We start from the raw sequence: 72,089 nt of genomic DNA on the forward strand, positions 1-72,089 counted from the left end.
AGAGAAATGAGGAAATCTATTTTTGCTGATACCTGCGTCTCTCCCTGTCACACTCGAATTTCCTCAAACCTAAGGAACATAATCATAGTATCAGATTATAAGAATATAACTACAGTTCTCTGCATTCCTACTGGAATATAGCCCCAACCAACAAAATAGAAAAGAAAATTAACTACTCCCTCCGATTCATATTAATTGACTCCAATATAGATGTATCTAGAACTAAAATGTGTCTAGATACATTTATATTAGAGTCAATTAATATGAACCGGAGGGAGTACAAAGAAGCAAACTGGTACAAGTGGTACAACACAGCAACACACACGGCAAGAAGCTTTTGCTTCAAAGTAGATAGACATAAGAGAAACCATGATTCCGAAAATGGGAAAAACTCTGAACCTGTATCTTGATGGAACAGAAATAAAACTCCAAGGAATGTGCAGCAGATTCCACGACTCCAAGGAAGGGCAACCTTGTAGCCTCGGTTGTCATGGAGGCGGCGTTCATCCCGGCGGAGGCGACGCCCCCGTCCTAACCCTAGCAGCAGTAGGACCGGCGGAAAAGCGCCGGCGTTGGGTCAGCGTCGACGGCCACCGCACGGCGTGGTGCTGCAGCCACGCGGTAGGCGTCCGAGGCGGCGCCGACCAGCCGGGATCCACGGGTTTAAGGTTCATCGTGGGGTAGCGGATAGGCGGCTAGCTCCACGTCTTGGAATCGCGGGAGGAGGAGAGGGTGGCTTCGGTTCGGTAGTAATCAGCGCCGCGGGGTCTCGCCGGAGCCGGCCGGAATCGACCGGCGACGGAGGCGGTGGGATGAGGATCGGGTGTGGAGCAAGCGGTGGATACGAGACAATGAAGAAATTGTTTTTTATTTTTGGCGACACACCAGTCAGTTACAAGATGATGCCGGGATGGGCTCTATTGGGCCAGGCCTCTTTTGTAAACGTGTGGTCGCGAGGTCATCAGTAGAATTCCTGCTGGTCGGATTTTTGATACCAGTATAAAAGCTTATAAACCATTGGATCGATGAAAATGGAGGGATAATACTTATTTGAGGGTACCACAAAAGAAATGTTTGACACCATACACATTTTACGATGGTGCATACTAGTACTAGTGAAAAGAGCACACCATATATTCCAGCAGAACACTTTCGCCTCATAAGATGGTGCAATATTTGGTCATAATCTACTCCCAGTTCATAGGCGTATCCAGTTGTTAATTTGCAACATATATCTTGTATATTATAAAAATTATATCATTGGAAAGTGATATCTAAGTTTTCAATGATATATTTTGTAATCATATGTTGCATTATCGTCAATTCGACCAGGACACGCGTAAGCCGTGACGGAGGAGACTTACTACCTCCGGTTGTATTTAATCGACACAGGGAGTAGCTAAGCGAGGTAGTATCAGGCGTCAATTAAACATGACCGGAGGAAGTAGGTTTGTAGACGGAAAGCCGGAGACCTGACAGCAGACCCGGGTCATAAATATGTGAGCATGTGTGGTTCATAAGTCCATTCGCAGCAGAGTTATGTGCATCTGATGAAGGGGAAACAACCCACTGCCGCCATCCACCCTCGAAGGCAGGAGAAGATATAAACCGGTACCGCACATCAACACTTACGATTTCCAGAGAGTGATAACCGATCTTGGAATGACTGATACTACCAGGCACAAGTGAATGGTTTATTTTCTGGGAGGGGAGATTATAGGGCTGGGACTGGGAGACATAAGGAAGCTAGCAATGACTAACTTGTTTTGTTGCGCCGTTGGGAAAATGCTGGACATCGCAAGTGCAGCCGCCGAGGAGGCGATTGTATCAGCCTTACTTGGCAGACATACTAGTAGTAGTAGTTTAGTTTTAGCCAAGAGTGCAGCAATACAGCAAGGATATTGACAGCGAACATAGATCGTAGATGCGCACTCGCAGGAAAAATGGCAACGAACGCAGTCCTGCAGCAGCGGTATCCGTGAAGAATACGAAGATGTCTGGTTGCGGGCGTTTGCCGCACGCGCGCGGGGATCTCATCCGTGCGCGTGGCGCTGGCTATCTTGGGCTTCATTCAGTCGGACGACGTGCCGGAACACGGTCCTGGCCTCCGACACGATGCTCTGTAGGGCCGCCAACGCAGCACAACCTGGCAGCCTCCTCTAGAAGGTTCCGCATCGCGTCGGCGTAGAACTGCGCCCCTCCGTGGGAACCGGCCGGCTACGGCGGTCGGTCTCCGGCGGAGTGGTAGCGGCGGCCTACTGCGGTAGATTGTATAGGCATACGGGATTTTTTGAAGTCTAAGCGAGCTGACTAGGAGAGAGCGTATCTCCTAAAACGCCCAAACTCATGCACCAGCTGCACCCTGTATTTCAGGCCTTAGGATGGAAAATAAAGAGACACGAGCCAGCCAGAATATGGGCCGCTGGCAACTTTCACAATGGACCCTGTAATATTGTTGAATCCAAGAAATTGTCCTCCAGCCGATCTGCGCCGTCGATCGGAAGAGCGCCGTCGCAGCGGAGAGCATATGCTGGAGGAAGATCGACGACGTGCCGAGACCTTGCGCATCACTGAGAAAGCTGCTAGAGAACGAGCGCTGGCAGAGAGGCAACGCAAGGAAGACCAGATGACGGTGAACAATGCCAATAGAGATCGTTGGGCACACAGGCAAGAGATGGCGGGTACTCGGGCGGATTCATCTACGAACTCCTTCGCCACAGCTCCTTCTTCTTCAGTGCCGCATCAGACTACCATGGTGAGTACTGCAAATCCCACTGGACCTATTGATCCACCTGTTCCTACTTCTGGTAGATCTGCTCCTAGTTCATCTGTTGCTCCCAATGTTGTTGCTGTCGTGTCGATGGGGTCCTCTGTACCTCCATCGGTGGCGACAGTCAACAGAGGTGCAGTTCCTAGCGCTCTTCCTTTCCAGAACAATGGGATTGAGAAACCCTTTGGCTGCTTGAACTGTGGAAACAATTATCACGTTAGTATCTGTCAAGATAGAGACCCTTTGGAGTATAAAGCACCATATTATGGTAGTCCAGATTTTGGTCAAGGATTTTATGTCATTCCTGATGTAGAGGCAGAAGTACAATCGATGGAACTGCTGAATTATGCCCAGATAACACTGGTCAGGGGAGAAGCTACCTTCAGAGATATCGAACATGAATTCCAAGTTTGGTCTGATTCCATGGGTTATAAATGGAGATTCTATATCAAAGTGGCTGCTGAGAAGCAATACATTACTAGATTTCCCAATGCTAAAAGCATTGAAGAATTCTCACTTTGGCAAGTTTTTCATGAAGACTGTTCCTGATACTATTATCAAGATTGAAAAATGGGCTGGAGATATTGAACCTTTTGCTGTAATGGAAGAAGCCTGATTCAGAGTAAAGGGGATTCCAATGAGATATAGAAACAAATCTACTGCTTACTATGCTGCCAGTATGGCTGGCTTGCCTCTAGCCTTAGATATGAATTATCTCAGAAACTTTGCATATATCAGAGTCAAGCTTGGCTGCCAGGATCCTGCTCTTGTTCCCAGTTCCAGAATTGGCACTATCAAAAAAGGATTTTATGAGTTTCAGTTCACCAGGGAAGTGATTGATCCCAATACCAACCATGCAACCTATTATGCTTCTGAAGTGCAGAATGCCAAGGATGAATCACAGCAGAACTCCCCCAAGAGACAGAGAAAAGGTACTGAAGGTGATTTGAGTGCTGGGGGTAACAATGAAAATACCAATAAAGGGGGACTGAAAACAGAGGTGAACATACTCAAGGTTCTCAGCAGAGAGAGCTCCAAGGTGGCTGTAACATCCCAAATTTTCAAACAAAGAATAAAAATAAATTTCCATTTTTCCAAATTTTGGAACCAACAAAAACTTTTATTAAACTAAGTAATATGCATAGTATTTAAGCATGTAGGTGTGATCCTTGCCATGATAGTTGCTTGATATGTTGGAACATGTTCTCTAAACCCTAAACCTCACCCTTCTTGTCATCATCCAAGATAAAACAAATAAAAAGAAATTAAATTAAAAAGAAAGGCTTATGTGAACAAATAGCCATTTTTACAAATGATAGACTATGCCATGTTCTACCTTGTTTAGATGGTTTGAAAAACCTAAAAAAACCCAACCTATCACTTAACAACTCAATCCAATGTGAAACAAAAAGAAAATAAAAATATACATTGAGGCATATGTGGCATATAGCCAAAATGACAAATCTTGACATATGCGCTCATAATTTAGCCAAATGGTTTGAAACCTTTACTAAACTCAACCTAACCTTAAATGAACCCAAAGGAATACTTTTTGATCAAAGAGAAACCCAAAATAAAAGAAAGGAAAAATGAAAATAACACCACATATGTGCTTATGGCCATTTGTGCAAATCTTTAAACTAGGCCATTTTGAGTTGTTTCAATGGTTTAGAAATGTTCCTAAACTAATAAGAATCACTTTTGAACCAAAGAAATGCAAATCAAATAAAAAGAAAATCAAAAACCAAGTCACATATGATAATGGTCATATGTGACAATTTTAACATCTTACCCACTTTGAGCCCTTGTATTAAGAGATTTCTAAACTAAACATTCTCAAGTATTTGCACCTCATCCAAGACCTCATCAATGTGAACACTTTTGATGTTGACCACCTTGACTAATTCCTTTTCTATTTCTTAATCTCATCAAGCAAAGTAGCAACCTCAAATCAGATTCTAGATTCTACACTTTTGGATTTTCACAAAACTACTCAATTTTGCACACCACCACCACCATTGTGTGCCAAATAATATATGAATCAACTCCACCAAAATTCATTTCAAAATTCCAAAATAAAGCTCTTGCGGCCATTTGGTCGAGCACCTTGTGTGCAATAATCTATAAAGCTCATACACCCTATTACCCATCGGATTTTGGACTAAACCAGTGCTAAAGTGTGATCATACTGGTCCTGGTACCCCCTCTGCATCAAACCATGCCCTGCAACATTGACTAAAGTGGACACATGATCACTTTTTAACCATGCCAATGCACCATGCCACTCCCATGCCACTCCTCCTCTCCTTTCTTCTCTGGTCCCCTCCACCATGTCAACGAGATAGACCTCACTCCCTCACCCACGCTGGTACCCTCCCTGGCCAAAGAAGATCACGCCAACGCTTGGAACGTGACATGCCAGTACGCGCCCAGACGCGCCCAGGCCATGCTAGACGCGCACGGGCACAACCCTGGACGCGCAGAGCACACACGTGCCCCATCGCCTCCGTCCTCCCCTACTTCTCCGCCGCTGCCTAGCTCATCACCACCCCTCCAGCTAGCTCGTAGACATGCTCAAATGCTCGCGGAGGCACTGTCACTGTCGCCCCTTTCCAAAGTTCACCGCCAGTACCGCCGCAGACACGGCATCATCCCGAGCCGTCCCTTCTCGCTTTCTCTATGCCAGCTAGCACGCAAGCATCGCCATGATGTCGCCAACACACATGCGTCCTCGCCTTGCCTCTTTGCGCACCAGAGCAGCCGCGCCATGGACGACCTCATCCCTGCCCCTCGGCCACCTCGCGCCGCTATAAAAGGAGTGCCCCCGCGCCTCAGTTCTCCACACCAACTTGCTCCTCTCCCTTCACTTGCTCTCCTCGAACCCTCTCCCGTCCATATTGTCCACCGTAGTCCTCCAATTGCACGCCGGAGCCCGTGGAGCCGCCGCAGACGCCGCCATTGATTGGAGCCACCTCCGACGATGCCGCTTGTACCTGGAGCCTCGCCGTCCACGACAACATTGCTGCGCACCTCGCCGCTCATCGCCGGAGCGCCGGTGAGCTCGCCCACCCCCTAGCCTCGCCGCGCCAGTAGCCTCCTCTCGCCGTCGACGACGATGCACCTGATCCGTTGAATCGTGTTCTAATCGTGCGATCCAGAAAGAAACATACCAATTCGGTAGCTAAGCGCCACTGACCGGTGGACCCCAGTGTCAGGCGGCCCACTCGTGCGAGGCACGCAGCTGGGCCGGCCTGTTTAATTTTCCCTCCTAGCCCATCTAATTCAAATTCGTTTAATTCGATTTAAATTCAAATCAATACTGGTGCTTTGCTAAAAATTAAATAACTTCAAATCCACTGAGCCAAATTTGATGAAAATTATATATTTGGAAAGCTTGTGAAATTATCTATCAAACCCCACTGGTCTCAACCCTAGATTCTTTATAGAATTTCAAATTTCAAATAATTATTAAAAATCAACCATGATGAATTTTGAGGTGATTCAAATTCTCATAATTCACATTTCAAATACTCTAATTGTTTATGTAAAAATATGATATGGTTGTTTCATATGATCATGGTCTAGATTCAAATATTGGATATGTGGCCATTTCTAGTCCATTTAAATTATCCAAATTTAATTGTTAAATGGTATGAGAGATTCTCTCTCATTTAAATCTTTGTCTCAAGTGATTCAGTATGAGGAAAGGATCTTAGCTATAGCACCTCATACTTGATTACTTGGAGATATTAAATTGTTGTAATAGTAGTGTTTAAATTGCATGAGGTATAGTACCTCATTTAAATCACTTTTCTCTCAAATGATAAATGTGAAGTATTGACCTTGGTCAACATGATCTCATACCTTATTATTTGAGGAGATTAAATCCTAACAAGATTCAATGGGAGGAAATTATTTCTCAAGGATAATAAATAGAAACCCTAATAAATATTTCAATGAGAGGAAATTATTTCCTACCACTAAATGGAAAAACCTAGTTGTTGTTAAGTAATGATTGTGATGATGATAGATCATCTTGAGTGAGCCATTAAGGCTAAGTAGTCCCCTTAAGTATTGATTGGTGATTGTTATCCACGTATTCGTTTATAGACGCTAGTACCGGAGACTACCAAGAAGAGGAGGTCTTCTACAAGGAAGAAGAAGAAAACTTTGATCACTACACCACTCAAGGCAAGATATTACTAATCCAAGATATCACCATGAGCAAGCTAATATTCTTGCAAGTTGCCCTAGTGCAAAGCTCTACAAGAGCAAGGCACCATTACCTTCTACTTTATGCTTAATGATCCCATCCCAAGTTTTGAACTTACAAGTTTTGACTTTGGTTTATCAAAGTTTCCTTTTGATTCATGATTTACTTGATCCAGATATAGATTAGTACAAGAGCATCACACTTAGCCTAGAGAGCTACAAGTTAAATAGTACCCCTCATGACTAGTTGCCAATGCTAAAACTAAAAGTGACTACTCTAGATGGGAACATGTGAAAACCAATGACTTTGAAAACCTTGGAATGATGAGTCATTCTATTGAAAGATTTTGAAGGTGAAGGTGACTTGTGAATGACATGGTGAACTTTACAAAAACTGATGGTTAGGTTCGGATGCGATACCATTCCAATTTGAAAGTACCCCCACAATACCCAACATGGGTAAGGGCTTAACTAGAAATTTATGTGCTTTAGTATGGGTTCCATCTAAACAAGCGTCATAGGGGTTATGGCGAGGCTTCCTCCATTGAAATATGATGTGAAATAACGTGAAATGAGGTGAATGTCCTACCCAAGCCCTGTGCAGTTCCCAGGCTGACGGTTTGTCTTCACTGGGAGGCCAAGCTCATGGGGAGAGGTGCCTGTACTAGGGTATGTAAGTGAAAGGTTATGGTTGGTAGTCCGCACACGGAGTGTGATAAATCAGGGACAGACTAACCCTGACGGATTATTGCAAATGTTGTGGCAAAAGTGTGCGACCTCTGCAGAGTGTAAAACTATTCGAATAGCCGTGTCCACGGTTATGGACGATTGGAAAGGCCATACTGTTCTGTCATCAGACCATTTTCAAAATGTGACATGTGACTGGTGACTTGAACTTGAAAGATGAATTGATCACAACAAAGTTGTGGGAATGACACTAATGTTCCCACTTGAGTTAGTTTGGCAAATGAAGAGTCTTTTATTACTAAAGTGCTTATGAAATAAAACTCGGCTTTATGCAAATAAACCTAGAGCTTAGCACCCCCTTACCATAGTTGATAGTACTTACATTAGTATTAGTTTGCGAGTACTTTAAAAGTACTCATGGCTTTGTCCCTGGCTATTCAAATGGCCAGACTATGAAGAGGAGTACCAGAACCAAGACGATGAACATGAAGACGTCTATGATAACTAGGACCACTCCTGACGTCAACAGTTTCCTGTGGAACAGATGGACCACAACCGCTACTTCGCTTCCGCTATGTGTTTTGTAATAGGATCTCTAGATCCACTATGTTGTATTAAGACTGGATCATGTGATCCTGTGATGTAAGACGATTATGGTATGTAATGAATGATGTTCTGCGATATCAATCTATTATATCTCGCAAAAACAATATTCCTGGGATTGCAATGTACGACATAATAGGCATCTGGACTTAAAAATCCGGGTGTTGACAAGTTGGTATCAGAGTCATTGTTTGACCTTAGGAGACCCTAGTTAGAATGGACGTCTGAAAAACTTAGTTTCAAAAACAAATGAAGTGTATATTTATGAAAACTTATTCTCCCACTTATCCCTGAGATCTTTTCAAAATAAGAAATTCATGCTCTACTTTTCCTTGTAACTTTACATAAAAGTTTGCACACTTGACCACTTCACTAACTTACTCATCCTAAATGGTTCACAGATGGAGTACAACTGTGAGTCCTATCAGCTTGGCCACGAAAGAAACCTAATGTTCGAGAAGGATTTGAAGCAACTAGTTGAATATTTAGGACGTCCGTATCCCGAGTTCTTCGGAATACCACTCAATAATCAGTCGGGAAACCAACCTCGGTGGGAAGTTACTGCAGATCTGAGAGGAAAGCTTGGAGCCCCAATATGGGAAACCATATGGTTTTCTGTAACGGGGAACACTTGGAAGGATGGAATATCCAAAGCCATGCAGGAAGCAATTGCCCGTCTGTGTGGACAAAATGCGAACAAGATCAAGAACACTCGCTTTGTTTACTACCCAAGACATGATCCCATGGGAAGGACAATAACCATGCTACCGCACCCGGAGATGAACCATTATGTTGCATACCTGGACTTTATGTTGTACAAGACCCGCAAAGAGTTGGACAACGCCCGCGCCTTTCGCCAAGCACATTACCCATGAAGATGAAGAAACCACCATTCCGGATGAAGAGTAGTATCACTAAAGCACTATCGTAGGTGTGAGTTCGTATCGGTCCCCTTGTATCATAGAGCGAATGAATGGTTCTTAAAACCAACGGTGTGTTAGCTTTTTAATGTGTGATGCTTGGTATGAATGAAAAAGTGTTGTTGGTTTTTACCCCTTCAACACTACTCAAGTTTTCAAGTTTTGAACTTTTCAAACTTAAACCAAACAATCCATAGAAATTTCCCTCTTATCTCATGATCTACCTCAGTGTTCAGATGGCCCCTCCAACCCGCATCACAAATCAGGATGCAATGATGCAGATGCTCCAAATGATGATGGCAGATAGAGAAGCCGAGAGAGCTGAACGACAAGCCAATATTGCCGCACTGCAACAGATAGCCCAGAACAATCAAGGCCATGGAAACCATGATCACCCTGGATCCAAACTAAAGAATTTTCAGAACACCAACCCTCCAATGTTCAGGAAGACATAAGAGCCCCTAGATGCTGATGACTGGCTCCAGACAATGGAGAACAACTTAGAAGTTGCGGGAGTAGAAGCCGCTGAAAAAGTACTGTTCGCCACCCATTACCTGTCAGGACCTGCCAGAGCCTAGTGGACAAGTGCCCGCGCAATGAATGCGGGACAAATGATGACTTGGGAAGACTTCAAACTCAAGTTCAGCAAGTATCACGTGCCCCAAGGACTGATCAAGAAGATGAGAGACGAGTTCCGGGAACTCAAGCAAGGAAGGATGTCCGTGGTGGAATACCGCGACAGATTTCTCACTTTGTCAAGGTACGCCCCGGATGAGACCGACACCAACGAGAAGAGGAAGGAAAGATTTCTGAATGGACTGCATGATGAGATGCAAACTGTGTTAGTGAACATTCCGTTCGCTGACCTGGAAGCCCTTGTGGACTCAGACAACATACAGATGGAAGGGAAGCTGCATCAAGCCAACGAGAACCGCAAGCGCAGGATGATGAACCAGAATGGACCCAGCCATACACAGAAGTACCGCAACAATTCAACTGGAGGATTTGCCCCAAGAAACAACAAGCCACCTGCTCAGACTTACCGTCCAAACTACACCAACAACAATGGAGGCCACCCGAAGCCAGGAGGCCACAACAGCAGCAACAACAACAACAACAGCAACCACCACCACAACAACAACAACCACCCCAAGGGTAACAACAACAACCCCAATACCGCCCCAAGGACTGGGAGCAATGCTACCCCCATTTCCCCAAAGGACAAGTCAACGGTAACCTGCTATGAGTGTGGAACTGTGGGTCACTACTCCAATGAGTGCCCCAAGAAGCTTGCCAAGACTGCCCCCAATACCGCTGCACCTGCCCAGCAACAGCGCCGCTTTGCAGCAAAAAGGAACCCGAAAAACCGCAACGGCCGTCTCTACCACATGAGTGCCACAGAAGCCCAGGAAGCACCCCAGACCATGCAGAGTATGTTTCCTGTTAATCCAATTGCCCAATCTCTCTTAGGAACCTAACTTTTCTTAAAATCTCGGGACGAGATTTTTTTAAGGGGGAAGGGTTTGTAACATCCCAAATTTTCAAACAAAGAAGAAAAATAAATTTCCATTTTTCCAAATTTTGGAACCAACAAAAACTTTTATTAAACTAAGTAATATGCATAGTATTTAAGCATGTAGGTGTGATCCTTGCCATGATAGTTGCTTGATATGTTGGAACATGTTCTCCAAACCCTAAACCTCACCCTTCTTGTCACCATCCAAGATAAAACAAATAAAAAGAAATTAAATTTAAAAGAAAGGCCTATGTGAACAAATAGCCATTTTTACAAATGATAGACTATGCCATGTTCTACCTTGTTTAGATGGTTTGAAAAACCTAAACAAACCCAACCTATCACTTACCAACTCAATCCAATGTGAAACAAAAAGAAAATAAAAATATACATAGAGGCATATGTGGCATATAGCCAAAATGACAAATCTTGACCTATGCCCTCATACTTTACCCAAATGGTTTGACTAAACTCAACCTAACCTTAAATGAACCCAAAGAAATACTTTTTGATCAAAGAGAAACCCAAAATAAAAGAAAGGAAAAAATGAAAATAACACCACATATGTGCTTATGGCAATTTGTGCAAATCTTTAAACTAGGCCAGTTTGAATTGTTTCAATGGTTTAGAAATGTCCCTAAACTAATAAGAATCACTTTTGAACCAAAGAAATGCAAATCAAATAAAAAGAAAATCAAAAACCAAGTCACATATGATAATGGTCATATGTGACAATTTTAACATCTTACCCACTTTGAGCCCTTGTATTAAGAGATTTCTAAACTAAACATTCTCAAGTCTTTGCACCTCATCCAAGACCTCATCAAGGTGAACAGTTTTGATGTTGACCACCTTGACTAATTCCTTTTCTATTTCTTAATCTCATCAAGCAAAGTAGCAACCTCAAATCAGATTCTAGATTCTACACTTTTTGGATTTTCACAAAACTACTCAATTTTGCACACCACCAGCACCATTGTGTGCCAAATAATCTATGAATCAACTCCACCAAAATTCATTTCAAAATTCCAAAATAAAGCTCTTGCGGCCATTTGGTCGAGCACCTTGTGTGCAATAATCTGTAAAGCTCATACACCCTATTACCCATCGGATTTTGGACTAAACCAGTGCTAAAGTGTGATCATACTAGTCCTGGTACCTCCTCTGCATCAAACCATGCCCTGCAGCATTGATTAAAGTGGAGACATGATCACTTTTTAACCATGCCAATGCACCATGCCACTCCCATGCCACTCCTCCTCTCCTTTCTTCTCTGGTCCCCTCCACCATGTCAACGAGATAGCCCTCACTCCCTCACGCACGCTGGTACCCTCCCTGGCCAAAGAAGATCACGCCAACGCTTGGAACGCGACATGCCAGTGCGCGCCCAGACGCGCCCAGGCCATGCCAGACGCGTACGGGCACAACCCTGGACGCGCAGAGCACACACGTGCCCCGTCGCCTCCGTCCTCCCCTACTTCTCCGCCGCTGCCTAGCTCATCACCACCCCTCCAGCTAGCTCGTAGACATGCTCAAATGCTCGCGGAGGCACTGTCACAGTCGCCCCTTTCCAAAGTTCACCGCCAGTACCGCCGCAGACACGGCATCATCCCGAGCCGTCCCTTCTCGCTTTCTCTACGCCAGCTAGCACGCAAGCATCGCCATGATGTCGCCAACACACATGCGTCCTCGCCTTGCCTCTTTGCGCACCAGAGCAGCCGCGCCATGGACGACCTCATCCCTGCCCCTCGGCCACCTCGCGCCGCTATAAAAGGAGAGCCCCCGCGCCTCAGTTCTCCACACCAACTTGCTCCTCTCCCTTCACTTGCTATGCTGGAACCCTCTCCCGTCCACATTGTCCACCGTAGTCCTCCAATTGCACGCCGGAGCCCGTGGAGCCGCCGCAGACGCCGCCGTTGATTGGAACCACCTCCGACGACGCCGCTTGTACCTGGAGCCTCGCCGTCCACGACAACATTGTTACGCACCTCGCCACTCATCGCCAGAGTGCGGGTGAGCTCGCCCACCCCCTAGCCTCGCCGCGCCAGTAGCATCCTCTCGCCGTCGATGACGATGCACCTGATCCGTTGGATCATGTTCTAATCGTGCGATCCAGAAAGAAACATACCGATTCGGTAGCCAAGCGCCACTGACCGGTGGACCCCAGTGTCAGGCGGCCCGCTCGTGCGAGGCACGCAGCTGGGCCGGCCCGTTTAATTTTCCCTCCTAGCCCATCTAATTCAAATTCGTTTAATTCGATTTAAATTCAAATCAATAATGGTGCTTTGCTAGAAATTAAATAACTTCAAATCCACTGAGCCAAATTTGATCAAATTTATATATTTGGAAAGCTTGTGAAATTATCTATCAAACCCCACTGGTCTCAATCCTAGATTCGTTATAGAATTTATGTGATAAAAATAACAAGGCAGTAAGTTTTCAAAATTCAAATAATTATTAAAAATCAACCATGATGAATTTTGAGGTGATTCAAATTCTCATAATTCTCATTTAAAATACTCTATTTTTTTATGTGAAAATATGATATGGTTGTTTCATATGATCATGGGCTAGATTCAAATAATGGCTATGTGGCCATTTCTAGTCCATTTAAATTATCCAAATTTAATTGTTAAATGGTATGAGAGATTCTCTCTCATTTAAATATTTGTCTCAAGTGATTCAATATGAGGAAAGGATCTTAGCTATAGCACCTCATACTTGATTACTTGGAGATATTAAATTGTTGTAATAGTAGTGTTTAAATTGCATGAGGTATAGTACCTCATTTAAATCACTTTTCTCTCAAATGATAAATGTGAAGTATTGACCTTGGTCAACATGATCTCATACCTTATTATTTGAGGAGATTAAATCCTAACAAGATTCAATGGGAGGAAATTATTTCTCAAGGATAATAAATAGAAACCCTAATAAATATTTCAATGAGAGGAAATTATTTCCTACCACTAAATGGAAAAACCTAGTTGTTGTTAAGTAATGATTGTGATGATGATATATCATCTTGAGTGAGCCATTAAGGCTAAGTAGTCCCCTTAAGTATTGATTGGTGATTGTTATCCTCGTATTCGTTTATAGACGCTAGTACCGGAGACTACCAAGAAGAGGAGGTCTTCTACGAGGAAGAAGAAGAAAACTTTGATCACTACACCACTCAAGGCAAGCTATTACTAATCCAAGATATCACCATGAGCAAGATAATATTCTTGCAAGTTGCCCTAGTGCAAAGATCTACAAGAGCAAGGCACCGTTACCTTCTACTTTATGCTTAATGATCCCATCCCAAGTTTTTAACTTACAAGTTTTGACTTTGGTTTATCAAAGTTTCCTTTTGATTCATGATTTACTTGATCTAGATTTATAGTAGTACAAGAGCATCACACTTAGCCTAGAGAGCTACAAGTTAAATAGTACCCCTCATGACTAGTTGCTAGTGCTAAAACTAAAAGTGACTACTCTAGATGGGAACATGTGAAAACCAATCACTTTGAAAACCTTGGAATGATGAGTCATTCTATTGAAATATTTTGAAGGTGAAGGTGACTTGTGAATGACATGGTGAACTTTACAAAAACTGATGGTTGGGTTCGGATGCGATACCATTCCAATTTGAAAGTACCCCCACAATACCCAACATTGGTATGGGTTCCCTCTAAACAAGCGTCATAGGGGTTATGCCGAGGCTGCCTCCATTGAAATATGATGTGAAATGACGTGAAATGAGGTGAATGTCCTACCCAAGCCCTGTGCAGTTCCTGAGCCGACGGTTTGTCTTCACCGGGAGGCCAAGCTCATGGGGAGAGGTGCCTGTACTAGGGTATGTAAGTGAAAGGTTATGGTTGGTAGTCCGCACACGGAGTGTGATAAATCAGGGCCAGTTAACCCTGACGAATTATTGCAAATGTTGTGGCAAAAGTGTGCGACCTCTGCATAGTGTAAAACTATTCGAATAGCCGTGTCCACGGTTATGGACGATTGGAAAGGCCATACTGTTCCGTCATCAGACCATTTTCAAAATGTGACATGTGACTGGTGACTTGAACTTGAAAGATGAATTGATCACAACAAAGTTGTGGGAATGACACTAATGTTCCCACTTGAGTTAGTTAGGCAAATGAAGAGTCTTTTATTACTAAAGTGCTTATGAAATAAAACTGGCTTTATGCAAATAAACCTAGAGCTTAGCACCCCCTTACCATAGTTGATAGTACTTACATTAGTATTAGTTTGCGAGTACTTTAAAAGTACTCATGGCTTTGTCCCTGGCTATTCAAATGGCCAGACTATGAAGAGGAGTACCAGAACCAAGACGATGGATAGCAAGACGTCTATGATAACTAGGACCACTCCTGACGTCAACAGTTGCTTGTGGAACAGATGGACCACAACCGCTACTTCGCTTCCGCTATGTGTTTTGTAATAGGATCTCTAGATCCACTATGTTGTATTAAGACTGGATCATGTGATCCTGTGATGTAAGACGATTATGGTATGTAATGAATGATGTTCGGTGATATCAATCTATTATATCTCGCAAAAAAAATATTCCTGGGATTGGGATGTACGGCATAATAGGCATCTGGACTTAAAAATCCGGGTGTTGACAGTGGCTCTGAGAAAGGCAAAGAAGTGGTGGTGAGCTCTTCTAGTTTATGTGATGATGTTTCTGATTCTTTTGCAACTAGAATTCATAATATCATGAATCCCCAAGCTGCTGCTGTTGATAATTCTGGTTCATCCTCTACTGAGGTCAGAATCATGGAGAACAGCAGTCAACCTACCAGTCAGATCTCCTTGAAGGATGTTCATAATGAAGTTGTTGTTGCTCTGGCTCCAGAGAAAGTGTTGGATGGGGTGGATCTTTCCTCAATGAGAAATGATGCTAGTTTCAGGGATTTCATGAACAAGTTGGTGAAGATTGGGAGTGACAAAGGTTTTATGCACCAGAAAAAGTACCAGAAGATGATGGAACCTATTCTAGAGGAACAAGTACAACCAGTGCAAGAAAACAATGATGATGTTTCGATTGACACGGTGGACTATGATAGTAGTGATAATGAAGTAGGGCTGCAGAAGGAAGAAGAAGAGGTTGAACATATACAGGGGGCTATTCTTGTCCTGGGTGTCCCTTCCCTGGAACATGAGCGTACAGCTGTTGTCATCCCAGTGGATGGCTCTCAACCAGAAGCAGAAAATCTCCAGGAGGACATGCAAGAAGGACTAACTCAGGAAGATGTGCAGGGAACTTCAGGTGGAGGTGAAAGGAGAGTGGAGACCAATACCATGGACCCTGTGCAGCCAGCCAGGGTGAGTTCAAGGATTGCTGGGCATCCTCGATCATGCCACATCCAGGGTGGTGGATGGCACCAGGACACAACAAACAAGGGATACTTCAGGTACAAACCTTAATGCTTTTAATTCCTTTGCTGTCTTAGATGATGATGATATCTATTCTAGGGCTCTTGAAATGGGTGTTGACCCTGATACTTTTACTCTTGAAAATATTAATCATATTAAAGATCTTGAGATAGCTAGACACAATCTGAATTGTAAATCCGAGTTGTTGCAAAATGAAAGTTTGGATAAAAATCCTGCTGGGACCAGTCAGGTGCTTTTCTTGGGACTTGGAGAGGAAGATGATGAGGAGGAGGATTTCACTCCAGGTTTATCCAGGAAAACCAGGAAAAGAATGAAATCTGCAAATAAAATTCAGAGATCCATGGAAAGAAATAGATATAATACAAGGTCTTTGGGAGCACAATCTGGTGTTGGTGCTGCCCAAGGGAAAGTCACTGATGATCACCCTGTGAGTGGCATGGTGACTGGACCCAGAGTAAGGAGGAAAAATCCAAAATATCTATGATTGGAGCCAGCATGAACTGCATAGGTGTGGGGAAGAAAGGGATGAGTGTGTTCTTGAACGATTTCATCAGAGAACAGCAGCTGGATTTTATTGGTTTACAGGAAACTATTAAAAAAGAATATTCTCAGGCTTTCTTCAGGAAGATTGATCCTGTGAATCAATTTTCCTGGAGATGGATCCCTTCTGTTGGACGAGCTGGTGGCATCCTTGGAGGTTTTAACAAGATTAGGTTTGATATTCTGGATACAGTGCTGGGTAGATTCTTTATAAGGGTGACTCTGCAAGATTTGAAGATTCAAAGAAGATGGGACTTAGTGTTTGTTTATGGAGCTACTCAGGAGGAGGATAAGGAAACGTTTCTGGCTGAATTTGGTGTTGTTTGCAGTAACCAAAGAAATCCTATGTTGATTGGGGGAGATTTTAACATTCTTATGTTTTCCTTTGAAAAAAATAAACGGATGAGAAGGAATAAATGGTCCAGCATGTTCAATGCCATTATTAACTCTCATGACCTTAGGGAGATTGATATGTCTGGGGGACAGTATACCTGGTCCAACAATCAAATTAACCCTACCCTGAAAAAGCTTGATAGATTCTTGATGTCTTCAGACTGGGAAAACGTGTTTCCTCTAACAACTGTTCATAAAATTGCTAGAGTTGTATCTGATCACAATCCCATTATTCTGGATACTATGGAGAGTAGGGATTTGAAGAAAAGGACTTTCAGATTTGAAAAGAGTTGGTTGAAAGAGGAAGAGTTCCTGCCTAGAGTGGAGAGAATTTGGAGACAACCTGTTAGATCTAGAAACTTCTTGGAAAGAATGCAAATAAAGTTAAAGAAAATTTAAAATGATTTGAAAGGCTGGGGAGCAAATATCAGAGGGAGAGATAAGAAGAACAAGCAGGATTTGCATCTGGAGTTAGCTACCTTGGAAGAGCTGGAGGAACAGGGTACCATTTCCTTGGAGCAGGTAAGTAGAAAGATACAGATCCAGGAGGAACTTCTGCACTTGTTGAAAAAGGAAGAGGCTTTTTGGCAACAAAGGTCAAAGGAACAATGGCTGCTGCAAGGGGACAACAACACTAGCTATTTTCATATAATTGCAAATGGCAGTAAAAGAAAAAGAACAATGTTTTCTTTGAATAATGGAGCTGAAAATATACAGGGGACATGTGCTCTACTCGAACATGCTACCAATTTCTACAAAAATCTGTTTGGGCCAGTTCATGATGTTGGTGTCAGACTGAGAGATGATATATGGGGCAGAGAGGAAAACTGAATGAGGAAGACAGGGTAAATCTTGATAGGAACTTCACTGAGCAATAAATTCATGATATTATTTGTCAGATGGAAAAAATAAGGCTGCTGGCCCTGATGGAATCCAAGTAGAATTTTATCAACACAGTTGAAACATCATCAAGCTAGATATGTTGCAAATGTTCAATGATTTCCATGAACACAAGATTAGTTTGGAGAGAATAAATTATGGGATTATTACTCTCATTCCCAAAGGAGAAGATGCAGATATTATCTAGAAGTATAGGCCGATTTGCTTATTGCAAGTCTTGTTCAATATTTTCACTAAAGCTATGGCTGCTAGAGCTGAGCCAGTAATGGGGAAACTTATCCATCCTTGCCAGAATGCTTTTATCAGAGGAAGATATATCACAGATGGAGTGATGTTGCTGCAGGAAATATTTAGAGAGTCCAAAGTCAAGAAAAAACAGGGAGTTGTGCTGAAAATTGATTTTGAAAAAGAATATGACAAAGTAAACTGGAACTTTTTGTTAGACTGTTGCAGACAGAAGGGCTTCAGTGACAAGTGGATAATATGGATTAAAGAAGCAATCACAAAAGGGACCCTTAGTGTCGAGGGTACTCCTCGGCAATGCCCTCCGTACGGTGCTTAGGGTTGATGGAATCCAGTAGGCTGACACGAGACATCGATTATCAAACAAGCGGGGAGAGCGATTTACCTAGGTTCGGGGCCCTCGATGAGGTAAAACCCTTACGTCCTGCCTGTCTGATCTTGATTATGAAAATATTGAGTTTACAATGGGGTGCCGAAGGTTTCGGCTGTGATTTCGTCGAGAGACTAAGTTCTGTAATGACCTAACTCTAGACTTGTGGTGGCTATGATTACTATGATTGCGTGTGTCCCTTGGCAGCCCCTCTTCTGGCCCTTATATTGGGGGCCAAGTCTCGAGAGATCTGTCCGGGTATGACTAGGTTACAAAGAGTCCTAGATCTAAACTTTCCTTGTATTGTTCGTCTTCTTGCCTTGTGCTTCAAGAATTCTTCTTAGGAACCGACGTAGCAGCCCACCTGGCCTTCAAGTGCCTTCATGGGCCCCTGGTTGGGCCGCAAGAGGTAGTGCAACATTAGTTATCCGAAGGGTAATGCCCACATCAGTAGTCCCCGAGTGACTGGCCAAAGATACTTTGGGCAGGGACTAAAAGCATGTCTTCTGTCGAACATTCGCCTTAGCCGATAAATCTTGACCTCCTTGTAACAGTAACGTCTTCTTTTATCCAGTGCGCGTTCAGCGCTCCCGATGGGAGTAGCCCCCGAGTCTAGGTACGGATGCTTGCAACCGTGCGTAGACTCAAGTTGTACTACTCGAGTGTTTTCTTCTGCCGAAGCTTTCTGCAAATTTCCAAGATCATCCGATACATTTATATCGGGATTTTAATACTCTCAAGCAAGGTTTAGTACGTAAAGGATATCGAGTAACGTGCCCAGCTTTGCCGGTTAACTGCCGATGGCAAAACAACGCTACCCTATGCAGAATAGAGTCCTCGTGCATGATTTTTGACCGCGCAAAAAATCTTCAAGTCCAAAACTTTTATCGGGTGTGCATTTAGCACTCCCGATGGGAGTAGCCCCCGAGTCTGGGCGCGGATACTTGCAACCGAGTGCAGACTCAGTCCAAACCACTCAAATATTCCAATCTTTTTTCAGATTCCCCTAGTGCAATTACTATTGCAAAAAGTCTTCGAGTCTAAATTATATCGGGTGCGCGCTCAGTGCTTTCGATGGGAGTAGCCCCCGAGTCTAGGCACGGATGATTGCATACGTGTGTAGACTCAATCCGATCCACTCAATAGTTTTTAATTTCCTTTGGATGCTTCGTGCGAAGTCGATACTTCCTGTGACATCAATGATGACGTAATTACTGCTGCGATCTGACTGATAAGACATGACCTAGCGGGCCCGCCCTACTTCTGCGCAGTCCAGTTTGGGGAATGACCAGTATTTGTGCAGTGACCAAGATGTCTCCTCGGTTTCCGCGCGCAGCGATGAAAAAGGGTCCTTTAATAAATTAGAAGCAACGACACGTGGTTGCCCAATCTCAAACTTCCTTTAGTTTATAACCACAGAGGGTAGATTTTACCCTTTTCACCCTTTCCTCTCGCAGCTCTTCTTCCTCTCTCATCCTCCTTACTCACAACCGCTGCGCCGCCACCGCTGCTGTTCTTTAGATCTTCTTCAGATCTCACGATGGTGAAGAAGAGGAATCTCACTCTCGCCGCTAGTGCTGCGACTAGCGGCGCCACCACCAAAGCTTCGCCAAGCGCACCGAGGAAAGGTGCATCGGATGCCTCTCCCCTAGCTCTTGTGCCGCCCACGCCTGAGAGCTCCACCGCTAGACCTGCGCCCGGTGATTGGCCGGCTTCTACAACCACCAAGCGTGATGAAAAGAGGGCTCGAAGCCTTGGTATAATTTCATCTGATGAGGAGAACGTCATTCTCCCAGGTGCGGCTTCGCGCCCCAATCCCCCTGTCAGTTTTACTGTGATGTTCTTATCTTTTCTTTATCGCGGTCTCTCCCTTCCTGCTCATGAATTCCTCCGGCACCTCCTTCATGTGTACGAGATCCAATTGTGGTAATTAACCCCCAATTCGATCCTCCATCTCGCTATCTTTATCACCCTATCTGAGGCTTTCCTGGGCATCGAACCTCATTTTGGTTTGTGGAAGAGATCTTCTTCATGAAGAGATATAACTGTAGTAGCGGGTCCTTCGTCACCGGCGGAGTTGGATTCGTCGTCCGCAAAGAGGTCAATTACTTAAATTTTCCAATGAGGGAATCTGTCCAAGGATGGAGGTTGAAGTGGTTCTATATCAAAGATTCATCAGCAGTCGACACACAACTTCCACGATTTACCTATGTCCTCGAGGCCGTGCCCAGGAGGTCTTGGAAGAATATCCTTTCACCCGAAGAAAAGCCAACAATCGGCACATTATTCGAGAGAATTCTTCGAATCAAAGAATCTGATGGCCAGACCATGATAGGTACCGAGATAGCCGTTGTTTTCTTGAAACGTCGAGTCCAGCCAATTATGTCCAGGGTCCATCCGATGTGGTTATATTCAGGCCCCAAGGATGAGACTAGAGAGAACGTTGCCAAACTATCCGAGAAATAATTGCTTGATGAAGTTAGGCGCTTGACTCATTTTAGTCAAGAAGACTCGATTCCACTTCTATCTCTTCAATCGCCTTTCAATGCTGATCATCCACCGAACGAGGTAATTTCCTCTTTGTATTTGTATTAACTTATGGCTTCCAATCTTATAATTTTCATTATTCTTATTTAATTCTTTCGATAGATCCTGATAGCTCCCAAACATTTTCAAGATATGTCGGATGATAACCCTGAAGAAAGAAATTCTTCCATTCCTGTAGAATCCCGTACTGAAGAAAATAAAGATCCAGAAGATGAAGACAATGACCCGATGAATCCCGAAGCTTTTTTCCATAGATCCTAAATCCCTTGCTGACGATACAAGTGATACGGCAGAGTCGATCCATGACGATGATGTTGATCGTGCTGCCTTTGTTGATGCAGCTGCGAAGAAGGCCAACGTGCTACCCTCAAAGAGATCGTTCGGTGGTTTTGCCGACGAAGATGATCTTTTTGATCTGTAAGTCTTCTCTACTTACCCCAAAGTTTGACCTTGATAGATTTTGTCTGTATTCAGCTCCCATTTTGTCTAATTTACATACTTGCAGTGATGAGGACTTCATAGAACCTCCTCCAAAGAAGGCCAAGACGAGCTCCAGCAAGCCAGCCCCGGCAGCCTCGGAGGCTTCGACTCCTGCTACAGCCCCAACAACTCAAGTCTCAACAGCTTCTTCCCTCTCCAAAGGGAAGGAGATTCATTTGACTGCTGCGATTACAGCTTCTCCTCCTGAAAATCCTGTAAGCCTTTCTTGCTTTGATAATATATTCATCGCTGGCAGTCCCTGAATGGGTCTTCATTGGATTATAAACTTTCCGAAAAGGAATTCAATGCTTGTTAATAGTTATCTCTTCTCATTTCTCTAGGACTTTCGAGCGGTCATTTCTTCCCTGGAGGTCTTCGCTTCTCAATTTACTTCTCTTGAAGCTGATAAAGCTTGGCTACAAAAAGAAGTCGAATGTGCTTCTTCTAAGGTTGAAAACACAATTAAAATGGCTGTTGAAGCTCGCCAAAATGCGGATTCTTTGAAAGAGGAACTTGAGAGCTGAAGAACAAGCTGAAGGACGAAGAAACTTCAAAGCTTGCTGCCAAAGCCCAAAGGAATGAGAAGGATGATCTTCTTCGACAATCTGTCTTGGCCTTGCTCAGTAATTCTCATTGACTTGCTTTCGATTCCCCCTTTCTTGACTCGATTGTGGCTAAAGAATTTTCCTTTTTGCTCTTTGCAGAAGCTGCTGATATTCCTGCTGACGCCTTAGGCAAACTTTCGGACAATTCTCCTGTCGATGCTTTGTCATTGACTCTCGAGTCTAGCAAGCTCATCCAAGCTCTTCTCCAGAAGAATAAAGGAGTCATGTTGAGGATGCACTCGATGATTTTTCCGAAGGCCGACCAAAACAAAACGCTGGAGCAGCTAACAGATGCTTTTGCTGTCAACACGAAGGAAGTTATCTAGGTATTCATACGCACTTCACGCACCTACGGCGCTCTCCTAGCTTTTCAACTTATGATGGGTCATGGATTCAAAGACGATATTGAACAGATGTCCAAGGAGCTACCAAAGGAACAAGATGGGCGACTTATTGACTTGAGTGTCCATAAAACTTCAGCGCTCAAGTGTGCTCGCCAGCTTCTTGAATTGGTTTCATCAAACAAATCAGCTACTGGCCCAAGCTTGTCAACTCAGACCCAAGATCCTTCACTTCTTTTTTATTGGATTGTAATCTTGTTTGCTTTAAAACAATTTCCTGTCATAAGACCTTTTCATTGTAACGAATTCCATATTGGCAATGTTGCCAATACCCTCTTGCTGTAATACTTTTGACACTTTTAATTGCATGCTCCCGATGGGAATGAGTCCAATTGATAAGCTCACATACTCCATTGTGTCCTTAATGGCATAACTTTGCAGGTGTTTCCTGTACCCTCCTTTACCGAAGATTCTTCGAATGGTTCTGCGGAAACTAATCGCCTCCAACGCATGGAAGCTCGGATCGCCCATATGGAAAAGGATATGCGTGGTATTTATGCCATGGCCGCTGTTATAAAGAAGAAGGACGAACTGGCGCAGACGCAGAACGATATGCCCTCACTGAATTGCACCAAGCCACAGAAAGCTTGAATTGTAAGTTTCCTAACTTTCTGTTCTCTAACTTCTTGAAAGGTAATCTCTTGACTTGACTTCCTTCATTGCTTCCTATAGTCATAGCTCTGAACTTATCGGAAGAGAACAAGCGTATTCATGAACGTGTAAATGCCTTGACCCACCTTGCATCTTTGGATGAGGTTTTCTGGAGAAATCAATCAAAAGCTTCCACTGTCGGAAAGTTTTAGGATCGGGTGCAACAAGTGCACCGATTCTTCACCAAGTGCCATACTGTCTTAAGAGTAATGTGGAAGGTAATGTTCCCTCTACATGCGGTTCCTCCTACGTTACTGGCTTTGATGTCTGAATTCAGTAACGTCAGGAAGATCCGGAGCTTGGTTCGTAAACAACTTGTTGCTGGAGCTCAATCTGCCTTTGCTCTTCTTCTGTCGAAACACCCGGCCATAGACCTGATGGCCATCGCAAATGCCGATGGTGATGTAGGACATCTTTTTTCCAAGGCTCATATTCTTTCTACCATTGTAGTTGACAGGCTGGAACATAATTTAAAGGTGGGTCAAGAAGCAAGGGTTCTAGAAGGAGAGTCCTGAAAGACATTTTATGCTCTTGTAATGTAAATACTTTAGTGCTTGCTGCAGCCGAACATTCGGATGTATTGACTCGACGGAAGGTGTATATATGTACCTCCCTTTTTTGCTTTTAATTGTGTTTAGGTGCCGTTGGCAATTTTTAGTATGAATAGAGTAAATGTTAATTACTCGTGTTACATCTGTATTATGATGTATATGTAAGTTTATCGGTAGCAAATTATTTGAGTGATCATCTCATGTTGCAGGTTTTGCGAAACCTGTTGTAAGTGCAACTTTGCTTTCAACCGATGTATGACTTGACATCAGCTCCCGAACAAATCGATGGAACTAGATCTGCCGATGACTCTGTCGCTCTTTAGTACTTCTGTAGTTTAAAGTATCGGTCATGGGTCGTTTTGTATGTGTTTATAATCCTTGCTATCTGCAGCACTCTCGTATTCTTGAGGATTTGCAGCAAAGGATAAAAGCAAGATTTCTACCAATTTTGCATCGTAGCACTCGTATTTTCAGAGACTTTTAGAGTGCAATCTTGGGTATATTTTCAAGTAAATCAATGTTTTACTGTCTTCGGCAGAGGCCTTGCTGTCGGCTGCCGACGGTTCAACTGCCGAAGTTTTTGGGGCAAGATCATCCGGTTTCTTCTTTAATTTCTTGGTGCGCTCATCTTCCATATCGTCAAGTGCTAACGATTTGGAGGGGAAGTCGACAGATCCTTGCTTTATTCCAAACTTGGCAGCAATCCTCTGAAACTCGCGATCACAGTTATCTGAGCGTGAAAAACTTCCATAGACTGTGATGTTTGTTCCATTGTTCCCTGGCATCTTGAGTTTGAGATACGCATAATGTGGCACAACCATTAACTTGGCATAAGCTGGTCTCCCAAGTATAGCATGGTACTGTGATTCCCAATTTACTACCTCGAACTCGATCTTTTCCTTTCTAAAATTGTCAGGTTTCCCGAAGACAACATTCAGATAAACTTTGCCAAGAGAGTACGCTGGTAAGGTCGGGAGTATTCCATGGAAACATGTATCTAATTCTTCCAACATCCTCATTGTAATTCTCATATTTTTGACCGTGTTTAGGAATATCAAATTTAATCCACTTCCACCATCCATGAAGACCTTGCTCATATTGAATCCTCCTATTTGTGCTTCTACTACCAGGGCAGCATGTCATGGCTTTGGGATTGTCATCGGGTGGTCCGCTCTGCTGAACAGAATGCTCTGAGATGACCAGTCGATGTATTCTAGAATATTGGCCATAATGCTTTCTGCCAAGTTGATTTCTTGAGTGAGCTTCTTCATCTCCCTTCTCGAAACACCAGTTCTGTGAATCATCCCTTCTCGAAACACTAGTTCTGTGTATCATGCTCATCTGTCCTCATGGTGGAGGGAAGGACTTGTTAGAGTTGCGAGGCTGCACTTGCTGAACTTGGTGCTGAGGTGGTGGCGGCGGTGGTGGTGGACTCGGCTGCTGCTAGATGAACTTCTGCATCTCAATGAACTGTCGACAATCCCTGAGTAGATGACTCGACTTTTTCTTATCATCCTTATGGTCGATGTACACATGTAAGTTACAGGGAGCGTTTATCTGTTCAGCAAAAGGCAATTCGGGTATCCTCGAGGGTCGTGGTTTATAGTTGTCACGATTCCTTGAGTTATTGCGATTGTTATCCTGCCGATCATCTCGCCTATCGTCGTATCGATCATCCCGATGATCAGAATATCGTGCGGCTACCATGTTAGTATCATCATATCTGCGGCCTTTCTTTTTTTACGGCGATCTCTTCGACTGCCCGAGTCATGCCTCGAATGGTCGTCATCTTCGTCGTCACTGCGTGGGCGGGGTTTTCGCACATTATCCTCACCATCAGCCCAACTATTGGCAATTTCCATTAACTTGGTGATGGTCTTCGGCTTCTTACGCCCCAGCTCCTCTATGTAAGATTCACGCCGAATATCGTCGCTGAAGGCGTCGATTGCTCTATCGACAGAGACATCTTCGGCAGCGTTCAAGAGTTTGGTGAACCTCCCGATGTACATACGCATCGACTCCTTTGGCTTCTGCTGACAATGACGTAATTCATCGATTCCAACAGGCCTTTTATATGTGGCCTGGCAATTTTTGACAAAAGCACCTACCAGATCATCCCACGATTTGATGGATCCCTTCGGCAGACCTCTTAACCAGGCTCGTGCTGAGTCCTTTAGGTAAAGCTGCAAGCACTGCATCGCCGCTATTTGGTTTCCCTTATGTAAGATTACGGTCTGCAGATAGTCGTCTATCCACGACCTCGGCTCCTGTTGCCCATCATACTTAGCGGTATCAGTAGGAGTAGGTTTGAACCTTTTAGGCGGCATTATCTCGCGGATCTTGTAGCTTAAACAATCAGCTCCCCTCATCTCGTCGTCGTACTCTTGGCTTTCCTCAGAATCATCACTGTTGTATTCTTCCCTTGCCGCTCGCCGTCGCCTGCCTCTGTCGATCTTGCTCTGAGTTATTTCATCTCGAGCGTCCCTCGAACGGTGCCTTGAACTGCTAGCTTGAAGTGGAGGTTTCTCTTTCCGTGGGACCAGCTTATCTCCAAGGATTGCGAGGCTTTCCAGGGCACCCCGAAGAGCTTGGGCCATTGGACCTTCGGGTGCTGGTTGCTGGTTCATCAGATATGCCGCTAGGTTGGCGGTTGCTCCTTCGACGGTCTTTGGTCTCAGCATACCCGCGGTGTCGGTGGTCATAAAGGATTTGGATAGGTTTGACGTTATTTCTTTGGCATCATCTTCCGAAAGTCGAGACAATCTTGATCAATGCCTCCCTGCACCTTGGCTGCTTCGAGATGCACTTCCTCGCGAGGCCCTCCATAGTTCACTAGATTGATCTGCTGCGAGTAGACGCCGGTCGAGGGTGGCCTGCTCGTTTGATAGTCGCTCCCGATTCTTCTCCAAAATAGAACAATATGCATTGAGAGTTCCAACCGAGGTTCCAGCAGGGAGGGGCATATTGTTGATTACGGCGGCTCGAGCTGCTACCCACTCTTCCTCCGCGATAGTATAATCGCCGTTGTCGTTACTGGCGCTGTTTTCGGAGTTACGTCGCCTGCTAGAACAGGGGGTGCAGTCTCCTCCTCCTCCGTTCGCCGTGTTTCCTGCATTGAGGGTAGCGTAGACTTGGTGACGCGTCAACTTCCAAGTGGTGATCTTGATGGCACTGTCGATGCTTTCCTCTCCCGATGAGGATCTGGCGCTGCATACGAACGGTATATCACTCGATCCCAATCCGTGCCTAGTATCACAGTTTAACAAGTAGTATGAAGTCATATCGGATGACATGGAATCATCGGATCCAATCGACATAGAGGACATTGACCGGGTGATTGATGGTGAAGAAGAATTCGTTGAGTCCGTCAAACCGGCCGATAGATCGACCGACGAAGACGCAATCGATCTTGCGACTGATGGAGATGGTTTCCTGGCTGATCCGGAGATGGACGGCTCAGGCTGCTGAAGGATACCTTCCGCGTTGACGTTGCAATGAACGCTTCCAAATGTCATGCCCAATCCTCCTTGCAGATCCGAAAATGTCGAACGAGACGAATCACTATGCGGGGTAAACTCGAAGGAACCGAATCGAATCGAATTCTCCGAGTTTGGCGATGAAGGAGGCGGTGGTGATGCCGGCGGTGTAGATGAAGCTGCCGAAGACATGGCCGAATCTGCCGATGATGGATCTTGTGCCAACAGGTTTCCCACAGACGGTGCCAATTGTTGAGGGTACTCCTCGGCAATGCCCTCCGTACGGGGCTTAGGGTTGATGGAATCCTGTAGGCTGACACGAGACATCGATTATCAAACAAGTGGGGAGAGCGATTTACCCAGGTTCTGGGCCCTCGATGAGGTAAAACCCTTACGTCCTGCCTGTCTGATCTTGATTATGAAAATATTAAGTTTACAATGGGGTGCCGAAGGTTTCGGCTGTGATTTTGTCGAGAGACTAAGTTCTGTAATGATAGCTCTAGACTTGCGGTGGCTATGATTACTATGATTGCGTGTGTCCCTCGGCAGCCCCTCTCTGGCCCTTATATTGGGGGCCAGGTCTCGAGAGATCTGTCTGGGTACGACTTGGTTAAAAAGAGCCCTAGATCTAAACTTTCCTTGTATTCTTCGTCTTCTTGCCTTATGCTTCAAGAATTCTTCTTAGGAACCGACGTAGCGGCCCACCTGGCCTTCGAGTGCCCTCATGGGCCCCTGGTTGGGCCGCAAGAGGTAGTGCAACATTAGTTATCCGAAGGGTAATGCCCACATCACTTAGTGTTAAAATTAATGATCTCATGGGTTCTTACTTTGGTAGTTTCAAAGGGGTGAGACAAGGTGACCCTTTTGCTCCGTTTTTGTTTAATATGGCAGCTAATAGTTTCTCCAAAATGATTGAAAATGCACAAAGAAATGGTTTGCTCAAAGGCTTGGCTGATAACTTGGTGGAAAATGGTGTAGCTATTCTACAATATGCAGATGACACTATTCTTCTGATTCAAGATGATTTTGATGGAGCCAGAAACTTAAAGATGTTGTTGTATATATTTGAAGTAATGTCTGGTGTAAAAAATAATTTTGAAATAAGTGAAATCATGCTTGTGCTTGATGAACCTGACAAGCTATAGGATTATGTAGACCTGTTCAATTGTCGAAAAGGCAAATGACCCATTAAATACTTGGGGACTCCTGTGTGTGCCAGAAGACTGTCAGTAGCTGAGTTGCAGTTCATAGAAGACAAAGTGAAGAAAAACATGGGAGATTGGATGGGCAGTACTCTATCCATTGGAGGAAGACTGATCAAAATTGATGCTTTCCTATCAAATATTGTTGTGTATCAGATGCCAATGAGACTTCTCCACAAAACTAACATAGAAAATATTTCAAGACCCATTAGAGCTTTCTTTTGGGATGGGGCTGCAGACAAAAAGAAATATCATTTTGTTAAATGAAGATGGATTTGTAAACCTAAAAGTAAAGGTGGCCTTGGTGTGAAATATTTGCACAAATTCAACATTAGTCTGATGTGTAAGTGGTGGTGGAAACTGGAAAAGGATGAAGGACCTTGGCAGAATTTCATGAGAAAAAAAATACCTGGGGAATGCTGGAATATATTATACCAAACACAGAAGTGGAGACTCTCCCCTCTGGTCAAATATGTTGCACATAAGAGATATATATCTGTGTGGAAGAAGGATGATTGTGGGAAATGGGTGCAGGACTAGTTTCTGGGGTGATGCCTGGTGTGGCCATTCCCCTCTGAAGGATAAATTCCCTAAAATTTTTGATATATGTAATGAACAGAACATCACAGTGGCTGCAGCAGCAAATATGGGCTGGAGACTCTCCTTTAGAAGATGGTTGTCTACTGGGCTAATGGAGTTGTGGTGTGGGCTTGTTAACATTCTTCAGCAGATAAACTTGACTGATGCAACTGATAGGCTAAGGTGGAAATGGACACAAAATGGACAGTTCTCTGTCAAAAGCCTGTACAAGCAACTTTGCAGTAATGGCATTGACAGGTCTTTCAAGCACATTTGGAAGAGCAAAATCCCCTTAAAATCAAAGTCTGGCTATGTTTCATCTGGCAAAATGCCATAGCAACAAAAGACAATCTTCTGAAAAGAAACTGGGCAGGCAGCCCTACTAGCCTTTTTTGCTTTGCCCATGAATCTATTCTACACCTCTTCTTTTCTTGTACAGTTGTACGGCAGCAAAATTCCTGTGGAGCATGGTGGGGATGACTGTGGGGGGCCATAATCGACCTGGGTCCTTTGCACAATACTTTTGGTGGATACCGAATTACTCCACTGCCAGTCGCAATGTTCAAAATGCTGGACTGACAGCAATTTGCTGGGCCATTTGGAAAGCCTGTAATAAAGCTTGTTTTGATAAAATTTATCCTACAAATCCTGTTGAGCTAATCTATCATGCTGTGGTTTTCATGAAATACTGGGCAGGATCTCATACTGCAGCTGAAGCCTCGCAACTAAATCAAGGCGCTGATGCACTCCTCGAGCTGGCTGCTGGAGCTGTTAACAGAACGGCAGATGCTGCGGGTGCGAGCAATGCTCCTCGCCTGATGAACCGACCAGATGATGATATGGATGTTGATGGAGATGACGAGGAAGACGCTGACAACCTTGCTGAATGACGCTGAGAAGAAGCTGTTGCCCCCTGCTGACAGATAAACAGCGATCCTGTGCTCTGATGTCCGTTTCTCGTTTTAAGGTCTTCACTGTTTGGTGCTGGAGGTTGTTGTTTTGCTTCCTGGAAAACTTCCCTTTTGGCAGCTGTGATGAAAAACTCCTAGTTATATTTGTTAGTCCACCCGAACACTAGCAGATTGTTTATGTGCGGTGCTCCCCCCCTCCCCCCCCCCCCCCCCCCCGTTTTTGCTGTTCTTTGGTACTCTGAGGTTGTTGTCCTCCAGTAGCCATAACGGTGGTGTATATAGCTTTTGGTAGGAGCTAGTTTCTGATCTGTAAAAACAGACTTGATGGTTGTTTTCGTTATCCCCCAAATTGTCCTCCACCAAACCGGTCCTGTCTGACTCCACGGGAACCCAGTCGTCTCTTTCCCTGCGCTCGTGTCATGTGCGGCTGTTCTTTACTCTCTGTCTCATGCAGATTGTTTTGGGATTGGGAATTTCTGATGAGATCGTCATCTTTCTCTCTCGAAATCACTATATTCTCTCCCAAATTTCCCCAACTCGTCTGAAATTAGAGAGTACGGCACCGCGGCGGGATGCTTTCTCTCTCCAAATCCCTATATTCTCTCCCAAATTTACCCAATTCGTCTGAAATTAGAGAGTATAGCACGACGGCGGGAGGAGAATAGCAGCACCACGGCGAGGCGGTCGTGCCGTCCAGCTATCCTTGCCATCGATATGTGAAGTGTCGCCGCCGCGCGCAAGTCGTGATGCGAGCGCCGCCGTTCCGCCCAGCCACGCGTCCTCGGGCTACAGATGGGTTAGCAATGGTACTGGGATTGGAATGGACTTTCCATTCAACTAGCATGGTGGCCCTCGCAAATGCGAGGGCATCATCTATATAAAAAATGTCTAAAATTATTTAAATCTTTTTTCCTTCTATTAATCTTCTTCATCGCGAAATTATTTTTGAAAATACATACTTTGGTACTGGTTAACTTTATCTTGGTTTTGTAAATTAATATATTAGTATGTTGTATAGAAATAACAAAATGAAATGAAATATCTCTTAGGGAAATCAGATGGTAGTGGTTTATATTTTCTCAAATACATTTATGTAACACAAAAAGCTGGAGCTGCGACACCTACAATGTATGCTACAATCGGCGAGGTCCTTACATCAATTAGTGTATGCTCTCTGGTGTAGATGATCTGCAGCTCTATGCATATTTATCATTTTACACATAGCTATATGTTATAATCCAATGTTCTTGTTGGTACCGTTGTTGCAAAAAAAGTTGGTATATATTTGCTAAGCTTTTGCTCACATGTATAATTGGATATATCTATTATATATAAATAAAATATATTGAACAAACTGATCCATGATCACCACACACTCTTGCATGTGTCTTTTGCATGTTTTCTTTCACAAAACACTTAAGTTGTGTCGAATTGATGCTTTTTTTGCACTTCGTGCATTTGTGTTCCCTAAATTTTGTGCTCGTGCTCATCTTACACAAGTTTCCCTCGACACTCGTATATGTGAGAAAACATAATTATATGTGCATAGAAAGCTCTGTTGCATTACTTGATATGGAGTTCTTATGAAAACGAAATCATGTTTTTTCTCTCATTTTCTGTTTTTGAATTTCAGAGAGAAAATGACAAAAAATAAAATGTAAATGTTGTATATCTATGGATTAATATGATAGAATCGCACCATTCATCCACCTAAAAAAGTATATATAAAAAATATATATTTTTAGCCTATATGTACAATGATGCTAAATAAATACAACAGTCTTAGTAATATGATAATATTTATATATAGGGTATATTTATTTTGGCTCCCGAGGTTCAATGATATTGGTTTAGAAAAAAATATCAAAAGTTCATTTTCTTCTCGTGAAAAATATGTACATAAATATACGGGTACATATACATGTCTAGTATGTACGACCATGTTTTCATTGAAAAATATTTTCATATGTGGTCTATAAAAAGAGATAAATATTTTAAAAAAGTGGAGTTATTTTGACCTTTTTAAAGCCATGGTTTTATGATTTTCGTGTAGCCAGAAACACAATGTATTATTTGGCAAATCTTCGTGTGCATGTCGAAAATATATGCATGTCTCCATATTATTTGGCAAATCTCCATGTAAATACTTTTAGAAAAAGGGACTTGTTATACGTGTCATCCTTGACCTCTGTGCCTACTAACCACGGTTTTACGTTATCTTTGTTATCTTTAAATCCCCACCGTAAATTACAGATCTAACAACCACAATAATTAGGATGATGTGGATTAACGTGGTGTCTCTATTTAAACATCCGTATTTTGCTTTTAGTATATAATAGATATATGTAAACACTAAAATCTCTTTTTTTGATTTTTAAAATCCCGAGTTCACTGGAGCTCGCATTCTCGCAAGCACTTAAAACTCTACACTTATCCTTATATTTCTCATATTCAGGTGTAACGCGTGAGCCATAACCATCAGATATGCAAGTGGTCTAGTATAGCACGCATATATTACTATGATCAATTTACACAAAACTCACATTCACTCGTTTTTAAAATATATATTAAAACTTGAATAGATCAACATTCTCATGAATATCATGATACTCGGCCGGTCGGCATAGTTGGGACTCTCCTTCTCCCGTCTTGATCACCGAGTAGGAGTAGCTCTTTTTATGGGAAGAGTAATATTTCCTTTGTGCTAAAATTAGTGTCTTACTTTTGTCTATATATACAGATATTTCTTGGTTTATTTTAATTGTAGATATATCTATATTTATAAAATATTAAATATAATTTTTAGATAGAGAAACACATGCCAAGATTGTTTCATGGTATGTGAAGCAGCAGGCGTTATTTCTTTACTTACATGATTGTACCGGTTTGGTTTCTGCTAATCAGCCCCGTGACGCAGCACCTTTGTTTCTACAAGTCCTAACGATGCACGCTAGCTAGCTAGCTAGCTTTGTTTTTTTTTTGTTTCCTTTTTAAATTGCAACTCCCCCATCTAATTGAGTGGTTCACGTATAGAAATTTGGATAATTTTGGTTGTTCGTAGCCAGCTAGGTTCTCCAGTATCTTTCATACGTGACAGTTCCTAAAAAGGGGACTTCTTATAAGTGCCATCCTTGGCCGATGTGCCTACTAACCACGGTTTTACGTAATCTTTGTTATCTTTAAATCTCCACCGTAAATTATAGATCTAACAACCACAATAATTAGGATGATGTGGATTAACGTGGCGTCTCTATTTAAACATCCGTATTTTGCTTTTAGTATATAATAGATTCGACGATGCCACGAGGTCCACTTTATCAAATGTACACACAGTCAACCTTATAATTAGATCAGATGCCTCCATTTTCCATCCAAAGGTTGATAATCCATGGGTGCAGCCGGTTCAAAGATTTGTGTGTTTCACTGGATACGTTCTCCCATGGAGTTATGTACTTCTGCAAAGAGAGGACGCGAGGATAAGATATTAGGGGAGGAGAAACATCGGGTGATTATCATATGAGGCCAGCAAAACGAACGTCCCGCGATTCTCATCGGACAACCACGCACCCGGAGGCTAGAGACGTGTGATCCTCCGAAAGAATAGAATACTTTTGCATTGAATAAATACCTTTTTGGTTTTAGCCTTCACAACGCTCATCTCAAAAGCATGAGAGGTATGACATTTTTTTGATAAAGAGAATATATTTATATCGCGAAGATATCAATTACACTCAGCCGCCTCTGAAAAACGCAATACCTAATAGCACTACAGATACACACAACCTTAAAAAAGAAGAAGCTAAAAAAGAGTCCGGCTACAATGATCTATTTCTTGTAACAGCCGTATGAACATCACCATTACAACACTTGAAGTTCAAATTCTCAAAAAAAAAAAAAAAACGACACCTCCAAATAAAAGGGTTCACAAGAGCCATCAATCGCTCGATTATGACTGCTTGGGAAGTGATATAGTTCAACGAGCTGGCCATCAGGTGCATACATAGAAAAGGCTTGCGATGTTATTAGGACTTACGACACCTAAACGGTCAGCATAGTTTACCTATATATCTACATCGCAGTATAAGCATTTCAAGCAGGCATACCATGTGCACCGATTCAGATTCAATAAAATGAAATCAATTCGACTCACAAGCGCAAGACCGAGCAAATTCTGAGAGGGGATATTCCGCAACTAGTTGCACCCACACCCCATTTTTGTTCTGACATTTCCAAGTTTCCAAAAAATGCAAAATAAAATTCTAGACATACATTCTGTTGTATCTTGTGCATCTGTGAAATTTCATCCAAAAATATATCAAAGAGAGGGGATATTCCGCAACTAGTTGCAAATGTGAGTTTCCCGCAAATTCTCGTTTCCAGTCAAATGGCCAACCTCATATATACTGCGCATGTGAAACTACAACCAAAAAGGAGCATCACAATAGACTTGCAACTTAGACCATGCGCTGAGATGACGTCATCATATTATTGGATAATTAACCTAGTAATTATCGTATGGTGGCTTCTTCACCGGAAGAGTAGCAGTGAAGAATGCTACGACAATCTGCTTCTTCATCGGTAGTTAGTAGAATGTAAGCCTGCGAGACATCACGAACTGAACATGAACTAGGTAACGGTTGTGTATCACCGGCAAAATGCGGCATCACGTGTGTCCGCTTAAGTTTAGATGCAGTTGCTTATCAACCAGTACGAGTATCATGTGTCGCCTTAATCCATCATGGCGACATGCATAGAGCGTCTCGTGAAGAACGAGAAGACGACAAGATGTACAAAATAGAAGCAAGAAGGGCTGAGCCAAGGGGAAGACTGCCACAATAAGCCGGCCAGGTATCTCCATGCTTTAATTTGGTCGTCCACATAGAATTTGTTGTGGTAGCCGTCGTCTCTTAGTTGTTTTATGGCGGTGATTTGGCAATGTTGTTAGCCATGTGCCGGTGAGTCAGGTGTACAGAGAGTTGGGAAGCAAGCGACGTTCTATGTTGGTCAATGGTACTATGCTGATATTATGTGGTCCTGCGGGTGCAATGCAGTCGGCACCCCATGTGTGTGTGCGCTCGTAGCTGATGGGTTGCGAGCAACTTCAGTTCTCGACATTTTGCATCTTAACACTCTTGCCAATATCTCGAGTTAGCATATCAGATTAATTTTCCCTACCTCACTTTAGCAGCGTCAAGTGTGATAGTTCTGACGTAATGCCATTTATATATGTTTAAGATGCCATACGGTAGAAGGGGGGAATGAAGCTATAAACTGCCGGAGAAATTTTTTCAGTAACGCGCGAGAAAGCACGCCTTATTTTTTATAGATAGAAGAAGAACTAAATACAAACTCCACACTTGCAACACACGTGGCCAAGGCCAAAGAAGAAAAAGAAACTCCTCATAAAAACCCCACAAGTTTCCACCTATCCGCTTCCTCGACAATCGCATCGAGAAGAAGAGCCTCCGACCTAGATTTGTTCTTGAAGATCCTATTGTTTCGCTCAATCCAAATCGACCTAAGAACCAACGAGAAGAGAGACCGCGCTTGAGGCTTCAGCTTGGTCGGTCGGGACTCAAGCACACGCGGCCATCACTCGAGGAGGCCATCCACATTGGTCGGGAGAAGGGAGGTGCGGTCCAAGCCCTTCAGGACTTTGAACCAGATGATTCGGGAGAAAGGACACTGGAGGAGAAGATGGTCAATAGTCTCTAAGTGTTGCAAGAAGAAGGTGCAAAAATCATCGTTAGTCAAGCCATGACGAAGCCTTCGTTCTCCCGTCCAGCAACGGTTCCACGCCACTTTCAACGCAAATAGTTTGAATTTGAGAGGAGTCTTGCCTTTTCAAATCGGATTGTGCCACGCCCACAAAGAAAGCCCCTCAAAAAAGGCCAAGTATGCAGACTTCATGAAGAACTCTTTCGAAGTAGTCCATATCCATGTGAACGAGTCGGCCATGCCCTCCACCAAGTGCACACTGGAGAGCTCGTTCCAAAGATTGAGATATTGGATCAACGCCGGGACCGAAAGATCCATCGAGAGATCATGCACCCAAGCATGTGCCGGCAGCCCCTGCGCCACAGTACGGGTGCGCAGGGCTCGCTTGTCCACAAAATCAAGCAAGAGAGGAGCAACCATATCCACACTTTTGTTATTGATCCAACGGTCTTTCCAAAAGAGGTGGCAAACTCCATTTCCAAGCACCGGCATAACCGAAGCCTGAAAGATGGCTCTAGCATTTGCCGTGCAAGGCAATTGGTCACAAGTCCACGCTCTATCAGACAAGGTTCGACATAGCCATAGCCATTTCATGTGAAGGGCATCATTAAGCATATGGAGGTTCCGAATCCCCAATCCACCAAACCTTGTGGGAGTGCAAACTAAGGACCAAGCAAGGGGGCACGCCCCCCCTTTGGCTGATGGTTTCACACAACAAAGGAATCCACGACAGAGCGCCTCAAGGGCATTGATCATCCACATGGATAAGTCAAGAGCCATCATAATATATATAGACATCGCCGCAAGCACATCGTTGACCAACACCGATCTCCCTTGGATGTCAAGACGAGATCCCTTCCACCTGCGGAGCCTATTATCCAATTTGTCAATATAAGGTTGAACGTGGGCCTTTGACAGTTTAGTAGTAGATAGCGGTAGACCCAAATAATTGCAGGGAAAATCCACCACCTCACACGGAATCAGAGAATGAATATGATCCACATCAAGATTTCCACAACTGATCAGGGTGGCCGCACTCTTGGCATAGTTCACACGAAGACCTGAAGCATCACCAAAGAGGCAGAAAATCTCCATAGCGAGGGAATCCTGTTCCCGAGGCCTAATAACCAATACCACATCATCCGCGAATAGCGACAAGCGAAATTTCACTCCAAAGGCAGACAAAGGGTCAAACAGGCCTCTGTCATCCACCGACTTAAACAACGTGGCAAGAACATCCATAACAATGACAAATAGAAGTGGAGAGAGGGGGTCTCCTTGACGCAAGCCACGGTGATGCCAGACCCTCTCCGTCGCATGCCCATTTATGAGAATCTTAGAATTGGAGGAGGAAAGGATAGCCACAATCCACGCACACCACTTTTCCCCGAAGCCACGTGCCCTCAACACCTCAAGAATGAAAGGCCACGACACTGAGTCAAAGGCCCTAGCAAGATCCATTTTAAGGAAGATAGAAGGAGCTTTCTTGCGGTGGAGAGACCGAATAATGCTCTGGACGAGCATGAAATTGTCCAAGATTGAGACCTTCCACGATGCCGGAGAAATTTCATAGAGTTGTCTTTGGGGTATTTGGAAGGGTTTAAGATCGAGAAAAAACATAACTTACTAAAGCAACATTAGGCAGTCCACCGGTCCGAAAATCATACTATCAAATAATTATTCAGTACAAGTCTTCAGTTGCTGCAGAAATCCACGGTTTGGCTCGCTACCACGTGGATGAACAAAAACCTCAAGCACGACCAACCAAGGTGGGCTCTTTGAATAATCTTGGAGCTTTTGGCATATAAAATTGATTTAGTCTAGACATGGGGAAACGGCTTATATTATCCTGATTTCTAATTCCTGCTATAGCACTCTGTTGTCTTACCCGGTGCCCACCTCCCGCGTGCGTCCGATTAAGATCGGACGGTTCACGAGTTTTCAAGAGGACGTGGCAGGTCTGCATGTGGGATGTTTGGCACCCACAGGAGCACCGTGCTTTTTTAAATTTCGATGGCCATCCCGTCCAAATCCCCATCTCTTCTCATCTCGAATGTCTCTCGCTAGCATCTGGTTTGGAGGCGCTCAACGGACGACGGGGGCGGCGCCACCACACGGAGCTGCAGTGGCCGTCTCCATGGCGCGCTGCCGGAAAAGACCTCGCCCCTACCGCGCGCTGCAGGGGCCATCTCCATGGCGCGCCGCCGAGAAGGGCCTCGCCCCTACCGCGCGCTGCTGGCCCCATCTCCATGCCGCGATGCAGGGCACGACTCCATCGCGCGCCGTCGGGAAGGGTCTCGCCCCTACCGCGTGCAGACCCGGGCGGTAGAAGGAAACGTGTAGGATCAGAACTTTTCTATATTTTTTTTTGACAGACAGAACTTTTCTATATTTGTAACACGGGAGATGTCGGGCAATTTTATTTCCTAATTTAGGTGAGGCACCGTGGTAGACTAATTTGTGCTATAGCACCCTGTAGCAACCACCTTCATTTTAGTCATGCTAATTCAGTATGCACTGTCGACAACCTGAAAGTCTGAAACTAAAGTAGTCACAGAAATGTATCTGCCGGTGCGACCATGTGAATGCATGTACTCTTTCTAGGGTGATCGATCATGAATGAGGCTGCACGGTTGCGTGGCAAAGAAAAAAAAAAGATGACAATGGCTACAGCTTTAAGAGGTGGCAGCTGCAAGCCTGCGATGCTCCTGAAATTTGTAAACGCAATGGACGGAGCTCAGCGGTAGGAGAAAATGTGCCGCTGGACCAAAGAAAAAAAAACTGAAAGCTAGAGAGGCCGATGAGGTGCTCAAAGCATGGCTTGCCATGCACGTGTGATGTACATATGTGTATTTAGGCTTGGAAGGCGTCGAAAATTCAAGCGTGCCGAACATCGGGAATTCGACGAGGAAAGAGGTTAGTGCTCTACGTGAGTCACTTGAAGATGATCACTTGGTGCTAGTTTCAATGGCGTCCGGCTGATCTTCTGCTGCCGTCAGCTTTCGGCTAGGCTTCAAACGTGGAGGTCTTCGTCTACCTCAAGTTGGGCTTGTTTCTTACCTTTGTTTGCTTGAGGTGTGCGTAGTGTTGCAAGCTGCTTGCAACCTGTTTGCAACATCCTTGTATCAACGGTCGTATGGCTTTATTAATTTAAAGCTGAGTAATCATGTCTTATGTTTAAAAAAGACCTCCACACAGACCTTCTTCCAAGTTCTGTCTTTGCTAGCTCCAAGGATAATGATGTGTCCTCGATCTAGATTGAGTGAAGACATGCGCAACCTGGTGTGTGCAGGCACCAATTGTTACCCAAAAGTGAAAATAGAAGTAGGTGTTTACTTTATTTTCTAACAGATGTACATTTGGATGTCGCGTAATGAAATGCGATCTACACATGCATTCCAAAAGGCGGTCTATTCCCAAATACTTGCGTGTTTGTGAGCGATGTGTTCCTAGAAAAAAAGTTATACCAAGCACGATTCAACTCATTAACTGAAGTCTTGATCTGCTAATTGAAACAGATAGGGTAACCACAAATTGAGGCGGGCGCCCCGTGTTGGCTTAATGAAACTCTAGCAGATCCATGAGAAGCTGAAGCCAGATATCTCGCATCGGGAAAGCTGGAAAAGTGTTTTCAGCAGATCCTGCAATCCAAACCGTGGGAGTTTTTGCACTTCGATCATCATGAGTTCATCATCAAGTTAATTTACATTCATAGATAAAAGTCCGCTACATTGGACAAGCTAAAGAAAGCTCCCGGGGTGCGGAACTGGGTGAAGTAGGTGTTGCACCGTATCTGGGATGCTTGCATGCTCTTCGCCGCACGGGCGAAGACGATCTTGTCATGCGTGCGGTCCTCAGCGGCGGGGAGGGGGCCCTCTCGCGCCACGAAGAGGCGGAAGATAGCTCACGGCCTCACGAAGACGCGACAAGCCCCAACAGCGGGCGGTGCAGCCGTTTACTGCCCACATTTTGCCGATCCGGTGGGACGCTTGCTAGATTCGGTGGCCGGAGGTGGGGTGGGGTGTGGATTGAGCGGCTGAGGAGGCGATGCGGTGGGGAAAACGAGAAAATTGACCCTGATATGCCACTCAGTCCTGGGTATATAGCGGATGGATGGGCCTATATCGGGGCCACTGCATATTTAATTTCTATCTAAACCTTAAACCCTATTCTACGCCTCCCCTCCCTCTTTAATCCGAGATGCAAAATAAAAAAGCGAAGTAAGGGTGCCCTATGGGCATTTGATCTTGCCGCGCCTTTTTTTCGTGCAAAAAAGGAAATATGGATTTCTCCATTCATTGAACCCTAGTTCGGGACTGACGGGGCTCGAACCCGCAGCTTCCGCCTTGACATGGCAGTGCTCTGACCAATTGAACTACAATCTCTATAACATTATTCCTAGTTTCTCGTTGGGCTTCTTGGAACATTTTCCATTAAGTAATTTATATGAGTTGTTGATCTTCCTTTCATGGGCTCTCTATATTCTTCATATCATTCCTAAGATAGAGAACTCTAAAAATGATTTAAGCATAATAACTACGCCCGGTACTATGTTAAGGCAAGGCTTTGCCACCTTGGGTATTTTGACTCAAATGCATCAATCTACAATACTAGTACCCGCTCTCCAATCTCAGTGGTTCTGGATATTTAATTTCTATTCAGGACGGGCCATTTTCTCGGATTTGCTCGGGGAATGAAAAGAGCCCAAATTCAAAAGAAGGGGTGAATCTTTTTGTTTTGGTCGGTATCAGGGATCCAGGATTCGTTGTAGTCGTGATGGTGTTTCTGCACTGTTTTTTTTTTGGAGGCATCACTTTTGGAGAAGATGGATTGCTGGTGATGTCTTGGTGGTGTTGTTCCTACAAAGAACAGATCACTGTAGTAGGATTTTTTTCTGTAATTTTTTTTGATTGTGCATCCGAATTACCATTAGGACACTACGTTGTTGAAGAAGTTAGATGTAATTGTTATCTTCACGATATTAATATATTTGCTTGTTAAAAGAATTTAGCTAAAAAACAAACGTATAGAGAACTAAGCAGAGGCCTAACGATGATCGTGCATCCATGCTGACCAGAGTTCAAATCCTATCATGATCGAATTTCTGGTATCTCACCCGAATGGACTTTTTTTAAAAGATATGCCACCAAGGTTACTCCTGGCTGGTTCTTAACGGCAAGTTGATAGCACTTAGAGCATCTCTAACAGAACCAGTAAATCCCGCCGAAATCGAACTTTTCCGGCGGATTTACGGGTTCGGGCCGAATGTGTCGCATATCAGTGACCGAAAAGATGGGCCGGCCCGTAAAATAAGTTCAGGGGCCCGAACAACTCCCCGAACGGCCCCTATTAAAAGGGTTCGCGGAGGGGAGTTCGGGAACAAACCACAAGTTGACTTCTTCAGAAAATATGAGATATGAGGCGTTCATTGACAGACAGTGCGCGCGGAAATGAGCATTGGGAACTATCTAAGGGATACCAACAGGGCACAAATAAATAATATAATGCATTGCAAACAGAGATAGAACCTTATACTGCAGAATAGCATGGTTATAAGTATCTAAACGGTAGCATTATAATAAGATTATGCTCTCCTTCCACTACTAATCACAATATCATGTTGGAATGCTCAGGTATTCAAAACCCCTCGAACGGCCATTCACCTATCTGAGGTACATTTTTGTCTCTGGAGTCCACCAAAGCATAGCCAGGGATCTACTTAATTATTCATTTATATTGAAAACCATCTCTGGGTTGCGAAAATAACTAAAAGTGGAACAATTTTGAAACCATATGATATCGTACCCTCTATAACAACCTCTATAAAATCTGAAGAATTCAAGTAACACCTAGGTGAAGAAAAATAGAAGGTAGATTACCGAGAACAAATTCAGAAGATCTTACAAGAAAAAATAGTTCTGCAGTGAGGTGAGTATTACTGAAACATGTGGGGTTAAATTTTTTGAAAGAGTTCTGCAGAGAGGTAAATAGCACTCAAACTTGTAGGGTTAAAATCATAGAGTGAAGCATCTAAATGGTTATATAATTGAGACCAGATCATTTAAAATTTTGTTCCTCCTTAGACATATCACATTAAAAACTATTGCGCAAACAAAGTTTCGGAAATTGAAATATCATTATCTACTAACCTGGAGTGTTCATGTACAAGACCTTTAAGATGGGCTCCTCGAGCAGTAAATTTGTGGAATGTATTCAAGTAAAAATGATGCACTTGCTTTAAGGATCCTATATTGTATCAGTAAAGGAAAAAATAATAATTGTCGTATTAGCATTTAGTCAAGGTAATGCGTTTGCATCTACCCCTTCTTCTTGGACCAAAAACATCAGTAGGCAACTTCAGTCGACCATATCAGAAAATTTTACTTCTTTCAAGCAAGTACAAGGACAAAAAGAAACCTAAATGAGCCTATATCTAACTCGCCAGCAAGGTTTACTAATAGTATATAAATCTGTAACCAACTAAATTCCAGATTTCTAAAAGGCAACATTCAGTATTAGATTGTTTTGTGAAAAGAATGCAAGAGTTGTCCAAGCAAGAGTTGTCTTCCCTGAAGCCTCTGGACCATACACATCTAAAACATGTCCCTCCAAAGAATAATGGCATGCTACCTTTACAAAACAAAATTATCACTACAGAAGCATCATAAGCAATTACAAAAAATTGGACCGCTGACTAAAGCTAAATGTGAAAAGACCCTTTCTGTTACCAAATAGATTACAGATTGCTAATGACACTATGTAATGAATAATCACAGTGAACAGAAAAGAGCTTCCACTCAAAGAACTTCCATAAACATAGGAGAAACTGGGAATGCATACCTTTGGAAGCCTACTGATCCCTAGTGCAAGATCCAGAGAGAAAGACCCAGTAGACACAACATGTAGTTCTCTGTGACTTTCAGAGCAGCCAAGCCACATTATTGCTCACCTCCCAAACGAAGATGTTATTTGATCAATGGCCTGATGTATAGTCAAGTCTATCTTTCACATATACTCCTCGCCAGAGTCAGTTCCACTTGACCTTGTCTTCTTTTTGGCTAAGCATACAATAGAGACAAATTAGTAACTGATCCAGTACATAGTGTGACTGGAAATAGTTCGATCAAAAGAACAATTCATGCAGTAATATTCACAATAATATGACTGCATATATTATAGGTTTTGTTACACAAAGGCATTCTCACATCTCACTAAATGGGAAGTTGAATAGAACCAAACTTATTCTGACATCTCACTAAATGATCCAAATCGCCAAATAAATAGGTTTTGTTACACAAAGGCATAGGAAGAGGTGGAGGTGAGCCCAGATCAATGTTAAAGTTAACCACATTATTTTCTATGATGAAATGTTGGATTATTATGTGACAGATGGGGAATGTGTGAATCCATTGCTTACATTTAATTCTCAAATCCATTTGTTGATTTTTGCACCGAAAGGAGTACAAAGCATAAGTAAACACAAGATCTTCTACCAGGCTTACATGAATTTTAGAAAATATGGAGCTCAAAAGTCACACCATATTACAGAATGAACATGATTCAAAATTACGCACCAAAATAATACGAATGTTATTGAGACAACAAGGCACTCAGAGTCCCACAAAGAACTACACTATCTAAATTCTAGGGCAGTCTATTTTCCTACATATCTTATTATCAGCAGCCCATCTCCCATAATATATAGGATAATGCAAACCCTGCTACTCGGGCACGACCATTGACCATCCACACTTCTCAGCCATACTACCATGTTTTTAATTATCAAGGATGATTGAACGGTCGTGTTGCAATGGACATTCTGCCCTTGACAATATATTTTAAAACAGGGGATGAAGAAAAAACAAATTAGTGCTGTTAAAGCAACAAACAATATTTTATCATTTATCTGATATGAAACCAGAAAAAGTAATTCGCACCAGAGTTGTTTTACCATGCAGCAGCTTCCACTGATTGCGAAGGACACGTCGAGCCAGAGAGAGTGGCCCTGTACCGCAAGCACGTCATATAGAAATATAAGATGATTAGTATCAGATATCAAGCTTGAGCTATATGGACATTCCGCACTTGACAGCTAATTTTAAAATAGGAGGATGAAGGAAAAAACAAATTGGTGCTGCTAAAGCAACAAAAAGTATTATCTAATTTATTTGATATGCAACCAGCAAAAGCAATTCTCACCAGAATTGTTTCACCATGCTGCAGCCGCCGCCCATTGCAGGTTACAGTTTATGTTTTTGGTCAAAGTTTCCTCTATTTTTCTGCTCTTAGCCTCTATTACAGTCTGTTCTATCTTGCTACACATTGGATCCTGCTGCAGTTGTATTTACTATTATATAAAAATCAGCCATGTGCAAGCAACGGAGCTTAATTTGTACAGGTAGGTAGATGCAATCTTTCATCTTGTGTATCCAAAAAGAGCAGATTTCTGTTGGAGATTATTACTTGGTAATTGGTTATTTTTGCTTGCACCCGGCTGGGCAACAGAGACGGCAGATGCATCGCATCTAGTCCTGGCTGATCGGAACCGGTGCTCGCTGCTAGATGTCGAGGTCGCCTGCTCGATGTAGAGGCCAACGTCGAGGTCCCTAACCCACGCTGCTCACGGGCGTCGGCCTACTCCATTAGAGGAGGTCGTGGACGCGCCCGTGGTCGGGGTCCGCTTCCCGGGCTGCCCTGGATCGGGGTCGGGGCAGAGCTGCGGTCGAGCGCCGCTTCTGCTGGTCTCCATGGAGCCGGGGACGCACGGCGGAGGTCGAGCTACTTGAGCGCCTCCAGACCAGCTCCTCCTCGAGGAGAACAGGGACGATGAGGCAAAGGCAGCGGCTAGGGCTTTGAGGCCTGCAACCCTAGTCGCCGTCGCTGACGACAAGCAGCCGCACGTAGCCGCCGCTGCCGCGCTGCGGGTGGGGGGTAGTCGCCGCCGCCACCGCGCTCCTGGCCTGGGTTGGGTTGGGGTCAGGATCTAGAGGAGGAGGACCGCCGGCTAGGGTTGGGGATGCGATCTAGAGAAAGAGAAAGGAGGCGCGTGAGTGCCTGGTGGTGGGAACCCTCTCCCTCTCTCTCTCTCTCCATGGACGCAGGTGGTGGAGGGGCCTCGCCGACCGCCGCGCTGTACCGAGAGTACCCGGCGGTGCGTCGCTAGTCAGCACACACGTACGGGAAGCGAGGGGAAGGACGAAATGATAGCTGAAAAGTCGATTTTGCCCCTGACCCCCTGACCAACCACCGCGGTCACGCAGTGAAAAAGCAGGCCCTCTCAGAAACGGACGGCGCGGACCACGTGAGCAGTAACACTAAGACGATCGGACGGCTGGGAAGATGCCAGACACGAAACGGACGCGCAGGATCATGCCACGTCCTCCGATCGGACGGTGCGGACATGAAGTGGCCTGGATGGAGGCTCTACCACGCTAGAATGTTTAAAAGAGATGGATATAGAAGTAATCCTACAAGTGTTTTTGGTTAGATGTTCATTTGAATGTTGCATAATGGACGAAGACGCTTCTATGAAATGTTTTTTTTTAGAACATAGTACAACGCAGACGCTCACAAACACGCATGTACAAACACCCCTATAATCACACACACGCACACCCTACCCCTATGAGCACCTTCAAGGGACTGAGCCGGCATATCTGGAGGTTAACGAAGTCATCACTGGCGCCTCGCTGTTGACGGGCACGTCACCTACCACTGAAAGCATAGTGCCGATTAAATCCTGAAATAAATCCAGGTAAATGCAAACACCTATGCCAAGTCTAGGACTTGAATCTGGGTGGGCTGGTTCCACCACAAGGGGCCTAACAGCTCTGTTTGCTGCTTCTATGAAATGTGATCTTTCAAATAGGCTATTTTTTATTTCCAATGGCTACAAGCAAACAACAAAGGCAAGGCTAGATCAAGAAGGCTTTGGAAAGATAACTAACGGAGAAAAAAGATGGCCCGTTAGATCTCAATTGCAATCTAGCAGGGAGTAGAACAAAGGTAGTCGCATGATCTGTAGCAGTTCGCCAGTTCCCTAGGGGAAGTGAATTAGCACTAACTTTCTGTTCCACCAAAACAATTCAAAACTTCGCATCTACTAAAACATGAACACAAACATCTGGTTCAATCTAAGCTCAATATCACTCGCATCATTGTACATTTGATTGCACAGACTGCCATGTTAAGGAGCACTAATTAAATGCATGTGTGTTGCTACGGTCCCTCTTTTTACTTCCGCAATATACATATAATGCATGTAAATATTTATGTGTATAAAGAAGATGAAGATGTAAAAATATTATGATTCCACTTCACTTAAACTTCGTCAACCAATATCTCGTTGACACACTTTAGATATTATGGTACAATACTGTGTTGTGCTGTTGCCACTAGGGATAAAACATTGGCGCTATGTCCGAGGATGTAGTTGTTGATTACATTACGCACCATACTTAATGCAATTGTCTGTTGTTATCAACTTAATACTGGAGGGGGTTCGGATGATAACCTGAAGGTGGACTTTTTAGGCATAGATGCAGTTGGATGGCGGTCTATGTACTTTGTCGTAATGCCCAATTAAATCTCACTATACTTATCATGTCATGTATGTGCATTGTTATGCCCTCTCTATTTGTCAATTGCCCGACTGTAATTTGTTCACCCAACATGCTTTTATCTTATGGGAGAGACACCTCTAGTGAACTGTGGACCCCGGTCCATTCTTTAATACTGAAATACAAATCTGCTGCAATACTTGTTTTACTCGTTTTCTCTGCAAACAATCATCTTCCACACAATACGGTTAATCCTTTGTTACGGCAAGCCGGTGAGATTGACAACCTCACCGTTTCGTTGGGGCAAAGTACTTTGGTTGTGTTGTGCAGGTTCCACGTTGGCGCCGGAATCTCGGTGTTGCGCCGCACTACATCCCGCCGCCATCAACCTTCAACGTGCTTCTTGGCTCCTCCTGGTTCGATAAACCTTGGTTTCTTTCTGAGGGAAAACTTGCTGCTGTGCGCATCATACCTTCCTCTTGGGGTTGCCCAACGAACGTGTGAAATACACGCCATCACGCTTCTTAGTAATTAGAATATTGACTTTCACCAAACATCCCCATGTGCGCAAATACGAAAGTGATGGTTTTCTCCCAGCCCACTCCTCATAAGGGTTTTTTATCTTTATTCTTGTTCGGAACTCTATTCAGGACATGACATGAAGTCAACAAAGCCTCCCCCCACCATGCCTTTGATAAATCAGCAGTGGCTAACATGGAATTCACCAAGTCAGTCAGCGTGCGGTTTTTCCTCTCGGCAACCCCGTTTGATTAGGGTGAATAGGGAGGCGTCCTCTCATGAATAATGCCATGTTCCTCACAGAATTCATTAAAGATTTTAGGAAAATATTCGCCACCACGATCCGACCTAAGACGCTTGATCTTTCTCTCTAGTTGATTTTCAACTTCAGCCTTATAAATTTTAAAGTAGTCTAAAGCTTCATCTATAGTTCGCAACAAATAAACATAGCAAAATCTAGTCGCATCATCAATCAATGTCATGAAATATCTCTTTCCACCTTTTGTCAACACACCATTCATCTCGCATAGATCAGAATGTATGAGTTCTAGAGGTGCCAAGTTTCTCTCCTCGGCCGCCTTGTGAGGCTTCCGAGGTTGCTTTGATTGCACACAACTATGGCACTTAGAACCTTTGGCAATGGTGAAATTCAGAATTAAACTTAAACTGGATAGCCGATACATTAAACAAAAATTAATGTGACATAAACGAGAATGCCAAACACTGGTATCATCACTAACATTGCCACAAATATGGTTCACAGACTTATTACTGAAATCAGAAAGCGAAAAGCGGAACAAGCCTCCGCACTCATAGCCTTTACCAATAAATTGTCCAAACTTGGAAACAACTACTTTATTCGACTCTAAAACAACCTTAAACCCATCTCTGCATAGAAGGGAGCCGCTAACGAGATTCTTGTTCATAGTAGGGACATGCTGCACGTTTCTCAGCTGCACGATCTTCCCTGAAGTGAACTTCAGATCTACCGTGCCAACACCACGAACATAAGCATGTGACCCATTCCCCATCAAGACGGAAGAATCCCGGGCGACCTGGTAAGAAGTGAACATGGATATGTCAGCACACACATGAACATTAGCACCTGTATCAATCCACCAACATGGAGATTGAAATACCGAAAGAACGAGTAAAGAGATTACCGTACCCATCAGCATTGCTAGCGGTCACCGTGTTGACTTGCCTCGCCTTTTTCTTGCGGTCCGCCCTCTCCGGACAATCCTTAGAAAAGTGGCCAGCCTCTCCACGAGTAAAGCAGCTCAGATCTGCTTTGTTTATCATCTTCTTCTTCTTGAAGGTTGTAGTCTTCATAGGCTTATTGAAGGAGGGCTTGTTATTCCCTTTGTTCTTGCTGTAGGGTTTCTTCTGCACCATGTTGGCGCTAGACTGACCCTCTCCTTTCTCGGTATTATCCTTAGCCCGAGCTTTCTCCTCAACATCAAGAGACGCTATCAGATTTTCAACTGATATCTCCTGTCTCTTGTGTTTGAGAGTTGTGGCAAAGTTCCTCCATGAAGGGGGCAACTTAGCGATGATGCATCCAGCCACAAACTTGTCGGGTAAGGCACACTTAAGGAGTTCAAGCTCTTTCGCAATGCACTCGTATCTCATGAGCTTGTTCGACTACGAACGGTTGTTTACCATCCCGATGTCATGGAAGCTCTCCATGATGTACAGTTCCATCGCTGCATCGGTTGCACCGAACTTAGCATTCGGTGCATCCCGGAGCTCTTTACCATCTGTTATGTGCATGTACACATCACACGGACGATCAGCAAGAATACTCGGAACGCATCCGACGAAGAGAGTATTGTTTTCCTTGAACTTGTTCGATCTTGGTCAGATATAGTTCCTTCGGGTAAACCATCGCTAACTTCGAACACTTTCAGATGAGTAAGACAGAGCATGGCCTTATACTTGCCACCTCTTAAAGTGCACACCGGTGAACTTATCCGGCCTCGGTGCATCGGAAAAACCAGCCATTGTTAACTCAGGAAATTGCCTACAATTAGGTTTTTGGATTGTTGGATAATTAGGCACAATTTCCATGATTAATTCCAGAATATAAAGCATGATGACAACAACTACTAACATGTGAAACTCGAACATACTAGATGCATTAATCAACATGAGTAGCAGACAGCAGCAAACGGTACAAGCATCCATCGCTAAACAGATCGAGATATGTCGCACGTACCGATCCGGTGGAGGTGGCGGTGGAGGTGTAGCGGACGATGTCGCAGCGAGTAACGTTGTTGATGACAACGTTGTTGACGATGGGGACGACGGGTCGAAGTAGACGGCGTTGAAGACGACGGTAGGCAGCACCGCCCGACTTGGACGGAAGGCGACCCGTGATGAAGAGCTTGAGCGGTCGCGCGAGCGCTTCCCAAAAACCTAATTCGCCCTCTCCCGTACAGCATCGCAAGGACGAGCGGTTCCGGAGACCTGCTCTCCCGTTCGCCGATGCACGTCGGCGCGCGGGATGGAGTAGGCTACGATGGCGGCGCAAGCGAGAGAGGTGGAAACCCTAACTCGTGTATTAGATGTATTTCGCGGTAGCCGGGCAGGAGATTATATAGGCTCGGGAAACCCTAGGCAACGTGGGCCACGCCCACGTCGCACGAACGTTTCGAGTCGGTTACAGATAGCCCACGATCCGGGAGCGACCCGAACCGACTAACTGCGACGCGTCCGTCTAGGACTCGTTCGTTTTCTCCGAGCTGCAAAAAGTAAGGAAAGTCTCGGCTCGAGGCTCAATCCACTCACCACGAGCGCGGCGCGCGCGCGCGTCGTGACGTGTCGAGTCGAGTCGAGTCGAGACGAGACGAGCGAGGAGGAGGAGGAGCGCGCGTGTAGCACTCCTATTCTCACTCACTTACTAGTGGTGGAACAACCCACCTTATAAGGTGGTCTAACTTCCTCCCAACTTTCCATGTGGGACTAAACTTCCCACCTCTTGCCACTCCCTAGTGAGCTGCCACCAACTTGGGCTCAAACTCACAAGGTTGCCACTATGTGGGCTTTGAGATTTATAGGAAAAACTGAAATCTAATTTGGGCCACTAAAAGTGGGCCCAATATTTCAACAATCCCCCACCAGATCTCAAATCCCCATTTAGAGATTTACCAATACTCGCTGCTTGTTTATATACCAGTGTTTCAGCGGAGACTGTTAAGTTGAACTTTCGCCTAGAACCTTAAGCTACATCCAATCACACTTGAACAATGGACTAAGACTTGAATTGCAAGTTTTGCGTGAACAGGGTTTCACTCAAAGCTAGTCATGACCAGTACATGGCTGCCGGTAGCCTACCCCGCGGGTGAAGCAATGCGTCATACTTCGTGGTCTCTTCATGAGTTTACTAGAGATCACCCAAATCTCATAGATTGCGACGTTTAACAATCGAACTCATATAGGTGTGTTATTTCAAGAATGCTCTATAGGACAGCATCTTTGCTAAAATAGCCAACATAAACACATTAAGGCTTGTTGCCAACCTGCCTTACAGTAATTGAGAGTTGTGCATCTTCACATAGAGAGGGTTACATAATACTCTCCTCAATTAAACCACTAGTTTGTTCTTCCCATATCCTAATTCACGGGATCTCCGATCACAAAGGTTGGGTTACCACTATGGTATAACATCAACGGGTCTCAAACCCATCTCCCTCGATGCACTTTCTATCACATTACGTGATAGTCCCTTTGTAAAGGGATCTGCCAGGTTTTTGTCTGTTTGAATATATGTAACAGTTATTACTCCGGAGTTTCGCAATTTCCTGACAGACTTCAAACGTCTCTTGACGTGTCTTGATGACTTCGCGTTATCCTTAGAATTGTTCACTTTGACAATTACGGTTTGATTGTCACAATTCAAAAGGATTGCCGGAACAGGTTTTTCAACCACAGGCAAGTCCATCAAGAGCTCACGCAACCATTCTGATTCAACAGTGGTTGTGTCTAAAGCAGTAAGTTCTGCTTCCATAGTTGACCTCGTCAATATGGGTTGCTTGCAAGATCTCCATGACACTGCGCCACCTCCAAAGGTAAATACATACCCACTTGTGGCATACAGATCAGCTACATCTGAGATCCAATTCGAATCACTATATCCTTCAAGCACGAGTGGGTGTCCCGAATAGTGAATCCCATAACTCATTGTACCACATAGGTAGCGCATGACCCTATCAAGTGCATGCCAATGATCAGTACCCGGGTTTGACATGAACCTACTCAACTTGCTAACAACAAAAGAGATGTCGGGTCTAGTCGCGCTCGCTAAGTACATGAGTGAGCCAACAATCTGAGAATATCTCAATTGATCTATGGCAATCCTCCGGTTCTTGCGTAGTGTCACACTGGGATCATAAGGTGTTGAACAAGGCTTGCTATCAATATAGCCGAAACGGCTCAAGATCTTCTCAACATAATGAGATTGCGTTAGAGTAATCCCACTCTCGTTCTTAATCAGCTTGATGTTCAGAATCACATCAGCTTCTCCCAGATCTTTCATATCAAAGCTCTTTGACAAGAAAGACTTGACCTCGTGTATTACTTTCATGTTTGTACCAAAGATCAGAATATCATCCACATACAAACATAGTATAACACCTTCGCCCCCACCATGGCGATAGTAAACGCATTTGTCAGCCTCATTGACAACAAAGCCTACGAAGTCAAAGTTCGTCAAACTTCTCATGCCATTGCTTAGGTGCTTGTTTCAGGCCATATAAAGATTTCAGCAACTTGCACACCTTTCTTTCTTCACCTTTTACTACAAACCCATCGAGGCTGATCCATATAGATTTCCTCTTCCAACTCTCCATTAAGGAAAGCTGTCTTTACGTCCATTTGATGAACGATAAGACCATAGGAGGCAGCCATGGATAGTAGTACTCTAATGGTGGTAAGTCTAGCGACATGTGAATAGGTGTCGAAGTAATCTTCACCTTCTCTCTGTGTGTAGCCTTTCGCTACAAGCCGTGCCTTGTAATTTTCAATAGTACCATCTGGTCTTAGCTTCTTCTTGAACACCCATTTGCAGCCTACAGGCTTGCATCCATGGGGTCGATCTGACAACTCCCAAGTTCCATTAGAAAGAATCGAGTCCATCTCATTATGGACAGCTTCTTTCCAGTCATCTGCATATGGAGATGCATATGCCTCTGCAATGGACGTGGGAGTATCATCCACAAGGTACACAATGAAATCATCACCAAAGGATTTCTCAATCCATCGTCTCTTGCTCCGTTTAGGAGCTTCATTGTCATCCTTCTCAGTAACATTCTCATGTGATTGTTCAAAATACTCATTAGATGTACTTGGACTCGAGAATTATCTCGAGTAGAAACTCTAGCAATGCTATGCATATCTTTCATAGGAAACATATTCTCAAAAAATGTTGCATCACGAGATTCCATAATAGTATCAACATGCATATCAGGTACCTCGGATTGAACTACTAAAAATCTATATCCTACACTCCGCGGAGCATAACCTAGAAAGATACAATCCACTGTCTTTGGTCCAAGTTTGCGCTTTGATACGTCTCCGACGTATCGATAATTTCTTATGTTCTATGCCATATTATTGATGATACCTACATGTTTTATGCACACTTTATGTCATATTCGTGCATTTTCTGGAACTAACCTATTAACAAGATGCCGAAGTGCCAGTTCCTGTTTCTGCTGTTTTGGTTTCGTAAATCCTAGTAACGAAATATTCTCGGAATTGGACGAAACGAAGACCCGGGGCCCTATTTTTCCACGGAGCTTCCAGAAGACCGAAGAACACACGAAGTGGGGCCACGAGGTGGCCAGGCTATAGGGCGGCGCGGCCCAAGCCCTGGCCGCGCCGACCTATAGTGTGGGCCCCTCGTGACGCCCCCGACTCTGCCCTTCCGCCTACTTAAAGCCTCCGTCGCGAAACCCCTGATGCGAAAAACCACGATACGGAAAACCTTACTGAGACACCGTCGCCGCCGATCCCATCTCGGGGGATCCTGGAGATCTCCTCCGGCACCCTGCCGGAGAGGGGATTCATCTCCCGGAGGACTCTACACCGCCATGGTCGCCTCCGGAGTGATGAGTGAGTAGTTCACCCCTGGACTATGGGTCCATAGCGAGTAGCTAGATGGTTGTCTTCTCCTCATTGTGCTTCATTGTTGGATCTTGTGAGCTGCCTAACATGATCAAGATCATCTATCCGTAATTCTATATGTTGTGTTTGTCGGGATCCGATGGATAGAGAATACCATGTCATGTTAATTATCAAGTTATTATACATGTGTTGTTTATGATCTTGCATGCTCTCCGTTTCTAGTAGAGGCTCTGGCCAAGTTTTTACTTTTAACTCCAAGAGGGAGTACTTATGCTCGATAGTGGGTTCATGCCCGCATTGACACCGGGACAGTGACGTGAAAGTTCTAAGGTTGTGTTGTGTTGTTGCCACTAGGGATAAAACATTGGCGCTATGTCCGAGGATGTAGTTGTTGATTACATTACGCACCATACTTAATGCAATTGTCTGTTGTTATCAACTTAATACTCGGAGGGGTTCGGATGATAACCTCGAAGGTGGACTTTTTAGGCATAGATGTAGTTGGATGGCGGTCTATGTACTTTGTCGTAATGCCCAATTAAATCTCACTATACTTATCATGTCATGTATGTGCATTGTTATGCCCTCTCTATTTGTCAATTGCCCGATCTGTAATTTGTTCACCCAACATGCTTTTATCTTATGGGAGAGACACCTCTAGTGAACTGTGGACCCCGGTCCATTCTTTAATACTGAAATACAAATCTCGTCGCAATACTTGTTTTACTCGTTTTCTCTCGCAAACAATCATCTTCCACACAATACGGTTAATCCTTTGTTACAGCAAGCCGGTGAGATTGACAACCTCATCTGTTTCGTTGGGGCAAAGTACTTTGGTTGTGTTGTGCAGGTTCCACGTTGGCGCCGGAATCTCCGGTGTTGCGCCGCACTACATCCCGCCGCCATCAACCTTCAACGTGCTTCTTGGCTCCTCCTGGTTCGATAAACCTTGGTTTCTTTCGAGGGAAAACTTGCTGCTGTGCGCATCATACCTTCCTCTTGGGGTTGCCCAACGAACGTGTGAAATACACGCCATCAAGCTCTTTTTCGGCGCCGTTGCCGGGGAGATCAAGACACGCTGCAAGGGGAGTCTCCACTTCTCAATCTCTTTACTTTGTTTTTGTCTTGCTTTATTTTATTTACTACTTTGTTTGCTGCATTATATCAAAACACAAAAAAATTAGTTGCTAGTTTTACTTTATTTACTGTCTTGTTTGCTATATCAAAAACACAAAAAAAATTAGTTTACTTGCATTTACTTTATCTAGTTTGTTTTATTTACTATTGCTAAAATGGCCAACCCTGAAAATACTAAGTTGTGTGACTTCACTAGCACAAATAATAATGATTTCCTATGCACACCTATTGCTCCACCTGCTACTACAGCAGAACTCTTTGAAATTAAACCTGCTTTACTTAATCTTGTCATGAGAGAGCAATTTTCTGGTGTTAGTTCTGATGATGCTGCTGCCCATCTCAATAATTTTGTTGAACTATGTGAAATGCAAAAATATAAAGATGTAGATGGTGACATTATAAAATTAAAATTGTTTCCTTTCTCATTAAGAGGAAGAGCTAAAGATTGGTTGCTATCTCTCGCCTAAGAATAGTATTGATTCCTGGACTAAATGCAAGGATGCTTTTATTGGTAGATATTATCCCCCTGCTAAAATTATATCTTTGAGGAGTAGCATAATGAATTTTAAACAATTAGATAATGAACATGTTGCTCAAGCTTGGGAAAGAATGAAATCTCTGGTTAAAAATTGCCCAACCCATGGACCGACTACTTGGATGATCATCCAAACCTTCTATGCAGGACTAAATTTTTCTTCGCGGAATTTATTGGATTCAGCTGCTGGAGGTACCTTTATGTCCATCACTCTTGGTGAAGCAACAAAGCTCCTTGATAATATGATGGTTAATTACTCCGAATGGCACACGGAAAGAGCTCCACAAGGTAAGAAGGTAAATTCCGTTGAAGAATCCTCTTCCTTGAATGATAAAGTTGATGCTATTATGTCTATGCTTGCAAATGATAGGACTAATGTTGATCCTAATAATGTTCCATTAGCTTCATTGGTTGCCCAAGAAGAACATGTTGATGTAAACTTCATTAAAAATATTAATTTCAACAACAATGCTTATCGGAACAATTCTAGTAATAACTATAGGCCATATCCTTATAATAATGGTAACGGTTATGCTAATTCTTATGGGAATTCTTACAACAATAATAGGAATACACCCCCTGGACTTGAAGCCATGCTTAAAGAATTTATTAGTACACAAACTGCCTTTAACAAATCGTTGAGGAAAAGCTCAATAAAATTGATATTCTTGTTTCTAGAGTTGATAGTCTTGCCTCCGATGTTGATCTTTTGAAATCGAAAGTTATGCCTAATAGGGATATTGAAAATAAAATTGTTACTACAGCAAATGCCATCCAAGTTAGAATTAATGAGAATATAAGATTAATGGCTGAACTGCGTGCTAGGTGGGATAGAGAAGAAAATGAAAAACTAGCTAAAAAGGAAAATGTAGCTAAAGTTTGGACTATTATCACCACTAGCAATGCTAATGATTCATATGTTGCTGCACCTCCTACTATCCATGATAAAATAATTGGTGTTGGCAATGCTTCTACTCCTAGTGCAAAGCGCGCAAAATTACCCGAAACCGCTAAAACTCAGCTGAAACCGCTTGTGATAAAACTCGCTGAAATTTTTTCCAACCTTGGGGATGATAATCCCATTGCTTTAGATTGTAATGATTTAGATTTTGATGATTGCCATATCTCTGAAGTTATAAAGTTCTTGCAAAAACTTGCTAAAAGTCCCAATGCTAGCGCTATAAATTTGGCTTTCATAAAACATATTACAAATGCTCTCATAAAAGCTAGAGAAGAGAAACTAAAACTTGAAACTTCTATTCCTAGAAAGCTAGAGGATGGTTGGGAGCCCATCATTAAAATGAGAGTCAAAGATTTTGATTGTAATGCCTTATGTGATCTTGGTGCAAGTATTTCGTTATGCCTAAAAAAGTCTATGATATGCTTGACTTGCCACCATTGAAAAATTGTTATTTGGATGTTAATCTCGCTGATAATGCTAAAAAGAAACCTTTGGGGAAAGTTGATAATGTTCATATTATGGTTAACAATAACCTTGTCCCCGTTGATTTTGTTGTCTTGGATATTGAATGCGATGCATCTTGCCCCATTATATTGGGAAGACCTTTTCTTCGAACCGTTGGTGCTACTATTGATATGAAGGAAGGTAATATTAAATATCAATTTCCTCTCAAGAAAGGTATGGAACACTTCCCTAGAAAGAGAATGAAGTTACCTTATGATTCTATCATTAGAACAAGTTAAGATGTTGATGCTTCATCTTTCGATGTTACTTGAGTTACACTTTCTGCGCCTAGCTGGAAGGCGTTAAAGAAAAGCGCTTATGGGAGACAACCCATGTTTTTACTCCAGTATTTTTGTTTTATATTTGTGTCTTGGAAGTTGTTTACTACTGTAGCAACCTCTCCTTATCTTAGTTTTATGTTTTGTTGTGCCAAGTAAAGTCTTTGATAGAAAAGTAAGTACTAGATTTGGATTACTGCGCAGTTTCAGAATTCTTTGCTGTCATGAATCTGGGTCTATCTCCCTGTAGGTAGCTCAGAAAATTATGCCAATTTACGAGCATGATCCTCAGATATGTACGCAACTTTCATTCAATTTGAGCATTTTCGTTTGAGCAAGTCTGGTGGCCTAATAAAATCCATCTTTACGGACTGTTCTGTTTTGACAGATTCTGTCTTTTATTTCGCATTGCCTCTTTTGCTATGTTGGATGAATTTCTTTGATCCACTAATGTCCAGTAGCTTTATGCAATGTCCAGAAGTGTTAAGAATGATTGTGTCACCTCTGAACATGTGAATTTTTATTATGCACTAACCCTCTAATGAGTTGTTTCGAGTTTGGTGTGGAGGAAGTTTTCAAGGATCAAGAGAGGAGTATGATGCAATATGATCAAGGAGAGTGAAAGCTCTAAGCTTGGGGATGCCCCGGTGGTTCACCCCTGCATATTATAAGAAGACTCAAGCGTCTAAGCTTGGGGATGCCCAAGGCATCCCCTTCTTCATCGACAACATTATCGAGTTCCTCCCCCGAAACTATATTTTTATTCGGCCACATCTTATGTACTTTGCTTGGAGCGTCGGTTTGTTTTTGTTTTTTGTTTTGTTTGAATAAAATGGATCCTAGCATTCACTTTATGGGAGAGAGACACGCTCCGCTGTTGCATATGGACAAATATGTCCTTAGGCTCTACTCATAGTATTCATGGCGAAGTTCTTCTTCGTTAAATTGTTATATGGTTGGAATTGGAAAATGATACATGTAGTAAATTGCTACAATGTCTTGGATAATTTGATACTTGGCAATTGTTGTGCTCATGTTTAAGCTCTTGCATCATATACTTTGCACCCATTAATGAAGAAACACTTAGAGCTTGCTAATTTGGTTTGCATATTTGGTTTCTCTAGAGTCTAGATAACATCTAGTATTGAGTTTTGAACAACAAGGAAGACGGTATGGAGTCTTATAATGTTTACCATATGTCTTTTATGTGAGTTTTGCTGTACCGTTCATCCTTGTGTTTGTTTCAAATAACCTTGCTAGCCTAAACCTTGTATCGAGAGGGAATACTTCTCATGCATCCAAAATCCTTGAGCCAACCACTATGCCATTTGTGTCCACCATACCTACCTACTACATGGTATTTATCCGCCATTCCAAAGTAAATTGCTTGAGTGCTACCTTTAAAATTCCATCATTCACCTTTGCAATATATAGCTCATGGGACAAATAGCTTAAAAACTATTGTAGTATTGAATATGTACTTATGCACTTTATCTCTTATTAAGTTGCTTGTTGAGCGATAACCATGTTTCGGGGACGCCATCAACTATTCTTTGTTGAATATCATGTGAGTTGCTATGCATGTCCGTCTTGTCCGAAGCAAGAGAGATCTACCACCTTCATGGTTGGAGCATGCATATTGTTAGAGAAGAACTTTGGGCCGCTAACTAAAGCCATGATTCATGGTGGAAGTTTCAGTTTGGACATATATCCTCAATCTCATATGAGAATAATAATTGTTGCCACATGCTTATGCATTAAAGAGGAGTCCATTATCTGTTGTCCATGTTGTCCCGGTATGGATGTCTAAGTTGAGAATAATCAAAAGCGAGAAATCCAAAATGCGAGCTTTCTCCTTAGACCTTTGTACAAGCGGCATGGAGGTACCCCATTGTGACACTTGGTCAAAACATGTGCATTGCAAAGATCCGGTAGTCCAAGTTAATTAGGACAAGGTGCGGGCACTATTAGTATACTATGCATGAGACTTGCAACTTGTAAGATATAATGTACATAACTCATATGCTTTATTACTACCGTTGACAAAATTGTTTCATGTTTTCAAAATAAAAGCTCTAGCACAAATATAGCAATCGATGCTTTCCTCTTTGAAGGACCATTCTCTTTACTTTTATGTTGAGTCAGTTCACCTATTTCTCTCCACCTCAAGAAGCAAACACTTGTGTGAACCGTGCATTGATTCCTACATACTTGCATATTGTACTTGTTATATTACTCTATGTTGACTATTATCCATGAGATATACATGTTACAAGTTGAAAGCAACCGCTGAAACTTAATCTTCCTTTGTGTTGCTTCAATACCTTTACTTTGATTTATTGCTTTATGAGTTAACTCTTATGCAAGACTTATTAATACTTGTCTTGAAGTACTATTCATGAAAAGTCTTTGCTATATGATTCACCTGTTTACTCATGTCATCACCATTGTTATGATCGCTGCATTCACTACATATGTTTACAAATAGTATGATCAAGGTTATGATGGCATATCACTTCAGAAATTATCTTTGTTATCGTTTTACCCGCTCGGGACGAGCAGAACTAAGCTTAGGGATGCTTGATACGTCTCCGACGTATCGATAATTTCTTATGTTCTATGCCATATTATTGATGATACCTACATGTTTTATGCACACTTTATGTCATATTCGTGCATTTTCTCGGAACTAACCTATTAACAAGATGCCGAAGTGCCAGTTCCGTTTTCTCGCTGTTTTTGGTTTCAGAAATCCTAGTAACGAAATATTCTCGGAATTGGACGAAACGAAGACCCATGGCACTATTTTTCCACGGAGCTTCCAGAAGACCGAAGAACACACGAAGTGGGGCCACGAGGTGGCCAGGCTATAGGGCGGCGCGGCCCAAGCCCTGGCCGCGCCGACCTATAGTGTGGGCCCCTCGTGACGCCCCGACTCTGCCCTTCCGCCTACTTAAAGCCTCCGTCGCGAAACCCCCGATGCGAAAAACCACGATACGGAAAACCTTACCGAGACGCCGTCGCCGCCGATCCCATCTCGGGGGATTCTGGAGATCTCCTCCGGCACCCCGCCGGAGAGGGATTCATCTCCCGGAGGACTCTACACCGCCATGGTCGCCTCCGGAGTGATGAGTGAGTAGTTCACCCCTGGACTATGGGTCCATAGCAGTAGCTAGATGGTTGTCTTCTCCTCATTGTGCTTCATTGTTGGATCTTGTGAGCTGCCTAACATGATCAAGATCATCTATCTCGTAATTCTATATGTTGTGTTTGTCGGGATCCGATGGATAGAAAATACCATGTCATGTTAATTATCAAGTTATTATACATGTGTTGTTTATGATCTTGCATGCTCTCCGTTTCTAGTAGAGGCTCGGCCAAGTTTTTACTTTTAACTCCAAGAGGGAGTACTTATGCTCGATAGTGGGTTCATGCCCGCATTGACACCTGGGACAGTGACAGTAAAGTTCTAAGGTTGTGTTGTGCTCGTTGCCACTAGGGATAAAACATTGGCGCTATGTCCGAGGATGTAGTTGTTGATTACATTACGCACCATACTTAATGCAATTGTCTGTTGTTATCAACTTAATACCGGAGGGGGTTCGGATGATAACTCGAAGGTGGACTTTTTAGGCATAGATGCAGCTTGGATGGCGGTCTATGTACTTTGTCGTAATGCCCAATTAAATCTCACTATACTTATCATGTCATGTATGTGCATTGTTATGCCCTCTCTATTTGTCAATTGCCCGACCGTAATTTGTTCACCCAACATGCTTTTATCTTATGGGAGAGACACCTCTAGTGAACTGTGGACCCCGGTCCATTCTTTAATACTCGAAATACAAATCTGCCGCAATACTTGTTTTACTCGTTTTCTCCGCAAACAATCATCTTCCACACAATACGGTTAATCCTTTGTTACAGCAAGCCGGTGAGATTGACAACCTCACCGTTTCGTTGGGGCAAAGTACTTTGGTTGTGTTGTGCAGGTTCCACGTTGGCGCCGGAATCTCCGGTGTTGCGCCGCACTACATCCCGCCGCCATCAACCTTCAACGTGCTTCTTGGCTCCTCCTGGTTCGATAAACCTTGGTTTCTTTCTGAGGGAAAACTTGCTGCTGTGCGCATCATACCTTCCTCTTGGGGTTGCCCAATGAACGTGTGAAATACACGCCATCACGCTTCTTAGTAATTAGAATATTGACTTTCACCAAACATCCCCATGTGCGCAAATACGAAAGTGATGGTTTTCTCCCAGCCCACTCCTCATAAGGGTTTTTTTATCTTTATTCTTGTTCGGAACTCTATTCAGGACATGACATGAAGTCAACAAAGCCTCCCCCCACCATGCCTTTGATAAATCAGCAGTGGCTAACATGGAATTCACCAAGTCGGTCGGCGTGCGGTTTTCCTCTTGGCAACCCCGTTTGATTAGGGTGAATAGGGAGGCGTCCTCTCATGAATAATGCCATGTTCCTCACAGAATTCATTAAAGATTTTAGGAAAATATTCGCCACCACGATCCGACCTAAGACGCTTGATCTTTCTCTCTAGTTGATTTTCAACTTCAGCCTTATAAATTTTAAAGTAGTCTAAAGCTTCATCTATAGTTCGCAACAAATAAACATAGCAAAATCTAGTCGCATCATCAATCAATGTCATGAAATATCTCTTTCCACCTTTTGTCAACACACCATTCATCTCGCATAGATCAGAATGTATGAGTTCTAGAGGTGCCAAGTTTCTCTCCTCGGCCGCCTTGTGAGGCTTCCGAGGTTGCTTTGATTGCACACAACTATGGCACTTAGAACCTTTGGCAATGGTGAAATTCAGAATTAAACTTAAACTTGGATAGCCGATACATTAAACAAAAATTAATGTGACATAAACGAGAATGCCAAACACCGGTATCATCACTAACATTGCCACAAATATGGTTCACGGACTTATTACTGAAATCGAAGCGAAAAGCGGAACAAGCCTCCGCACTCATAGCCTTTACCAATAAATTGTCCAAACTTGGAAACAACTACTTTATTCGACTCTAAAACAACCTTAAACCCATCTCTGCATAGAAGGGAGCCGCTAACGAGATTCTTGTTCATAGTAGGGACATGCTGCACGTTTCTCAGCTGCACGATCTTCCCTGAAGTGAACTTCAGATCTACCGTGCCAACACCACGAACATAAGCATGTGACCCATTCCCCATCAAGACGGAAGAATCCCGGGCGACCTGGTAAGAAGTGAACATGGATATGTCAGCACACACATGAATATTAGCACATGTATCAATCCACCAACATGGATATTGAAATACCGAAAGAACAGTAAAGAGATTACCGTAACCATCAGCATTGCTAGCGGTCACCGTGTTGACTTGCCTCCCCTTTTTCTTGCGGTCTGCCCTCTCTGGACAATCCTTAGAAAAGTGGCCAGCCTCTCCACAGGTAAAGCAGCTCAGATCTGCTTTGTTTATCATCTTCTTCTTCTTGAAGGTTGTAGTCTTCATAGGCTTATTGAAGGAGGGCTTGTTATTCCCTTTGTTCTTGCTCGTAGGGTTTCTTCGCACCATGTTGGCGCTAGATCGACCCTCTCCTTTCTCGGTATTATCCTTAGCCCGAGCTTTCTCCTCAACATCAAGAGACGCTATCGATTTTCAACTGATATCTCCTGTCTCTTGTGTTTGAGAGTTGTGGCAAAGTTCCTCCATGAAGGGGGAACTTAGCGATGATGCATCCAGCCACAAACTTGTCAGGTAAGGCACACTTAAGGAGTTCAAGCTCTTTCGCAATGCACTGTATCTCATGAGCTTGTTCGACTACGTAACGGTTGTTTACCATCCCGATGTCATGGAAGCTCTCCATGATGTACAGTTCATCTACTGCATCGGTTGCACCGAATTTAGCATTCAGTGCATCCCAGAGCTCTTTACCATCTGTTATATGCATGTACACATCACACAGACGATCAGCAAGAATACTCAGAACGCATCCGACGAAGAGAGTATTGTTTTCCTTGAACTTGTTCTGATCTTGGTCAGATATAGTTCCTTCAGGTAAACCATCACTAACTTCGAACACTTTTAGATGAGTAAGACAGAGCATGGCCTTAACTTGCCACCTCTTAATGTGCACACCGGTGAACTTATCCGGCCTCAGTGCATCAGCAAAACCAGCCATTGTTAACTCAGAAAATTGCCTACAATTAGGTTTTTGGATTGTTGGATAATTAGGCACAATTTCCATGATTAATTCCAGAATATAAAACATGATGACAGCAACTACTAACATGTGAAACTCGAACATACTAGATGCATTAATCAACATGAGTAGCAGCAGCGCAAACGGTAAAGCATCCATCGCTAAACAGATCGAGATATGTCGCACGTACCGATATGGCGGAGGTGGCGGTGGAGGTGTAGCAGACGATGTCGCAGCAGTAACGTTGTTGATGACAACGTTGTTGACGATGGGGACGACGGGTCGAAGTAGACGGCGTTGAAGACGACGGTAGGCAGCACCGCCCGACTTGGACGGAAGGCGACCCGTGATGAAGAGCTTGAGCGGTCGCGCGGAGCGCTTCCCAAAAACCTAATTCGCCCTCTCCCGTACAGGATCGCAAGGACGAGCGGTTCCGGAGACCTGCTCTCCCATTCGCCGATGCACGTCGGCGCGCGGGATGGAGTAGACTACGATGGCGGCGCAAGCAGATAGAGGTGGAAACCCTAACTCGTGTATTAACGTCGCAAAAAGTAAGGAAAGTCTCGGCGCGCGCGTCGAGACGAGACGAGATGATCGAGCGAGGAGGAGGAGCGCGCGTGTAGCACTCCTATTCTCACTCACTTACTAGTGGTGGAACAACCCACCTTATAAGGTGGTCTAACTTCCTCCAACTTTCCATGTGGGACTAAACTTCCCACCTCTTGCCACTCCCTAGTGAGCTGCCACCAATTTGGGCTCAAACTCACAAGGCTGTCACTATGTGGGCTTTGAGATTTATAGAAAAAACTGAAATCTAATTTGGGCCACTAAAATGGGCCCAATATTTCAACATCATCGGCATCAAGAGATTTTTGTCCATAAGCAACTTTTATCTAAAAAAAACTATATGTATGTAAATGATTTAACAAAACATTTGAATTTCTATAGAAAGAATAAACTTCGGACAGTAACTAATCATAATAGCTAAAGACGGCCTTGTTGCCTCGTCTCCAACGGCCTAGCATGGCCTCGCCCCTTCACCTCCTCCCCCATAGCCTGTCGTTCAAATTTAACGCCAATGCTTCCGGTCTCCCTCGTATTGACGGCATCTCATGGGTGGGGCGACATAGTAGAGGGCTTGGTGTGTGTGTGTGTGTGGGGGGGGTCCATTTTTATAGGATTTCAAGATTACAATAGATCTACGAAAAGATCGTGTATTTACAACTACAACAGAATAGTATGCAAAGTCGGTACCTTTTCATCTGCAAATAACAATCACCTTGTTTAGCGTAGAAAATCAATTTTTTTAATGCTAATAGAAACATCGATTCACGTATGATATCCTTTTATGTCCAATTAAACGTTATGTAGAAGAAAACAAAGAAAGAGCAGCAAAAAAAACTCCGGAGTAAAAAATAAATTATATTTCACTCCCCATCGTTTTGGATCACAAACCTAATAGAAACCAAAGTGAGCATACATGTTTATTGTATATTGCATGATAAAACTTACATACTATATTCCATGAAACAATTTGCATATTGGAAATCACAGAATATAATCTGCAGAGGCTAGGGTGCAAGAGGATCGAAAGATTGAACCTCTATATATATAGGAACACAGACTCTAGCCGAATATGTATTTCTGCTTCCGTCTTTCCTCCTGAATATGTAAAGAGGAAAAAAGTGCACAAGTCTATGAGAAAACGGAGTATCTGCACCGTGCCAAGCAACATGACAAGGAGAGGGCTTCTTGTGGCAGGCGACTGTGTCATCACACTGAAAACGTTACATAAACATCATGCCAAATGGCTTTCATACATAGCTGATACAAAAAAAAAGTAGATAGACATTGTGGTACCTCCTATGTCAACCTTCTCCCATGACTGAATGAAAATGTGTAAGTGAAGTAGCAGCACAGCTTCGCTCTTCCACTTGGATTTGGTGTTTTCGTTGCCCACCAATCAAATGCCGACATCAATTAAGAAATGGAAAGAGAACTCAAAGTCCAATAACATAGGACTGACAATTTAATATGCACAACATTATCCATGATGTGAGCTCAAGACTGTATCTATATTTTAATACCCATAGTTGATCTTGAATCAGAGCAAGTACAATAGAGTCCAGTCAGCTGACTATAAGATTTTAAATAATATATTTTAGATGATTTGGAGGAGAGAGAAGAGGAGAGAGAATGAAGGTGGGCTTTTATGCAATAGCCAGCTCTTGCACATGCTCCTAGGCACTTTGTGAGAGTGAAATGTGGGACATGTGTTAGTAAAGTACTTCATTCTTATAGCCAGCTATTGTACATGTTAGCTGTATGCTGACTACAAATGACATGACATTTTCTTATAGCCAGCCCGTTGGCTATACTACTGGAATTGCTCTCAGAAGTTTGGAACTTGAAAGGTTGAACTCAATGACACAAACCTCCAGGTAAAGAGCTCCACCCAGCTGACCCCACAAGAGAATGCAAACAGATGCAGAATCCACTGCAGTAGGCGAGAGGTCGAAGCCAAAGGCGGCAGCTTGACAGGCCACACACTTATTTCCCTCCCGGGCGACCGGCATAGGCATGGAGGGTGGCAGTGCCCGTCTTCAATAGCGCAAGACTGTAGAATACTCCCTCTGGTCCAATTAAATCGACGCGCCGTTGTGAAGGTTGCTAGCATGTTTAAGCCGGTCTCCGCGTCGACTAAAAGAGTCCAGAGGTAGTAGTAAAGAAAAAAAGGTCAGATGAAAAGATCATAGAAAATAAATATCAAATTTAAATGAGCATCCAACCGAAATACGGAGTATAGCAGAGCGTCCGGTGCGGTGGAAGCGGACTCCTCGAGCGCCGCGTAGAATGCGCCACCGTGCTCCTCCGAGGCATCCTAGCTTGCTCGCCACCACACAGGTTGGGAACGCGTAATGCTACACCCGCGAAGAAAAAAATTCGGAAGGAGCTCTACGGGCTGAAGTGTGACGTTACGTGGATGCCAGGTCGCTCGAAAATGTCTACGCTTTGCTCCGTTCTGCTGTCATGAGCTTGTCCATGAGGAAGAGATCACAGTCGCCGAGAGATGATCTTGCTCGAGATACCTCCTCAACCGCCTCCGGCTTAGCCACTTTTCATTGGCCTCATTGTCAGCGCCCACCGCTGGAGCCTTGGGCTTGGTCTCCGACTCTTCATGGCTCGGCGACGCCAACCGTGAGAATTGGGATGCAGTTTTGGCAGGAGTGGCTGGCCGGCGGCTGCAGCATGATCGTGAATGGGATGGGATTGCTGTGGCAGCAGAGCACCAGCATGCAGGCGGCGCACATCTGGTGCCTCGATGTTGCATACCTCCAGACTGTCCTCTTCCTCGTTGTCCATGACGCTGTAATCGTAAGACATCGGCGATGCACCTTAAGGATCTTCTTCTCGCGCCCCATGTTTGCCTCCATGAGCGTCGTCTCACTACAGGAATGGACGCATACGCCGACGGCCAGCTGCCCTCGGCGTAGCCACGTCTGGCCCTCGGCGTAGGCTACGCCGACGGCAGCCCTCGGCGTATGGCGTCGGCGTTTAGGTCCCTCGGCATAGGTAATATTGCCGTCGGCGTTGCCCGGCCCTCGGCGTAGCATGCTATGCCGACGGCAAAACCGTCGGCACACAAATTTTACAAATTTGAATTTTCTTTTTTTCAAAAAAAAGTTCAAAAACAAAATTCAAAAAAAAAAATAAAAAAATGTATATGCCGACGGCAAAGCCCTAGGCATAGAGTTTTAAATTTTTTAAATTTTTAATTTTTTTACACCATTTTTTCTTTTTTTTCTTTTTTTTTACTTGTTTATCTTTCACCCATACACTTTTAACTCTAAGTACACTTAATCTTAGGTCAAATTACAATCATGGCTAAACTTCCCAGTCGGTCACCCATCCTCACACTACTCCAACCTCAGCACGCTTAACTTTTTGGTTCCATTCGGATGAGCTTCCCTTAAAGAATTGACTCCTTGCTGATAATAATAGCCTATCAACCCTATTAACCCTTGGACAGTGATGTCACAACTCATTCTTTTTGAATTCCAAACAATTACTTAAGTAAACAATAATGAATATATAAGTAACAATGATTAATAATATTGAATTCAAATAACAATAAAATGATTTTATTTTTTGGTCTTTTTCTATTTAATATGGAACAATTAATATCTTTAAATCGGAAAATCGATATTCCACAAATAATATGTCTAAATCGATCAGAAAAATGAGAGGAATCTAAATATAACATCCATATCATCATTTGAACCTAAAACTCAGAGGAATCCAAACATGACGCCCAATTTGCCATGTGGCCTCGTTCCGACAAACTATGTGGTGTAACGGGCCGTTTCCTACTCATTTGCCCTAAAAGCCATAGAACTCCGGACGTGATAGCCCTGTTTGTGAAGGGTTTTCCAAAATAATTGCCGTATCCTAATTCCGAATTTTGGAGTGGTTACTAGGACACATAAAATGACGCCATGCGGCTCCGCGGGATTTTCTGACTTCGTTTAAATTGCCATTTGACCAAAACGGGCCCCCACGGAGATGCGGTATGGCCGTACCGGGCGCGCTGGTGCCCCCTTTTACCATCGCGCTAAACGGAAAAAAATTCACACATAAAATGATATGTCCTAGAACTAAAAACATTTTTCCCGGAATTTATTGAGCGATGGAAAGTGTACCCCTAGTTCAAATCATGTCACTTTCCAGCGGATTCGGCGGGACACCGCAGGAAGCCGCATGAATTCCCAGATAGCTAGCGCGTACATATGCCATGTGATATATGGTGCGGAGGTGGTGTCCTACCACTACGCGGAGGTCTCGCGTAATACTAAAATGCATCCCATGTAGCTGCTTCATAAAAAAAACCCGTTTTGGCACCCCGAAAATGAAAAAACCATCACCCATGGGTCGGATTGGAAATCCGCTCCCGGTGCCTTGCTTCCCATCCCAGGGACCACGCACGTGCGAAATATGGCCTCGTTCCGACAAACTATGTGGTGTCACGGGCCGTTTCCTACTCATTTGCCCTAAAAGCCATAGAACTCCGGACGTGATAGCCCTGTTTGTGAAGGGTTTCCAAAATAATTGGTGTACCACAATTCCATCTTTTGGAGTGGTTACTAATACACATAAAATGATGCCATGCGGCTCCGCGAGATTTTTTGACTTCGTTTAAATTGTCATCTGGCTAAAACAGGAACCTGAGGACATATAAGAAAGTGATTGAATTGTTTCTATATTAACATGGTACTGTACATGATTCAAATATGCATGATTTTGACATGAATGGATAGATGATGTTTTTATGAACATTTTGATACCTCATACGCATTTTTCTGACATCATATGAATTAGTTATGATTTTTACAAAATTAGACAAATTTGAAAAATGGCTACGCCGAGGGTGGCCGTCGGCGTAGCCCTGTCTACGCCTAGGGCCAAAGATATGCCGAGGGCTGCCCTCGGCGTAGACCTCGCTACGCCGACGGCCGCGCTACGTCGAGGGTCGGATGAGGAGGCTGGCCAGGCCAGGCCATACGCCGAGGGCCCCGACTTTTGGCCGTCGGCGTATAAAAGGCCCTCGGCGTATCGCGCCATTCCTGTAGTGTCTCCAGGAACGCCATGGGTTTCACCTCCAGCTCGCTGGTGAACTTGAGCTACAACGGCCACACCATGGACTGCACGGTTGCTGGGTTTACCAGTGTCGTGCACGCCCGTTGCGTCGCGTCCGACGAGCCCGCCGTCTGGGAGAAAAGAAGGACAGTGTGTGCGAGAAAACCAAATCTGACTGGAGTATATACAAGGAAAGATATTATGCACTACATAAATTTGATGTAAACGTTAAGAAAGTATCTCATGTTTAATTTGTATTGATTGCGGTTCAATACCGTGATTAGAGGCAATAAGTGGAGGACGGTGACTTGCCTCGATCGTGATTCAATAATGTGATTGGAGGCAAATGAAATAGGAAAGTAGTATCTTCTCATACCATAGCTTGTGGACGTAGTTACCTCGATCGTGATTGATCAAAATTACCGTGATCGCTGATTTGGTGTGAAGTTAGGTCAGACGAAGCGGAGACTAAAGATTAAAGATTTTAGATCGGATGAAGTGGAGATCAAAGATTAGATCGAACGGTTTGGATGCTCTGAATCTCCTTCACCAAACATGTTGTATGATTAGGACCAACTCCAATATGATAGGTAAAGATTATTAAGCACACCCAAATATGTAGTTGCCAACTACTCCATTTTTTTCCTCTTGTCACCACGCGAGGTCCGGTGAAGCGTCCCCGTACGCAGCTAAGGACAATGTAAACCTGAAAACTTACAAACAACTAATAGTTCAGACCACATGAACACCCAAGAGCTCGAACTCCCATGGTGATCAACCCTGAGCTTGCAAGTGCTGGACATGAAGTACTCATCCAGCCTGAAATCTAGCAGTTATGAATCTATGAGCAGATCACCACGAGAAACCCATATTATCCAGCAAACCATGGAAAACAGCGCAAATATGCAACTTAGATCATGAAATTAAGAATCCCGGACGATGTAGGGGAGAAATAGCGTACCATTTTGTGTTGGGGGGATGACCCCCAATATGCCAAAGGCATGCCAAACCGGATGGTTTGAGCTATCAAGATACCGGTTTAAAGATTATTCCGGGCTGTGAATCTAAGCTTTTGGCTAGGTGAATCTATACCGGTATCCCCAGAGGGGTATACCGGAATGAGCTAAGAAGGTACCGGATTACCGGTACAGGCTACACTGTAGAACGTCGGCAAGACTGGTCAAAGATTCTCTAAGGAGCTAGGAGACAAAGATGAGCGAAACACTTCAGCTTTAATCGAAGCTCTGAGGCAAAAGCAGATGATGACGTAAAATGTACCGGAGGATGTCACTCCTCCTGATTAAAGATATACCGGCGTCACCGGTAGCCAAAGAGGCTTTGTAAAGTAGTTTGTCTAGTCAAAGATGCCATTAGGGTTTCCTAGGGTTTCTTCCCCTGTAAGCCACCCTCTCCCCTATATAAGGAGAGGGGGCACACCCCATCGCGGGCACGTCGAACCTCATGTACGAAAACCTATAATCTTGTATGATCAAGAAATAGAGAGATCTAGAGGTGATTCTGCCCTTGTGTTCTTCTTCTTCTACCTCTGGTCAAGGCCAAGTTCATCTGGAAATCCATCCCATATAACCAAAACCCTCCCCCGAATCCTATAGTGCCCATTCAGCCCCAACTTAAGCCATCCTATGGCATCTGTCTGTTCACCACGACGACAGTTGGCGCCCACCGTGGGGCCAGCACTGGCGCTTGCTAGACTTCATATTCGGGCGGGCCTCCTCACCATCGCCGGCGAACGTGTCGTCACCGCGCTCGTCGACCGCGTCCTCGGCATGGACTTCATCAACGACAACACGGGCTGCTTCGCCGATGGAGGTAAGTTCCCCAAGAACGGCAGCGTCATCGAGTTCGGGAGCCTCCGCGTCTACTACGGCACCGTCCCAGAGCGCCAGTGCCTCTCGCCGGTGCTGGTGGCTCCGAACCCGCCAAGGTCTGCGCTTCGCGGCGGCCACGCCGCCGGCAGCGTCGAGGTGCTGGTGGTTGGCGCGGCTGACGCCGGCAAGGAGACTGCGGCGGAAGGCGCTGGACAAACAAGGTCCACGCGCACGGCCAAACCGCCGACCGAGCGTGACCAAGGGGTTGCGGGTGCATCTGCACCGCCACCGGAGACTCCTCTCCAAGCGGCGATGAACGTGCTGGTGACGCCCATCGTGCAGAACCTCGATCCTACAGCGGCTCCGGCGGAGCTGGAGGCGCAACAACAGAAGCTGCTCCCAGCAGGCGCGGACATCATCCGGGCGCAGCGCGAGCTGAACCTAACACTACGTGAGTATAACGCTGCCCATGGCTTTGCTTCTGTTATCGCTCAGGCTGCTAGGATGCCGGAAAACCGGCTTAAAGCTCGCAATCTAGATCAGGATCTGCATAAGGAGATTCTTGCCAGCAAAAGTACCTCTGCATCTCTGAGTATCGTAGAAAGACCTAAGTACAGTAGCCCGGATAAAACCATAAAAGCTGCTAGGGCTGCTGTAGAGCTGTGTGATTCGCTTACCGAAGATGCATGATGCGCGTGAGACACACGTCCGTTGGGAACCCCAAGAGGAAGGTGTGATGTGCAGAGCAGTAAGTTTTCCCTCAGAAAGAAACCAAGGTTTATCGAACCAGTAGGAGCCAAGAAGCACGTTGAAGGTTGTTGGTGGCGGAGTGTAGTGCGGCCCAACACCAGGGATTCCGGCGCCAACGTGAAACCTGCACAACACAACCAAAGTACTTTGCCCCAACGTAACACTGAGGTTGTCAATCTCACCGGCTTGCTGTGAACAAAGGATTAACCGTATTGTGTGGAAGATGATTGTTTGCGAAGAACAGGTAAAGAACAAGTATTGCAGTAGATTGTATTTCAGATGTAAAGAATAGGACCGGGGTCCACGGATCACTAGTGGTGTCTCTCCCATAAGATAAATAGCATGTTCATGTTGGGTGAACAAATTACAGCTTGGGCAATTGACAAATAAAGAAGGCATAACAATGCACATACATATATTATGATGAGTACTATGAGATTTAATCGAGGCATTACGACAAAGTACATAGACCGCCATCCAGCATGCATCTATGCCTAAAAAGTCCACTTTCAGGTTATCATCCGAACCCCTTCCGGTATTAAGTTGCAAGCAACAGACAATTGCATTAAGTATGGTGCGTAATGTAATCAACACAAATATCCTTAGACAAAACATCGATGTTTTATCCCTAGTGGCAACAACACATCCACAACCTTAGAACTTTCTGTCACTGTCCCAGATTTAGTGGAGGCATGAACCCACTATCGAGCATAAATACTCCCTCTTGGAGTCACAAGTATCAACTTGGTCAGAGCCTCTACTAGCAACGGAGAGCATGCAAGAACATAAACAACTCATATATGATAGATTGATAATCAACTTGACATAGTATTCAATATCCATCGGATCCCAACAAACACAACATGTAGGATTACAAATAAACGATATTGATCATGATAGGCAGCTCACAAGATCGAACATGATAGCACAATGAGGAGAAGACGACCATCTAGCTACTGCTATGGACCCATGGTCCAGGGGTGAACTACTCACACATCGATCCGAGGCGATCATGGTGATGAAGAGACCTCCCGGGAGATGATTCCCCTCTCCGGCAGGGTGCCGGAGGCGATCTCCTGAATCCCCCGAGATGGGATTGGCGGCGGCTGCGTCTCTGGAAGGTTTTCCGTATCGTGGCTCTCGGTACTGGGGGTTTCACGACGAAGACTATTTGTAGGCGGAAGGGTAGGTCAGGGGGCCACACGAGGGACCCACACAACAGGGCCGCGCGGCTAGGGCCCAGGCCGCGCCGCCCTAGTGTGGCGTGGCCTCGTGGCCCCACTTCTTATCTCCTCCGGTCTTCTGGAAGCTTCGTGGAAAAATAGGCCCCTGGGCGTTGATTTCGTCCAATTCCGAGAATATTTCCTTACTAGGATTTC

The 72,089-nt window shown here is 44.0% G+C and overlaps 1 long non-coding RNA gene across 1 annotated transcript; it reads right to left on the reverse strand.

Moving 5' to 3' along the window:
* Positions 1-70: 70 nt before the first annotated feature.
* LOC124669571 lies at positions 71-563 on the reverse strand. The gene is made up of 2 exons (XR_006992234.1): positions 282-563; positions 71-179 (listed from the first exon to the last, which is right to left on the reverse strand). It is a non-coding gene; the product is annotated as an uncharacterized LOC124669571 (long non-coding RNA).
* Between the last annotated feature and the right edge of the window lie 71,526 nt (positions 564-72,089).

This window comes from Lolium rigidum, chromosome 7, assembly GCF_022539505.1.
Source record: "Lolium rigidum isolate FL_2022 chromosome 7, APGP_CSIRO_Lrig_0.1, whole genome shotgun sequence".
Classification (NCBI taxonomy): domain Eukaryota; kingdom Viridiplantae; phylum Streptophyta; class Magnoliopsida; order Poales; family Poaceae; genus Lolium; species Lolium rigidum.